Source organism: Artemia franciscana, chromosome 3 (assembly GCF_032884065.1).
Source record: "Artemia franciscana chromosome 3, ASM3288406v1, whole genome shotgun sequence".
Classification (NCBI taxonomy): domain Eukaryota; kingdom Metazoa; phylum Arthropoda; class Branchiopoda; order Anostraca; family Artemiidae; genus Artemia; species Artemia franciscana.
Window position 1 is genome coordinate 33,052,542 of NC_088865.1, and position 61,018 is coordinate 33,113,559.

Below are 61,018 nucleotides of genomic sequence, written 5' to 3' on the forward strand. Positions count from 1 at the left end.
TTGGAGGGCACCTAGGCCCCCTCCCACGCTCACTTTTTTCCCAAAGTCAACGGATCAAAATTTTGAGATAGCCATTTTGTTCCGCATAGTCAAAAACCATAATAACTATGTCTTTGGGGATGACCTACTCCCCCACAGTCCCTGGGGGAGGGGCTGCAAGTTACAAACTTTGACCAGTGTTTACAAACAGTAATGGTTATTGGGAAGTGTACAGACATTTTCAGGGGGATTTTTTTTGGCTTGGGGGTGGGGTTGACGGGAGGGGGCTATTTGGGAGGATCTTTCCTGGGAGGAATATGTCATGGGGGAAGAGAAATTCAATTAAAAGGGCGTGGGATTTTCTAGCATGACTATAAAAAAACAAAGAAAAAATAAACATGAAGTCTTTTCAATTGAAAGTAAGGAGTAGCATTAAAACTTAAAACGACAGAGATTATTACGCATATGAGGGGTTCTAAAAATACTTTAGCATAAAGAGCGAGGTATTTAGGAGGATATAAATACCTCGCACTTTATGCTAAAGTAATTTTAGTAATTTCAACTATTTATTCTACGGCCTTTCTGATTCAGGGGCCATTCTTAAACAATTGGGACAAAACTTAAGACTTAGTGTAAAGAGCGGGGTATTAACGAGGGGGAGAAACCCCCTCATATACATAATAAAAAAAATAAGAATATAAAAGTTTGTTATGTAAGTTAATTCTTAAGTTACGTATATTTTCTACTAATAAAAACATTCGTTAAAAATTAAAAGTTCTAGTTGCCTTTTTAAGTAACCGAAAAATTGGAGGGCAACTAGGCCTCCCCCCTCCTTATTTCTCAAAATTGTCTGATCAAAACTAAGAGAAAGCCATTTAGCCAAAAAAAAATAATTAATATGCAAATTTCACTTAAAAAATTTATGTGCGGAGAGCCAAAATCATACATGCATTAATTCAAAAACGTTCAGAAATTAAATTAAAAAAACTAGTTTTTTTAACTGAAAGTAAGGAGCAACATTAAAACATAAAACCAACAGAAATTACTCTGTATATGAAATGGGCTGTCACCTCCGCAATCCCTCCCTCTTTACGCTAAAGTTTGACTCTGCGACAATTCTACTTTTACAACAATTAAAAACTTTAGCGTAAAGAGCGAGGGATTGCGGAGGTGACAACCCATTTCATATACGGAGTAATTTCTGTTCCTTTTAAGTTTTAATGTTGCTCCTTACTTTCAGTTAAAAAAAACTAGATTTTTTTTAATTTAATCTCTTACATAGAACTAATCACAATATTGTATTTGTCTGGTATACCATACATGGATAGAACTTTTCTACAGCTTTTCTATCAATAGAATCGAACGCTAGCTCATACTCTATAAAACTGAAGACCAAGGGTGTTTGACTACTAAGGCTCTTCTCAATTATTAACCTAAGAGGGAAAATTTGGTCAAAACATCCTCTACCTTTTCTAAAACCGCACTGTTCTTGTCTTAAAAACGTTGTTTACAGCATCTCCCAGTCTAAAAAGTATCATATTACTAAGCAATTTGCTACATAAAGAGACCAGACAAATGCCTCAATAATTACCACACTCATTCTTATCACCTTTTTTATACAGTGGTTTAGTTAAGATTTCTCTAAAATCGTTAGGTACTTCCCTTTATCAAAAACCATTTTCATAATCTTCACTAACTTAATTTCTAACCTCAGAGCCGCCATATTTAAGAAACTCAAGTACCACACCTTACGCCTCGTTATTTTTTAGTTTTTTTTAAGAACTGTCGCTAATTCTTCCTACTAAAAAAAAAAATCTTCCTTCACATCCAAGGTATAACAAACTTTTCCATTTTCCAAAGTTTAGCACAACTTTTTCAACTTTTCCAAGTTTAGCACAACTTCAAAATGTTCAGCCTACCTCTTTCAAACTCTTTATTTATCACTAATTGTGGTCCGTTCCTAGCTTTAACCGGGACAAGTCTAGATTGACTACTCCCTCTCAATTTACTAACATGCCAATACAATATCTTACTGTTAAGGCGTCTAGCTGTATCTTCCAAATCATCGGCAATTTTATCAATGGCCTCCACTTCACACCTCTTTAGTTCATATTTTAATGCTTTCTCTACTTTCTTTACATTCCTTTTGTCTTCAGATGATCAATGACTCAGATAATTCTTGTACAAGCCCCTTCTCTTCTCTATTAAACATAAAGCTTTTTCACGATTATTCCTAGCTGCAATCCTAGATTTCTTCCCTAAAACACCATCAGCAACTTCATAAATTGTTTTTCTAAAATCATTCCAACCATCGTCCACATTGTCAAATTTTAAACTCTCAACTCTAGTATTCAACTGTTCCTGGATACAACAAAATGTTGAAAACGAAAATATTTTGCACTTCATCTAGCTCTCAGGAAACAGAAGTAATGCCAAAAAAAATGAGGTTCTTTTATTTTGTTGTGACAGTTGGTCAAGGGTCCATGGACCAAAGACTATTTGTACACTGAGAAGACAGATATTGCAAGTCGATATCCGAGATATAATAACCATATAATTTAGTATCTTGCGTATGGCTGCGATGCAACTTTTCCTGTTTCTTTTTGGTGAAAAATTGGTAAGATAATAATTTAACTCGCGCAATTTTACAGTGTAAATTTAGAGAAAATGTGTTAAAATGAAAAACCTTAGAAGACAAACTTTTATCCCCAATCAGAAACAAAGATCACTCTGAAGCATTTTCCAGCGCCAACGTAGCGTATCATCTCCATTCGGCTTTAAAGACAAGACTAGAGAAAAAAAATGCAACTCCTCTTGAATTTTTTAACTACTTACCATTTCTTCTCTAATGGAATAATCAGCTGTTTCTAAGTAATTTAACATTTCTTGAACGATTTCTTCGGCGTTCGTTTTGTCACACATAGCATACAAAAGATCTACAGCACGTTGTCTAACCGAAACATCCCTTTCCGTCTAAAAAACAAAAGAACAATGTTATTAGAGACTAAGAGGCATGAATTGGGACTCGATAGAACGTTCTTTAACATGACTGCATCGACATTTAGAGGTCTCACTGAAAAAAAAAACCAACCATGTAAACGATTTAGCCTATAAAACAATTTTGTAATAATTTAGTGGCACGGTATAAAAAAATACATCTGCAATAATTTGCTGATTACAACTACCAAGCTTTCTTTTTCCTGCATTTCTTCGTTTCACTAACCATAACAAGCGTTCAACTACTTCTATTTGAGCAAAACAGTACCAGAACTTATCCGACATCCTCTTCAATAATAATTCTGATTAAAAATATTAAAAAAAAATTCTTCTATTATTATGATTATAACTGTTATTTACTTTATTGCAAAACGGTTCAAATTGCAATTCAGAGGCCGTACGATGTAGGTCTGAAACCCACTATTAATTTCATTTGTCAGTTCGCGTTCGAATATGCCTATAGACGTTTTTAATTTTATTTATATATATATTTTTCTTGATCCCAAAATTCAAAGTCGATCCATCGTGCTTGTGACAGCGATTTAAAAAAAAAATATTTTGTCTTATCTCTACATCCTTTGGACTAATACTCGAAGAAGGAGTCCGTTATAACCTCATCCCCAGAATCCGAGTAAGGATCAAATGCTCCTTCATATGTTACCACCATGAATAGAAAAAGGAAAATATGACATATTTATTAGTACTGCGAAACACAAATAAAATTTCAGTGCAGAGGTTCTGTGAAATGTGCAGAGCAGTGACCCATTGGCTGCAGCAGCAGTTGCAACTATGTAACCCCATGTAAAAATGGCTATGTTCCTTTTCACGTTTGTCGTTCGCCATTGAATTAGACTACAAGTTTCACATGCGTGAAGCAAAGAAAAAACAAATATATTCAATACTTCTTTTCATAGCTTCCTGAATCAGTTAAGTTTCTTTTTTAATTACCTATGTGACAACCCTAGAAGATTTCCTGCTGCTACTGATCATACGGATATGGAGACATATAATGCGAAAAATTAAACAAGGTCAAAACACTGATTTGTCATTTGATTCCAGAAGAATATGCTCATTAAATCCCTACCACATTTAACCAAGATCTGATGGATGCGGAGGACAATGTAGCTATTCCATCAACGTAGGACAATGTAGCCTTGTGAATCGATGTGTAACCCTTTCACCACAAAATTCAGATCAAGCAAAGAAATCTGAAACCACAACCACTAACTGTCAACCAGGCTTGACTAAACTCTATCAACCTGCATTAAACTCGGGACTATCATAGAAGATCTAGCCTCCTCCTACCCCACCCTAAAAAAAACAGGAGAAAGATTGAGGACAAACTCAATTAGAAAAGTTTAGAAAAGTACAACTGTAAATCTAGCTCTTACTACTCAAAGAGTTTGTTTGGAATTCATTTAACGGTCATCTCGAATCCCTTTCCCTCCTCCAAAGGAAGGTCAAATCGTTAAAGGGCAAAGAACGTTGTGTTGTTTTTTTTTTTGCATTCAAGAGAAAATTATACACAAATAAATGAGCACAAATACCTTCAGTGCGTTGATAACAGTTTCCTGGTGTTTTTTCACAGCTTCATGTGAAAATTCGCTAGCAGCCAGAGTGCACATAGATTCCAGCGCCAAATAACGGAGGTTTGTTTCTCTGTGTGACAAAAACTGACCAAGCTGATTGCATGCACGCACCAAAAGACTTGCATCGCTGATAAGAAAACAAAAATTAATACGACACCAAACGAGGTTGCTGTGCCCCTTTCCCAAAAGAAAATTGTTAGATTAATGAAATTTGTAAATATTGGTTTTGACTCAATATTAATAATCATAAAATACGGTCCACCCAACTTTGAAAAAAAAGAAGTTTGACATACTAAGAAATAACATAAAAGAATAAGAAAAATACCCATACGCTATAAAAAAAAGAAAATTAAAAGGAACTCGCATATGATACACTAGAGCTGTTACTTTTTAAAATAAACCTGGTATGACAATCAAACATAAGCACAACACAGCTATAAGAGCTAAAGTTTAATTATAAGTTTTACCCCTTTATATATTTTAATTTCGTTTTAAGTTTCTTCGAAAAGGCTGTGGTCGTTTTTCTTTTTGGCAGCCCCTCAGCATACTCTAAAACGTAGGTACCAATTCAAGAATTAAAGCTTAGTTTATAAAAACTCGAAAAATACCGAGTTACGGCCATGTTTTGCGTCAGAACTTTGGAAAGCTCAAAATAGGGACTTGGTCAAACCCAAAATTAAACTCTTAAAGAGAAACATAAGATCAATAGAATATCTTTTGTACAAAAATAAATTGGCAACATAACCCTCCTGCTGTCACAGCATGATACAGAAAGACGATGGCACACTAATGAGAGCACATGAAGTTAGATCCTTCTTCGCAGCTACATCTTCTATTCACCTTTGATTCATGGAAAGAGAAATAGAGACCCTCTATGCCGAAATCCCTAAGGAAACATCTACAGAAGTTTCCCACTTCGAAGTGTACAATGAACTACTATGATTGAACACTAATGTTGCTTCCTATCAGAGAGCATTATCAGTAAAACTTTAAATAGAATAGGCCATCTTTATTTCTTTCATCAACCATCAAGCAGTCATTTTAGGAACCCAAATGCACAACCTGATACGAAGTGGCCAGATAGAGGAGGCTTTTTTTTACTTACTTCCAGTCGACTACAGCAAAGCTTCTGACTTGATTGACAACTATACAGTAATAAATAACCTAAAAATAATGGGTGCCAGAAAGTGTATTCTACTGTTGGTCATTGATTTTCCACCAAGTCACCACCAGTGTGTACTCTCTCATCCCACAAGGAACAAAGCTAGTAGCACGCTTGTTCTTAGCAGCAATTAAACACATTCTCCTGGAATTTGAAGATAGACTGAAATACGTGATGACCTCTTTCTACTTCAGAAAAAATCAAAAATGTATCCCCAATTCAGTAATGAAGCCAGCCAAAACCTTCCTTCAAAAATGATGCAGCAATGGCCTTCAACTCAATGAAAACAAAATCCAAGTGATGCGTTTCTCCCTATCTTTGTAGAAAATGTTTACATGCGACCAGTTCTTGAAGATCTTGAAGCTATTCAGAGACGCACAATCAGGATTGTAATGAACCGAAAGTATACCACTTTCATAAAATAATCATAAAATACGGTCCCCTCAACTTCGAAAAAAACTGGTTTTGAAATACTAAGAAATAACATAAAAGAATAAGGAAAATAAGAAAAAATAAGAATAAACGAATAAGAATAAGAGAAAATGCCCTTTTTACGTGATCGTAATCGATCACGCTACCGTTCCTACGTGATCGGCATTTCCAATTTATGCACAAGGTGGGTGGTCAATCCTTTCCTGACTTCAAACCATTGACTATACATCTTAAGGGTCTAGTGCCATCTAACTTACATACTTACTTATCATTGAATTTTCCTTTCACCTGTAGCAGTAAATGCGAACAGTCGTAACAGTGATCTACTCGTTCAACACAAATTCAGGACAAACCTTTGATACTTTTTATTGTCACTGTTTTTAATCAGTAAAGCTACCATTATGTTTGTTCTTTTTTTTGTAAAAGCTATGTCACTTAGCTTGGCCTTGGCTGTGACTACAACATTTGATTTCAGAAATACTGATTGTGATTCTAAATTTAGAGCCAATTCAGTATTCAATATAATTTCAATAGCTAAATATTAATAATATTAGAGAAAATAAATACTACGAAATTGATGGTGTTGTCCATATTTCTCGCCCAGACAACATATTTAAAATGTCACTTATATTTTGAAAACTACCCAAAAAACGTTCCTGGAATACACACACGAGTAAATGTAGCCTTAAACTACATTAACACTTGCCTGTCCATATGAATGATTAAAGAAATCGCTTCAAAAAGAACAGCATTCTTAGCATTGCTATGTTGAACCTTTTTAGACTTCGGTGGTTCCTGGGCTTTGTTTAGGATTGTTTCTAAGCATTCAGTCAGGCGACCGCGGATGCCTGGATCATCAGGGGGAGGGTAGTTCTGTAGAAGCCTTAGGAGTTTTACACTTAGCCATGGAGCAGGAACAAAATAGTAAGTATAATCTTGGAGATCAGTGTAGCTTGACGTTACAATCTGTAAATAAAATATTCAACCTTCTAAAAAAGACAATAAATAAATAGTCTACGATGAACTTGTTTTTACTAGAAAAAAGGTCAAAAAGCATAGATTAATTGTACATATAGACTATAAAACCCTAGGCCAGGCTTGTTGGGGTATAAAAAAAGACAAGAAAAGAACACAGAAGAAATAAAAAGGACAAGTAATCAAGAACTAGAATTGTTCCAACAGAGAAAGTTTTCACAATTAGTAAAACGGACAATTGAAGCTAGATTAAAACCGCAAAAATTTAGGTTTCCAGGCTTAGCCTAGATATCTTTCCAAAGTGGTTAAAAAATAGGTGATTTAAAATTTCGAAAAAAGAAAGAAAAAAAATCCTTCCTTGGAATACATTGGCAGATTAGATCTACTGTGTTATATTAGCAACATGATAAGAGCATTTCAGCACATCCTACTGCTCAGATCATTGTAATTAGAGCTACAAAGGAATGCTATCACTTTACCAAAAGACAAAGGAATAGAGGATTATATATAGATTAATAATAATATAATAAATAAAACCAAGAGCAAACACACAATGAATTAAGGAATTAAATATGTAACATCCCCACTGCTAGGAATAGATATAGAATAGATATAGATATAGGAATAGAATGAGTCAGGGACATTGCCAGTTGCCTTTTTACAAACAAAACTTGGTATAAATTAAAGAAAATAAATAAATGAAAGTAAACGAAGTAAATAGTATGAACAACTAGTTTCGACGGTCTCTGATACATCCTGATATGCTTCGGAATTAACTTGATCTAAATAAGAATATTAATAAGTAGAGACAGGACTTCCACCTGTGGCGAACTTTCTGTTATGAATACCTGTTTAGCTGTAGCATAAGCCTTTTAAGGTTGAAGGGCCTACTAATGGATTTTTTAAATTAACAGACCAATTGATTATTTTATAGTCATAATTCACTAAGTAAAATCAGCTTTCAGCAACCGTTCGGTTCTATTTATGTTAGGTCTTACTGTACTGCTTAAACTAAACGACGTCAAAAAGTTTCTTATATTCTTATTTATTACTAGATCTTTGGCCTAGAAGCACAGGGATTATATCACAGTTTGGTGTTACTAATATCACTACCTACATAAACAGCTGGATGAAAGGCCTGTCCAAAATTCTCTGCCTTTGGGCCTTTTCAGCTGCTGGCCGGTTTATTTAGTGCTTAGTTTTGTTGTTCAGAAGTTGATGTTGTATTTCCGTTTTTTTCCTTTTCTCTGTTCGTACCCCGCTTGTTTTTGAATACATTACGTTATTATTACTATTCTTGAGGGGAGAGCTGCCCTGTCCCTTCAAGCATCTTAGCTTATCCTTGAAAAACAAATAACTTATGGTTGAAATACATTAACTGTAGATCAAACAAACCTACAAAAATGACTAATCAACAAATAAGGAAGCAAAGCATATTTCAGCCCAAGAAGCAAGTACTTTTACTGAAGAGAAAAAAAGTCCTCTACAGCGGCTACAATTGCATTTTTTTTGGTCTTCCTAGCTGTACCATGAGGAGAACAAATTTTAACTTCTTGGTAGGCGATTAAGTTTTGAGTTTTTTTTTGGTTATTTCACTATTAATGTTAAATCCGAAATTCAAAAATAATTCAAAATCCAGAATATTTGAGGTTTCCTTAGTAGTGTCAACGTAAAATTCCGAAGCAGCAAATCATTGATGGCAATGTGCTGCATCAGTAACATGCCTAATGCCCACACAATTAGTTAATATGCCAACCTAGTCTTGTAATTGTTGCCAATAAGAAATAAAAAAAAAATTAAAGAAAAACAGGAATCGTATGGGAACCAAAATATCAAGGTAGAGCCAGGAATAAAACTGGATTCAGAAAAAATTCAGGCATCGTCCCATCACTACTTCAGACCAATTTCAAAACCAAAAACTACTAAATTCAAGCAAAATTTCTGCTGAATTTTAAATATTCTTGCATTAAAAATTAATTACTAATAAACAAATCAATTTTTAGTAATTCAAAGAAAAATGACATGAGCAAGGATTTGTTTTGTTTATTTTTTTTATATAGCGTTTAATTGTCGAACTTGATCTTTTTTTTTATTTATAGAACCATATGTTACCTTTTGTATTGCATTTATTTTATACACGAAATGCATTCAATTTTTTTTACGGTTGCATCGCTAGTTGTGTGTTGCTCAATACACAAGTTATATTTTTTTTTAACTTCTCATAATTACTTTCGTTTTAAGCTTACTTCCGTATTACGAGCATATATGAAGTAGCACCTAAAGGTTTTTTTTCTACCGTTCAGTTATTAACTAACTATGTTTGCAAACAATTTTCCAGAAGCTCATAGAAACAACTATTGTCTAACAAAAATTGTCCAAACGATTCGCAAAAATGTAGTCGATATAGCATGATATTAGTTTTGGCAAAAGTGGTAAAGAAGGGTATTTTGCCATTATTTTCAAATTTAGATTAGCATAAGTCTAGTAGTAGTTAAGCTTATGTCATTCAGCATAGCCTACTATGGTAGCTTATCTCTCAAGAAATCTGTAGGAAACCACAATAAATAGTTGCTGGCTCTAAGAAATAATATTAGTTATGTATTAGTGTTTATTGAGTAGAAACCGTCATCTTGCTTTGCTGTATCATCAGTTTTTGTCTAGTTTGCTTCAAATTATCGAACAGCTTTCTGTCAGAACAATCGATAGTTGGGGGAATTTGTTTTTAGCAGTTTTATACAAAATGAAAAAGCAGTTTCAAGCTTAAAACTTAAATTTTGGCAGTTTCAGCACTAAAAGAATAGATAGATAGCTCACAAAAAAACGAGCTTTTAGTAAAAGAAACTCTAAACAGAAACTGAGCCCTAGTAATTTCGGGTAGGACACCATAAGCACAACTAACACAATTAAAATAAAGGTATTCAAGACAAGCAAAAACAATTTTGATATTGAGACATTTATTTCCTAAGTTCTTTTGTGATAGAAAAAGAGGAATTAAAGGGCTCTCGGAAACAACGGGAACTCCTATCGTAAGAACCAAACAAGATTAATAATTAGATCAATCAACAGAACATTTTGTCGATTGACTGAAAACCAAATTTGCAAAACTGGGCAAAAGTGTTCCCGCATAAACTTTATTTGAAAGAAAAAACATTTGATCTTCAACATATTAAACGTAGAGTAGATCGACAATTCTTAAAAACTCAATTTACGGTATTACTTCTCAGAAATCATCAATTTTTTTAAGCATTATGCTTCTTCTTAAAATTCTTCCATACATATGACTTTCGGTTAAATCTGAGACACTAATTCCACGCAAAAAAAAATCGTGTTTAGGCGATTGCAGTAAGAAGTTACTAATTTACACCAAAACTATGTCCGGTAAACAGTTGAGTCTTAAACTGTGGCAAATCAAAAAGGATACACCTAGGTAGACTGGTACATAAAAACCATTTCGGGAGGTAGACAATTCTGGCAGTAGACTTAAATTCACCAAAATAGCAAAACCAGACAAATTTTATAAAAATCTTTGGAAACCATGGGAAGAAAAACCAGAACAAGAACCATATCAGATAAAAGGGGAGGGTCACAAATATAGCCCTTCCTCTAGCACCCAACGTGGATGTACCTTAGTTTGGATGATAGTATACAAATCATCCAATCATCCGAAATTATGAGAACTACACAAAGCTTGTTTTGATTTTGGATTTCATAAAAAGTTGATGATGAGGAATAAGCTAAACTACAAATAGCATAAAATGATTACATATAACTAGCACATTTATCAGTAGAAGAAATGATTAACTGCTTTCTTACCCTACTCAGGCGGGAAACAGCCAGTCCGACACAAGCCTTATATTCATCTGGGTTCTTCTTTACAAGAGCTTCAATAAGGCTCGTACTTGCAGTTACAACGCCTAAATGTTGATCATTCAGTAAGTGAACAATCCTTGAGGTCCATTCCCCATTGGGTATTATCTCTGGGGATGTGCGAAGGAGCCTCAGGAGACAAAGGGCTGCTGACTGTTTTACCGAGTCAATGGTGTCCCTGAATTGCATATAAAAACATACTTTATTATGTAAGCTAAACACAGATACAATTTAGTAGAAACTATCTTATCCAGAAAATATCACTAAAATCCAGGAAAAATTCCGGACTACAATTTATTTAGTTAACCAAGGATTTTCTAAAGGGAAAGCATGAAAATGTGCAGTTTGTGATCCAAATAGCTTAGATTTGAATCTCTAAAATAAAACGCACGTTATGAATGTATTCCCTTTCGGACCGACTTCAAGGTAAGTAAAGAAAAAAATATGATAATTTAGACATCGATATTTCCAAAAACCCTAAGAAATTAAAATCGAAACTACAAATTAATAGTTTTGTTAACAAATTTCTACGAGCTAAAGACTATCATCTATCAAACAAACACAACTTAGAAGCAGTAGGGAAATTTTCTCAAGACAGTGGAATTCAATTCAGTGAATATTTCGGCAGTCCTGGTTGAACTTCGTTGAAGTAAGGATGATAGGGTTGTTTTAAGAAGTTTTTTAAAAACATTTTTAGTTTCAATGTTCGCATTTTAATTAGCATTTTAAGTTATATATATATATATATATATATATATATATATATATATATATATATATATATATATATATATATTTGTTTTATGCTGAAGACGGCCCTTGGACATAGGGCCGAAATATTCGCTGAGTTGAATTCCACTGTCTTGAGAAAATTTCCCACTTGTTTCTAAGTTGTGTTTGTTTGATACGGAAAGGCAGTGTGGTCATCGTCGCTATTTACTATCATCTATTGAGTTCTTAGGTTCCAAGAGTTAGTCAATTCAGAAAATGTTATTGACCATGGAGGCATAAAGGGATGATAGACATAGTAAATTCGTAAGCGACTCACCCGGAAACAAGCAGCTTGGGAATTTCACCTCCAAATGTTTCAGCCATATCTTTGCTGCCAATATTAGCAATACATTGGAGTGCCAAATTGACAAATATCGGATTTCTTGATTGAAGATCATTTTTAATTGACTGCATGATCAACTGAATCAACGAACTGTTTGTATTTATAATGACAGATATGAAAAGATATCCCTGTAAAAAATATGTGTCAAGACAAAAAAGACTTTCTACTGGAGGCTAGACTAATCCAAAAACTGATATAAATATATAGTATGGTTTAAATATAACATAGATTTAATCTAACAAGAAAACATGTATGGTTTAAATCTAACATAAAATACATAGTCTAATGCAGTTTGCAGGCAACATAAACAGTATACCTTCTACAAGCATACAATTATGGATGTCGGGCGAGGAGGAACAGTGTCTAGAACAGTCAAAAGTAAATTAAGTAATCACAGGTATACAATACCCTTAGCTTTAGTAGGGTCACACTACAGAATACAAAAAGGCGCACTGTCACGTAATGACACACCAAAAGCACACAGAAGACACTAGTTTTTACTCTCCATTAAATTTGGTTAAGATATAACAACCCCTTCTGAAAATAAGGCCACCTTTCCTTCTCCCTTGCTGAAGTCAAATTTATCGCAAACTTAAGAAAGGTGCCGAATAGTATGTTATTTCTCACTAGGTCATGTTTTACTAAAGCACTTGATTCGACCCGACAAGCATTTCTGGTTATTTTTCTTTTGACTTCCATTTAATAAACTGATTCCCCTCCCTCACAGAGCTCAGATTGGGGTTTTGATATCTAAACGGCATACTTTGGACATCAGCCCTCACCCATCAATCAAGTTCTCCCCCTAGGGGCACTTTGGAAAGAATAATATAGCTTCTATACATTCTACTTTCCCCATCCATTTCGTATACAAAGGGTGGTCATAGAATCTTAGGAGGGAGCTTAATCGATAGGGAATTGAAAGTTCTAGTTTCCTTTTCAAGAGACAAAATTGATTAGATTAAAATAAAATTAAATAATAAAAAAAATTCAACTGAAAGCAAGGAGCAACATTGAAACTTAAAACGTGACAGAAATTAGTCTGCATATGAGAGGGCCTGCTCATTTCTCAACCTTGCTCTTTACACTTAAATCTTCAAATTCTTTAAAAATAATTCTTGTTCAAATTCAACAACCCTTGTAATTGAGCAGGAATTGTAATTGAGCAAGGAATTGTGACAAAAGTCAAACTTTAATGTAGAGAGCGAGTGTTAACAGTGAAGTTAGAAAAGTGAAAGGAAATATAGCAAAACTAAGTGAAAAATATATAAAGGAAACAAATTTATTCTCTAGAAATGAAAAGGAAGAGGAAACAAGGAAATGATTTACATCCAGAATATCTCAGTATGGAACAAACACCACAGGATAAAAGGAAAAAAGAAAAAGAATTAAAAAAATGAATTAGACAAAGACTTAGTATATATGTTTTTTTATACTATAGTCTATTTATTATTAAAACAAGAGCCAAGAGCTCATATGGCACTTGTGACGAGGTCAAAACCTAAAATTAGACTTGGTATTAGAGTTATCAATTTGTTGTTCTTTGTTTATTGGCAATTATTACAAATATAAGACGGGGGAACCATCTAGGACCCCCCCCCAGATGGTCGAATCGCGGAAACGACTGTTATCAAGTCAATTTGTGCAGATCCCTGACACACCTACCAATTTTCATCGTCCTAGCACGTCCAGAAGCACCGAATTCGCTAAAAACTGGAAGTGCCCCCCCCCCAGCTCCCCCAAAGAGAGCATATCCGGTCTGGTTATGTCAATCGCGTATCTAGAACTTGCGCTTATTCTTCCCACCAAGGTTTATCCTGATCTCTCCGCTCTTAGGTGTTTTCCAAGATTTCCGGTTTCCCCCTTCAACTCCCCCCCCCCCAATGTCACCAAATCCATTCGGGATTTAAATAAGAGTTCTGAGACACGAGGTCCTTCCAAATATCAAATTTCATCAAGATCCGATAACCTGTTCGTAAGTTAAAAAAACCTCATTTTTTCTTATTTTTCCGAATTAACCGCCCTTCGACTCCCCCCCCCCCAGAAGGTCGAATCGAGAAAGCGACTATTTCTACTTTAATGGTCATTGATGCGCCTGCCAACTTTTAGCGATCACTATATTGAGCATGTATCTAGTTTCGGATCTTCTTCATGTAAAAATTGGGGTGGTCCGGGATTCGAGTCTGAGACCTTTCGCACTCTAAATGAGAATCATACCTATAGACCAGCAAGCCACGCTTATGATGAACAGTCATTTATTTTATCGGCAAATAAAATTCTTCTCAACTATCTCGTTCGCTCGCTCCCCCCCCCCCCTAGGTGGTCGAATCGGGGAAAAGACTATTTCTAATTTAATCTGGTCTGGTCCCTGATACGCCTGCCAACTTGCATCGTCCTAGCTTATCTGGAAGTGCCCGAACTAGCAAAAGCGAGACCGACAGACAGACAGACAGAAAAATAGAAATTGTGATCGCTATATGTCACTTGATAAATACAAAGTGCCATAAAAAAAGAAGAGCGAGTGTTGAGGAAGGAGCAGTTTGTCTCATTTACGGAAGCATTTTTGTTCGTTTTAATGTTGCTCTTCATTTTCCGTTGAAATAAACTTGTTTTTTTCTGGCGAGGCAATTCTTGAAATTTATGCTACTCTCATGTGATTAGTATATATAGTATGTTAAGCTATAGTTTCTTTGCAATCAAACATTTCGTGGTAACGAACTGTAAGTAAGGAGCGATGCGGCTCAATAGTAACCAAAACTCACAAAATGGAATTTTGATGCCGAAAGATATATCAAAAGAACCAGCTTTTTATCTTGATTCCAAATATTAAAGTTTCATTTAATTTAGTGTTACACATAAAAGGCATGTTTCATGCCAGATTTTCCAACAAGGGGGTAACACCCACTAAAAATCGAAGAATCTTAATTAAAATCACACCATCAGATTTAGCGCATCCGAGAACCATATTTCAGAGGTTTCAACCTCCTAGCTGGAAAATGTGAAATTCCCTATTTTTGGCTTGAAGAAAGATCACGGATGCCTGTTTATTTGTTTTTTTCCCTGGGGTAATCATGACAACCCAATGAACCTAGAATATTGGGAAAGGGCTCATTCGAACGAATATTAACACCCTAGTGCCCTTTTTAAGTGACTAAAAAGAATGGAGGGCAACTAGGCCCCCTCCTCCACTTTTTTCCCAAAATCGTCAGATCAAAATTTTAAGATAGCCGTTTCGTACATCTTATTTGAAAGACTCCATGACTATGTCGTTGGATATAATATGAATCCCCCCAAAGCCCCAGGGAAAAGGTCTTCAAGTTAAAAAAAAATCCCCATTGTTTGCGCATAGTATTTATTGGAAGTGTGCATACATTTTCAGGAGGGAGAGGCGAATTTTCCGCGGGTTTTTTTTCCACGGGGGAATTTTCCATGGGGAGGGATATTTACAGGGGGTGAACTTGTCAGGCGAAATTTTACACTGGGCAAATTCGCCAGAATTTCTATACAAACATTATTTTTATATGTCTTGATTTCTCTTTTCCGTCTCAATTTTACGCGTGGAGTTGTTAAGGGTAGTTGTCCAGGGAAAATATTGAATTGCCTGGAGGGTGTTTCTGTGGGGAGGAGAATTTCTCCGTGGAGGTTGGGCCAGATTTCCAGGCATTATTTAAAAACGACCAGAAATTAAATATAAAAAAAAACAAGTTTTTTCAACTGAAAGCAAGGAGCAACATTAAAACTTAAAATGAATAGAAATTATTACGTATTTGAAGGAGACTGTCCCCTATTCGATACCTCGCTCTTTGAATTTTGCCCAATTCTTTAAGAACGGCTCCTGAAACACAAGGGTCGTTTAATTTGAACAGTAAGAAGCCTTTTTTAAAGTACTAAAAAATTTTAGCGTAAAAAGCGAGGTGTTGAGGAGGGGGCAGCCCCCTTCAAATACGTAATAATTTCTATTCGTTTAAAGGTTTAATGTTGCTCCTTACTTTCTGTTGATTTTTTTTTTTTTTGCTAGTAGGAATATCTTCTTTGCGCCATTGACACAAGAAGGGGCTATTATTGTGCAGCGATTGATACCGAGACCCTGAAATAGGCAATGTTTCAATTGGATTGACTTTGGTTTTCATGCTCTCGTGTTACCTGAAAACCTTGTAAGAAGATCAGAAGGGCTATCTGGAAATTTCTTTTAGCAGGGAACATTGAAAAGCTAAAGAAGAAAATGTTCAGATGAACTGGGGTGGTAGACAGAGTATCATGTAAGTCGATTTTCCTCAGAAACATTTGTGAACATGTAGTTAAAGGGGAGCCATCACTTGCAATTCTGAGGCAGTGTTTTCTCCCTCTACCGAATAAGGAGGTAGGAGAAAAGGTAAAAGAAAAATTAATTAAAAAATCGAAGCTTTTGCGGTGGATTGTCAGCCCCCTGAGGCAAGCAAAGGGATTAGAAAAAATGAAAAGCGGATAGAGAAAGGAGGAGGAATTGGATTGCAGAACTAGAGAAAAGGAACCATTCATTGATTTTCAGTTACCTTTTGAAAATTGAAGTGGATTGCCATTTAGCTACAAACAGAAGGAGTTTGTGTACTACATGATCCATGGAACGTTACCGTGCACTGACAGAGATAGTCGTATATTGCGAACCAGAGCGCCAACTTGTTCAATGTGCTGGTGAGAAATGCTTTACGGACTGATGCACGAGTTTATTTAGTACTCCTCGAACGGTGAGATACCCATAAGACTATTGGAAATACTAGAAAATCAGGGAGTAAAGCCATGTCTGTAGAAGAAAAGATGAAAGCTCAAAATCTATCGCTCTATTCTGAAAATGAATCGACAAATAATGCGTTGTTTAACAGTAACAAGTGTTATCATGCATCTCTGGAAAATATGGGAAGGGCAGTAGAAAGTCAAGATTCATTTGACGAACGCTTGGATAGAAAGTTATACGGAGTATTGAAAAGGGAGTCAAACATGGAGATGACGTGGTAAGTTTTGGGATAATAATTTTAATTATTATTTTTCAATTAGAATAGCCAAATGGGTATTCTAAAAAAAATAAATTCAGTAATAAAATTGCGGCTTTTTAAAAGACGATTAGAATGGAGTATCCAAGAAAATAGTAAAGCCCTAACATTCCAGTCCACTTAGGGTTGATACGGGGTTATGGAAAGTTTGGGAGGATGATAGATGTTCCGTAGTTGACTGAAAATGAAGTTTTAAGAAAAATACTTCTTGCATAAATTATTAGGGTATATCTACAAAGGAGTGGGTGCCCTATGGTATAAGAGCACTCTAAAAACTGGGAAGGTTAATTCAGCGGTTTGGTAATTTGTTGCAGTATACGTTGTTTTAATCAATTATGTTAAGGTGCGTAAATTTGAACAAAAAATAATTGTAGATTTGAATTTAGCATAGGTGAAATTAAATTGAACATAAGTTAATTGAAACGATTATTATGTCAGCGAGTGAAGAGGAGATGGGATTAATGAAATATAAGCGGTTTCCCATCTTTTCCTAAATATTAAAAGAATGGTCTTATTATGTCTTCGCACGAAGGCTAAAGTCTTCGGCTTTTTCCGAGCTGGAAAGTTGTAAAAACAAACATTTAGCATGATGCCAAGACGTGATAATATACAAATGACACAACAACAAAAACATGCTGTTTTATGTGAAAAATCGCATATTACTTTGATTCCATTACTTTTTACTCTTAAAATAGAACTGGTAAATTAATTTTCAATTTAATAAGCGCTCTCCCAAGTTTCTGCTACCATCCCTTCAGTACGAATTGGTCAGAAGCAAAAACAAAATATACAGAGACCACATTATTCTTTATCAAGTGCCTCCTACTGGGGCACTTAATTAGCAAGTCCAAATATTTAATTTTTCAGAATCCGTGTGTCCTGTAGGCCTATTATCTTTTAGGTTTGTGGCAAAAGTGAAAGAGTGTTAAAAATACAATTTTTGTGGAAAAATGCATGTTACTTTAATCCAATCATTTTCGACTCTTAAAATGGTACAGCAACTACAGCTTTCTATTTCCAGCCGGATGAGCCATGTTCCAAGTTTCTACAACCATCCCATCTACATAAAATGGCCAATGGAAAAATGAATACAGAGGCCACATTGTTCTTTACTAAGCACCTCCTACTAAAGGCACTTGAAAAAACAAAACAAGTACTTGTCTGTTTTTTCTTACTTATTATTCAAGCGATCCAGGAGCAAATCCAGGTCTCTGACCATTACAACTAATGGCTGCACAAAAACCCAACTTTGAGTTAAAAACTGCATTAGTTTAATCTATTCATTTGAAAAAGAACTAAAACTTTCAATTCCCAATCGAATAAGCCCCCCTCTTTCGCGACCATCCCTTCCATTTAAAGTGGCAGAGGCGAAGAAATAATGCACGGAAGAAACTTCGCTTTCTACTAAGTACTCCCAAACAGGAACAATATCATTCTTTCCAGTTCTGTTTCCCTTCTGTGTTGCTTCGTTTTTGCACTTCTTTTATATCCCTAAGTTTTAATTGGCTTTGACAGTGGTTTGACGCCATATAAACTCTTAGCTGTTTTGTCATAAAAAGTAAAAATGATAATTCATTTATCCTTCTTTATCAATTACATACATATAAGACACATCACTCTTCAGTGAAGCCCCCAAAAGGGTAAGTCTGATTCTCACGACCAATCCTGAGTTTATACGACTTCTAGATTCTTCTATACTTTAACATCTTCCCTTTTCCAGTTCTTAATTTTACAAATACCTAAAACAACCCCTTCTGATAATTAATAATTTGTTCATAAGACAAAAATTAAGAGACCCATCCTACTGAACTTGCTAAAAGTACAACTGAGCAGAACTACATCATCTTTTCCATACCCTCTAACAATCCCAAACCCCCATCCAAAAAAAAATCAAACGATTGTCTTGTCCCAGAAAACAATCTCAGAAAGTATTGAGCTAATCCAACACCCAGGGTCACACATTCCTGCATTTTCCATTACAAAACCTACACGCAAACACGGGACAAATTGCATAATTTATGGCCATTGTCCCAGGGGCTTTAGGGGTAGTATCATGCCAAGAAGTCAGCTAGTTAAACCTTTCAACTATTTCGAAAAATATTGCTATATAGAAATTTTAATCAGATTCATGGGAGTCATTGGGGAGTGGCAACAAAAGGGCATGGTAGGGGCGGGAGACTGGTTGTCCTTCAATCGCTTTAGATTCTAAAAAGGGCGCTAGCGGTTTCAATTTTCAATCTAAATAATCCCATGTAAAGGTTCTAAAGCCATTCATTCCATAGAAAGTAGCCACGTCAAAACAGACAAGAAAGAAAGGAATTAATGGAAGTCACATCCCTCATTACTTTCCTATGAACAATTAAATTTTATCTTTATGGTTTGGGTGTCTCCTGTAATTCTGAAAATCTTCATATTTGATATTGCAGCTCAATTTTGCTGGTGGGAGGCCCTTTGGATCAATATCTGTCTGTCTTGTTCCATAAAACAAGTATGGTATTAACTACAGTGCATATTGCACTGAAATACTTACAATTTGTTTTTCTGTGTATTTGTTAGAAGACAAAAGGTTGACAGCTTCCATTTGGCCAAAATCAATGTCATGACCAAGAAGAAAAATGAACAGAAGTTTGCAGACATACTTCTTCTTTTGATAGCCATCCAATGTCTTGTCACCTAAAAGCATCCAAATAAGAATTAAAAGAATCAAAATCATCAATATCTTCAAAAAGGAACTGGGATAAAAAAGAGCAGACTGTTAAATTGTTCCTCTTACAATTTTTTGAATAACTTGTATAGTGTTAAATTTTAGTTAAACACTCTTAGAAAGGCTATATTAGACAAGACAATGGTTTTATTTTTTTGGCAATACCAAACCTTTCAGCATAAATACATATCTCTGTTTTATCACACTAACCTTTAAAATGACACACATACAAAAAAACTATGGAGCAACCCCGCCTTTGAACTCACCTCATAAAAAAATATTATACACAATCCAGCACCAGCAACACAGATGTACCATACTTGGAACATAGATTGAGTGGTGGCAATGGAGGTCAATTTGAAATTCACAATAACTCAATGGAGTGGAGAATAAACCGTATTGGGACATTATTATTATTATTATTATTATTCATACGTTTCATACCCTCTGTTTGTAAGACTATAAATGCAATAGTGGAGTAAAATATATGGTTTTTGTTATTGTCTTTATTCTCTCTTGTATGGTACAAAGTCTTTTTTGCAGTTACTTGAGGTCAAATTTAATCCTTTGCACAGTATTTAATCAAAATCAAGGAAGCTGTAAACAGCAGGTCACTGAATTAAATTATTTTTAACATTTTTATTAATGTAATAGAATTCTCATATTTCATAACTGATTTACATTTCATTTGTATTAAACACAAAAGAAAGGTAATAATGGAGTGAAGAATAGGGTAATTGCTATTACCTTGTTTGTTTCTGTTGTTCCCTTCTCTTTTCTATATTTTCCCCTTTGTTTTGTGTAAAATTTAAGTAAATAATTTCTCAGGCCACCCTGTTTTTCCATTTACAAATTTAAACAAATGAAAATATAGAAAACGGTTGTACTATTTTATAACAGGACAAGTCATTAAAATTAAAGCACAAGTAAAAACCTCAAATACCTTAAACGGTGACATTTTGTATAATCAGCCCCCAACAAGTTTCAACCCATCAAATAAAGTTTACAGTGAAATAGACCCTGAAAATAGTCAACGTGCTTTGGCTAAATTAGCAAATGAAAAGATCAATTCAATTTATAATATGCAATAAAGTTTTTTACCTGTATTCAATTATAACCCAGGGCATGTGTAAAACTTTTCAAAACTTTATTCTGATAGGTTTCATCAAAATGTCAAAAAAGAACAGTGTTTTTTTATCTATACTCATCCCGATTTTGCTTGATTTTTGTACTAGGCCTGTTTAAAGTAACAAACAGTCGATATTTTCAATATTAATAATAATTAATTTTTTTTATTTCGCCTGTATTTCTTGTCTCTTTTTTGCCTTTTTATTTTGTTTTTTTTTTGTTCTGTTAAATGCAGTTTAGTTATTTTGGTTTATTTTTGAAAAAAGCCTCTGGACATGAAGTCGAAATATCCATACTTTTTTTATTATTAAAAGTTCGATACTTTACTTTTTTTCTTGTTTTCTCTATTATCCTATTTAAAAAATTATTCCTGTTTGGCTATATTTTCATTTGTTTAAATTTCCTTAATATATAAGGGAAAATTCGTATTTGTTTTCATGGAAAAATCTTGTGTCATGTTTGGCTATATTTTCATTTGTTTAAATTTCCAAAATCCGCAAGGAAAAATTCATATTTGTTTTCATGGAAAAACCTTGTGCAGTGCTCCTCGATGATTTCCTTGTAGTTAGAGAATTCGTTAAATTTGATGAAACATTGTGCACCTTAAGATTTATTATTACCTGTGCAATTGTTAGTATGCAATTTTTCTGCTTCTTATGGTTTTCATACTTCAACTACTACTACTACTAACAACTCGCCTCAGCACCAAGCTGCCTGAGCCCAACTGCTCTACGCACGCTCCTCTATCTCAATATATTCAAATCCTCCCTCTTCGCACCTCCCCAGGAAGTTTCCATCTCCATAAAAAAATTTCCTTATGGCATCCTCCCACCCCAACCAAGGACAGAATACTTTCCGTTAGCCCTAGATGGCTGGCTGACAAGGACAATCTTTAGCAATCTATTATACTTCATCTGGAAAACGTGGCCTAGACATCTCAGCCTTTCTCTCATTATTGCCCTAGAAAGTGGGATTGAACGACACTTAAGGCCTACTGTTTGAAATACAGTCTGAATTGGGTACCCAAAACAATCTGTAAGCAATTTCTCTGGAAAAAAATTAGCAAAACTTCCGCCGTTTTTTGGGTGCCCATGCTTCAGAACCATTGACCACGATCATCACTTTAGCTTCCAAAACTCTAATCTTGGTTTTTAGACTTATCTTTGTATTCTTAAAAAAAATTCAACTGCAAGAAGACACCTTGAGCCTTGGCTATTCTACTTTTAAAATCTTCCCGACACCCACCATCTTTCCAAACAATGCTACCAAGGTAAGTGGAGCTGTTCACTTGATTGAGCTTTTTGTTACCCAATGTCACCTTTTCGCCTTCACTTAATCCTAGCCTAAGCAACATAGTCTTCCTAACATTATTTTCAAACCTATCTTTCCAACTGCCAAAATATATTTTTTTTTCAATTTGATGCAGATTGCTTTCTTTTAGGTCAAAAATGCATTGAAAATTGTTGGAAAAAAGATAATTTCCTATTTTTTTAAGTAAGTTTAGATTCTTCCCAAAGAAAAATTCAGGTAACACCATAACTATGGCTCAATGAATTGACAGACCTGAGACTAATGAATCCAATTATGTAAGTGTTTCTTAGTTTGTTTGTTTGTTTCCATTGCAAATTACATGATCAGGCTTCCAGTCAAGACACTTGTTTTAGAGGTAACATAAACCTTAAAGAATAGAAAGGGATAAAGAAAGTGATGCACAGTAGGAATGGCCGTAAATGCAGAATAATCAAATTACAAGCAAAGGATAGTTTTTCTCATCTTGCTTTTTATAAACAAATGATGTGTTATTAATTCACTGTTTTTTTTGGCGTTGTTATTGTTCTTTTTTGTACTAAGATACTTTTATTCTTCTTTTTTTGTGTGTGTTTATTTGCTAGGAGAGTGTTAGGTCCTCCTTGCTTTCTACTGCTGGTTTCTGGGTTTCCAGGATGGGTGGAATTTCTCCAGACGAGAGGGTAATATTTGATAATGATCACAGATGCTAATAGAACTTCATCACCAAGCATAAAAGAATTTAAAAAATTATCCTTCGTTTTAGCTATTTTTCAACCAATTATAGGCGGCGATCATGAATGCACCACTAATAGCTCTGATATTCCAAAAAAAAAACAATGCCCTTTTTGGAAATTTGACACAAGGATGTCTTTTTGGAACTACTGGGGTGGGAAGATTGCAAAGATGTGACTGAGACTTTTATGTTGGTTTTAGGTGCAGGCATTCTAGGTCTTTGTGATGCTCTTTTAGATGATATATGTTAAAAACTAAATGTAAAAAACTATTTTTTTCAACTGAAAGTAAGGAGTAACATTAAAACTTACAACAAACAGAAATTATTACATATATGAGGGAGTGTGCCCCCTCCTCAGTATCTTGCTCTTTAGGCTACAGTTTGACTTTTTGTCCAAATTATCTAAGAATGACCCCAAAACAAAAGTGCTGTTTAACTAGAGCAATAAGCTATTTTAAGAGTTCATTTTAAGAGATGATGAATGCACCACTAACAGTTTTGATATTCCAAAAAATCATTGTCTTTTTTTTGGAAATTTGACAAAAGGATGTCGTTTTGGAGCTACTGGGGCTGGAAGATTGCAAAGATGTGACTGACACTTTTATGTTGGTTTTAGGTGCAGACATTCTAGGTCTTTGTGATGCTCTTTTAGGTGATATATGTTAAAAACTAAATGTAAAAAACAATTTTTTCAACTGAAAGTAAGGAGTAACATTAAAACTTACAACAAACAGAAATTATTACATATATGAGGGAGCGTGCCCCCTCCTCAATATCTCGCTCTTTAGGCTACAGTTTGACTTTTTGTCCAAATTACCTAAGAATGACCCCTGGAACAAAAGTGCTGTTTAACTAGAACAATAAGCTATTTCAAGAGTTCAAGAAAAAACTTTAGCAAGAAATAGAGATGAAACGAGCAAGGTAGCAGGACGAGGATGCACCCCCCCCCCCCGCTCAAATACGTTATAATTTATGTTTGTTTCAAGTTTTAATGTTGCTCCTTACTATTGGTTGAAAAAAGTTTGCTTTTAAATCTGATCGTTTTTCAAATAGTGCCAGGAAATCTAGCTCCATCTCCATGAAAAATTCCCCTCCCCCATGAAAGAATTCTCCACCATAAGCCCCCCCCTCTCCCCCAAAGAATCTGCATACTTCTCAATAGCCAATAACACATGCAAGCAATGGGCAAAGTTTGAAAAAAGGAAGTGCACATGAAAATCTTCATTTTGTAAAGAGGAAATTAGCTCCCTGAAAAAGGAGTGCTATCTTGATGGAAACTATGTACAAGTTCACATTATTATACAAATTTAAGAAGACACAGAAACACCATTAGAAAGTTCAAATGGCTCCTGAATTTTTTATTCAATATTGGTTGAAAATGTGAGAAGGATACCACAAAATTTCATCATTTGATTTTTTTCCTTCTGAAGTTTTATTTTTGGTTGAATTCAATATTCTCTCCCCCCCCCCCCCCAAGGCCTTAAGAAACCAAGCTTTGGAGCCAAATTAGTCCCAGATCAGGTCCTTTTCTGAACTGAAAATATGTCCCTATTTTAATCTACTGAATATATGACAGTCTCTCATTAGATTAGAGTTGCAATCTAAGGTATATTGTCTCCTGAACTATGAGAAAGTCAAAAGTTTTGTTGAAAATTTTGATCCCATTGCTTTATTTTGCTTTGATCTTTTAAACACCATATTTTATAGTTTCTAATTTTGGCCACAACTTTATGGAATCCACAGATTTTTATAGTATTGGTTAGAAGAATTTGTTGCTTATGAACTGTTTGTCATCCACAAGTCAAAGTATATACAGCGTTTTTTACTTAACTACATGAAAGATACCCTTCTTCATAAAAGAACTAACTATATCATGGATAAAAAGGAGATTGGTGTGGATGAATACACACTATTAGACGTTTTCTGTGAATGAATGATTTTTCTGACTCAGCTCTATGCAACAAATAATAGTACTGACTGGCCATATCTCAAACAGTAAGCTATACAAAAAATGTGGTTCAGTCCTGCTTTCCAGGATTAAAAGAGATAAATGTTGAGAAGACTAGGACATGTTCTGCAGATGAAGAATGACTGGTTACCCAAAATTGTTCTTGTCAGCCAAAAATCTAAGGCAAAACAAAATCAATTCATCCCCAGTTGGGATGAGAGAAAGTCCTGAGGAAAGATTTAACAGAGATGGAAAATCTTGGAAGTGTGTATTAAGGGGGGCTTTAAATAGGTTGGGATGGAGTAGGAGCAACCCTGGCTGTGTTGGCTTTATGTGTCATGGTGCTGCAGTAGTTGCCGTTAGTAGTAGTAGTAGTATAACTAAGGAAGAGTTATTAACACTTCCTAGTTTATCCAAAAATTTTCAAAATTATTAAGGCACGTAGGCCTTAGCCTACGTGTGATGATAAACAATTTTAATTTAAGACAACTGTATCACCTTTCGTTTGTCAACTCCAACCAATGTGCAGACATTAATAATTATCAATGTTTTAACATTGCAACAGTTTGTGGCCATAAACTGCAAGTAAGAAGCAATGCAGCTCAATAGTGGCTGAAACTAAGAAACAGAGTCTTGATAACAGTGGATACATCAAAAGAATTGAACATTGATGCTTATTCAAGATGTATAACTTTCAACAAGTTTAGTGTTACCAATAAAAAGTTACAAGCCTAAGAAAATTTGCCTCATTTTCGAAAAAGGGGACATACCCCCCCCCCCCCAAAAAAAAAAAAATATCAAGTGAGAATGAAAATCAGATTCATCAAGTTATTTTTCCCATGAGTGATTATATCAAAGTAGTGATCCTGGAAGATCAGGAGAGGGTACATTTTGTCAGGAATCAAATTTTTTTTTCCCTATCTTTTAGTAACCAAAAATATTCAAGGAACACTAGCCCCCATCCCATGCTGCTTTTTCAAAACTCATTGGATCAAAATTTACATTGCCATTTAATTCATCATAGTTAAAAAATCTAATAACTTTATCTTTGAGGATGACTTGACCCCCCACAGCCCCTGGGGAAGGGCTGCAAGCTATAAACTTTGCCCATTGCTTGCACGTGTTATTGGCTATTGAGAAGTATGCAGATTCTTTGGGGGAGAGGGGGGGGCTTATGGTGGAGAATTCTTTCATGGGGGAGGGGAATTTTTCATGGAGATGGAGCTAGATTTCCTGGCACTATTTGAAAAACGATCAGATTTAAAAGCAAACTTTTTTCAACCAATAGTAAGGAGCAACATTAAAACTTGAAACAAACATAAATTATAACGTATTTTTTCCATGCATTATTTATTTATTGATTTTGTTGCCATTGATTATAGGTAAACCAGTTATAGCCAGATTGATACTAACACAGATGCCATATCTAACAAATTATATTTATAGAAAATAAATTATGTTTACCAATAAATTTATAGAAAATAAGAAGTTCATCCTTGAAGTCAGAATTTTGTAACATTTTTTGGTTGAAGTCAGATATTTTTTTGGCTTTTGCGTGAGTACAGTGTCAGAAAAAAGTCAGATTTTTTTGTGGCAGGCTGTTAGAATTGTCATGATTTTTAAACAGACTGAATGGAAATGTGAGCTGTGTTTGAGTGATTTCCTGGATCTAATTTGTATCAACACCAGAAGCTTCCAGGCATTTTTGTTTCCCAGCTTTTACTAGCAGCAGAAAAGAAAAAAATATAAGCTTTCAATGCCAGAAAAAATTACAGGAAAAAAAGAAAAAGAAAAGAACATAATGTTATATTACAAATAATTTATGAGCAGTTTAATAAAATTAGGGAGGCTGGTAACTTGTTAGCTGCATCTGAAATGTTACAATTGTAGAAGAAAGCCCTGAGGATGTTCAGAACAAATTTTTTTCTGACCAAGTGAAAGTTCTAAGATTGCCAAGTGATTTAAATTTATTATAAAAACAATATATTATGCTTTCCAGTTTAAGACACAGTAATGCCTAACACTGGCACATTTAAAGCAACACTGACCTCTAATCCCTCTTCATTCCCCAAATATCTTAGGTCTTGACCTTTAATAATGGTGTGCGTTGGGATTTGTTAACATATCTGCCAGCACAGAGGCAAGAAAGTTGATGAGGGACTTGATGAAGATTACCTTGATATGACTCTGGGGGGTGGTGGGCATGGGCTAACTCCTAGTGAATAATCAAGGGCTATATTACTTATAGGGAAAAATATCATACTTAAAGCATTGTTTTATAGATGTTAAACTTGAATGCATGAAACAGGAGTTGGATCACCTTTCACATTTGACAGAGACTTGTATCAAACAGCTTGTAACAATAAGCTGTAAGCAAAGACCATCTTTTGCCAATAAAAAACTAAATTCTAAAAAAGTGTTGACTATAAAATATTGTAACAAAATCTAATATTTATACTTATTCTGAATGTATAAAACGTGTTAATTTTGAAGGTACTCATTAAAAGCTTAATGAGTACTGAGTAATGAGTAAAAAGGTACTCATCACTGTTTCTGAAACTTTCAGGGATGGGTCTACAGGCTAAAGTATATCCTGGTAAGATATTTTAAAATACCCACCTTCACTCCTTCTCTCTCTAAAGGGCCCTGAAATTTGCCTACATGACAGGTGTATGCCTATTGAAATTCTGACAAAACAATATTTACCTTAACTTTCAGTTACCAGTTGCTTTTTCTCTGCCTTTAGTTCTGAAAATGCAATTCCTGTTATTTGAGTATAATTCTGAGCCATATCAATATCTAGGAATTGTATTTGCATATCTTTACAACTTTATAAATCAGGATTGAGCAAAGTTGTGAAGCTGAAAACAATGTTGATGTACTTCATTCAAGTGGAAGATCTATTTGCAAGGTTTCACTTTTATAACAAACATATTTTTAAAGGTCATCAAAGGTCAGGAACCTCTAGAGGGAGAGGGAGTGGAGGTAGGTACTTCAAATACCTTCATAGGACATCCTTCAGCCTTTAGACCCATCCCTGAAAGTTTAATTTTTCTAATCTAACCCCTTTCCAAGATAGCCAAAAGTCACTAAACTAGAACTTTACCAATAATTTTGTTTCTCAGCTATCTGAATACTCTGTTGATCAAAAGATTTACCCAAAATAGTCAGGCACAGGCCTATCTCAAAATTTTGATTGGATACATTTGAGCAAAGGAGGGCATGAGAGGGGGATGGGGGTTATGCTCTAATCATCAGAAGCTGCAGGTCCCCTCTTGGCACCAACACTTCTCAGTCTGTTTTATTCCACTTAGCCTGTCTGTAGCCATCACAAAGTCTCAAATCCTTCAAGATAGGGGATGATAAAAACTGGGTTGATGCTGAATAGAGGCTAAACTGGGAATGTCAAATCATAACCTTGATACACCACTATTCAAGGAATCTTATAGGCTAGTGCATATTTACTGAACATCTGGGACTGGGAACATCTTGTTAAAATTCTAGTTAATTGACTTCTTGCTATCTAGGAAAGGGTTCAGGCTAGGAAAATGAAACTTTCAGGGATGGGTCTACAGGCTAAAGTATGTCCTGGGAAGGTATTCTAAAGTATCCACCTCTACTCCTTCTCGCTCTAGAGGGCCCTAAAATTTGCCTACATGACAGGTCTATACCTATTCAAATTTTGACAAAACAATATTTTACCTTAATTTTTGGTAAAATTCTAGTTAATCAACTTTTTGCTATCTTGGAAAGGGTTTAGGTTAGGAAAATGAAACTTTCAGGGGGTGGGTCTACATGCTAAAGCATGTCCCGGGAAGGTATTTTAAAATACCCACTTCCACTTCTTCTCCCTCTAGAGGGCCCTGAAATTTGCCTACATGACAGGTCTATATATCTAATGAAAATTTGACAAAACAACATTTTACCTTAATTTTCAGTTACCATTTGCTTTTTCTCTGCCTTTAGTTCTGAAAATGCAGTTCCTGTTATTTAAGTAGAATTTTGAGCCATATCAATGTTTTTTTTTCAAAATTTAGGAAATGTATTTGCATTTACAAAATTTAGGAAATGTATTCATATATAATTGAAACCTTATAAAATGGAATTGAGCTAAGTTATGAAGCTTAAAACAATTTTGTTGTACTTCAATTAAGCAGAAGATCTATTTTGCAAGGTTTCACTTTTATAACACACATATTTTTAAAGGTCATCAAAGGTCAGGGCCCTCTAGAGGGAGAAGGAGTGGAGTTAGTTGCTTCAAAATATCACGGGACATACTTTAGTCTGTAGATTCATCCTTGAAAGTTTCATTTTCCTAACCTAAACCCTTTCTGAGATAGCAATAAGTCAATTAACTAGAATTTTACCAAATTCTCTAAAGATTCCAATACCTTATATTTTAACTGTAGAAATAGGCCTAGCTTACCTTTGAACTTGCTTCTGATATTGGCAAGCTCTTTGTTGATTCTTTTGATTTCAGCTTCTTTGCTTTTACAATTCCTTATATCAGATATGAAAACAGCCAGCCCTCGCATTCCATCTCCCTTCACAGCAGGCATCATCTCGACACCAGAACCAAATGCTTAGTGCAATAAAATTCTAGATGTTTTAATGAATTCCAACTCCCCATTCATTTGGTGAAATTGCTGTTGTATTAAAGGATTTTGGTATAGGCTAGGAGCGTTGCCATGTCAAATTGTATTTAATAATCCGTTAAAGAATGCAAATAGAACAGTTCAATTTATAGACAAAACGCATGTTCTATCATATATTTCCTGTCGGTGGTTCAAACCGTATGTCCACAGCAAGGAATAAAGGTGATAAGGCCCACTTAAAAATGACCATAAATTCTTGACCACACTTAAAATTTACGATGATCATAGGAATTACAACAGTGCTGCTTAAACAAAGAATATTATGGCTTCAATATGTTTCTTTTTTACCAGGCCAATTTGTATGGAAAGACTTATAGAACCTTTGGGAGGGGGGTTATTCAATTCAAAATTGAGAATTTTAGTGGGCTTTACAAGAGTCAAAAAGGGTTGGAGGATAACCATCCCCCTTAATCTTTTTTGGCAGCCTTTCCCCCGAAGATACCTGAACAAAACAATAGCATTTTCAGTTTTAGGTAGAGTGTTTGATAGAATCCTTAAACATGTAATTCGTCCAATGTACGTCCATGGATATAATCAGTTCAGCTTTTGAGAGGGCCTCGGTATTCAATATGCACACGCAACTTTTTAAGCATCGTTCAATGACGTAAATTATTAAAGAAAAATAACGTGTCTGCAATATTAACACATCAGAAAGCTTCTAATTACCTTTTCCATTCTCAAGCCATTTCTTCTCTTCTAAGGAGTTTCCATTTCACATTTTCTTACGTTTGGAAATGGCATCAGGGCAAATCAGTTTGCGTAAAGCCAGGTGGCAAGACAAATAATCTCACTCGTGCTCGTCTCGGAATAAAACAGAGTCATGTTTTGAGTACTGCCATTTTTAGAAGTGGTATCCCATCGCTGTACATTATCTTCCCCCTGACCTTATTGAAATCAACACAGGGTTGTCACAAGCCAAAATTTTTGTGGGGGGGGGCAAGAGATTTTACCAACTAGCTGGTCATTTTTGCCGACTGTTTCTGTCAACCTTCGGTTCTTCCTTCAAAAACGGAATTCCTCGTTTTCGGCTTCCATTAACCTTCAAATATAAATTCTTCAAGTTGACCCGGCTAAACTCTACACCTCCACTTCACTTAAGTATCTTGGTCTTCCGTTTGGCAGATCTAACCAAGCCACAAGGATGATAATAATAAATACTCCAAAGGAAAAACTAGGAAATATTATGATTTACTTGCTAAAATTGAGACAAAAACTGATAAAAGACTGTTGGGTAGGCTTTATGATTCATTTTTTTTTGTGCCCAATGTATTTTTCCTTACACCCAGTTTTCTGAAATTTGTGGGTTTCCTATTTGGGCTAGAAATAATTGCTATTCTAGCTGGTGCGATGTTTTTTGAAATTTGTGGAAAGACGGATGAGCAATCGTTTAATTTCCGTCAGCGGTGTGACGAAATAGTTAACTTTCCTTTGAATTGTAATGAGGCCAAGTCGGAGTAATTTTGCTATATGTATGTTTAAAGTGCAAGTATTATGACTTTTAGTATGTTAAAGTTTGTATGAGGCCAGTTAAGGTGTGTTTTCTATGACGAGTAAAATTATTTTTCTTTTGCTTCGTGTTTTAGCAGGGTGAAAATTCTTTTGTTGTCCTTGTTTAGTTCTTGTTTTTACTTTATTAGGTTATTTAGTTTAAATTTTTGTGTGTAAAGAGTTCAAATATATTATTATTATTATTGTTTTTATTATGTCACAGTTCAAGTTTAACCCGAATGGGAAATACTATCAGGGAATAAACAAAACTAAAGACGCATGAAAATTATAATAAAAGTCACATCAAACTGCCAATGAATAGAAATTGCTACAACCCTGAGTAAAGGTAATACCAGTAGCATCCCCTCCATGGTTTAACCGGAACCCTATCCCTCCGAGTCCCGATCTGTAACCTACGAAAGTAGGTGGCAAAAACCTTCAAAAGGCCAATCCCTAGGGAGCAATTCCTACGTGGGCCCTAGGAGTCAATTCCAACAGGGGCCCTACCAGTCAATTCCAACGAGCCCAATAGAATCCAATTCTTCCGGGGTCAAAGCAACCAATTATAACAGGGGGCCCTTGCATCCAATTCCACCAGGGCCTTAGCATCCAATTTCACCGGGGCCCTAGAAACCAACTCCAGCGGGGTCCTAGAAACCAATACCAACGGTGTCCTAGCAGTCAATTAAAACAGGGTCCTAGTATTAAATTTCAACAGGACCCATAGCAATCCATTCCAAAGCGTAGGGAGGGGGTCTGTTAGCCAACCGGGGGACCTATGTAATAGGGTAATCTTTACTTATGTTAAAAATGACGCGATCTCACGTGACAAGCCAGACTTCAGGGGCTCGTAGGGAATCTCCACTTGTAATAGAGGAGGACACACACTTGGATTATTACGTAATATCAATGCTCACTCGGGTGTTATCTAACACATTAAGAGTTTTTTTTCTTCAGGATTTCATTTTTCTTCAAGATTTCGTTTTCTTTCAAGGCGTTGTTTTTCTTTCAGTACATTTTTCTTGAGATTTCATTTTCTTTCATGATGTTTTTCTTTCATGTTTTTCCGGATTTCCTTTTCTTTCAATTTTTTTAGGGAACCCTTATTATCTTAAGATTTTTGTCCGTTTTAGGATTCGAATATAAGAACAGAGATTTCCCGGATGAACAGCCATAGGCTTTAGCCATCTGAACCAGCGAACTATTCATAATATTTGTATTCGAGGAATAATTTTCACATGACAACCTATTGAATAAAAAGAGAATCCCCTGTTCCTGCATACTAAAACGACTAAATAGTTTGCATGTTTCAAACCCTTCCCATATGAGAGCACAAACATACACTTACTATTGATTTTGATCTGTTAGATATACCTGCATACCACAGGTGTCATTAATTTTCTAAAGTGACCTAGACAGGTTAAGTTGCATAGCAGATGTTACGTAGCAATGGCTTTAAATATTTCATGGCGTAAATAATTATGTATTGAAATTTTATTCTGGAACACGTAATCTAAAGAATGATGGCTTTTGTACATAAGCATTTTATTAATAAGAAATAGTTAAACTATTATTAAAACAAAGAAAAAGCAGTTAAAACACAACAATTAAAAAACAAAACATGAAAAGAGCTTAAAAGGATAAAATATAAGCAAAAAGAATCATTAATTAAAATCAAGTCGGGAACCCTAGCAAACAGTTCCAGAGGGGTGTTACTAAAGATAAATTTAAGCCTAGTTAAGAGTTATTTCTGAGAGTTCTTTATGGAAACGTCACATTACTATGGCTCTATTTGATGTAGCTAAAAGAAAAAGAGACACACTTTTTTGCATTCGGCCACGTTCCTTTGAACCAAGACCATGCATATTTCACACCACCCTGACAAAATGCGGCTAACCCACCCTAGCAAGTAATTCCATAGGGCGAGAGCTTTTATTAGAAGTAAAGTTTTATTTACGCTTTACTTCACGTTTAAAAAAGCTCCTATGAGCAAAAATAAAGAATTTTGCATTTTCTGCCAGAAGAAAGATTACGGATGCATGTGTGCTTCGGGTCAGTCCTTTTGGATAAAATAAATGTCTGTATTAACCGAAATTTGGTAGGACTACCTTTACCTTTAAAAATGAATGCGCTACCGTACGGCATTGCAGTCTCTGAAACTTGAGAGTCAATATGCGTATAGTTTTTTAAGAACTCTAATTAAATTGACTATCTCAGAATTTTCATACAATTGCATTTTCGACTTCATTTGGCCAGAATTGTTGTTTTGCACCACAAAATGGGCGAAAACACCTCTCTGCTATGGAACAATCTTCTTGTCTAAAATAAATGTCTGTGTTAACCATTATTTTGTTGGACTACCTGCACCTTTCAAAAGTGGATGCGCTACCTTTACTGCCTCCAAAACTTTAGGCTCAGTTTGTGTATGGATTTTTAATAATTCTCAATCAATTAACTTTCTCAGAACTTTCACATAATGGCATTTTGACCTTCTTTTGGCTAGAATTGCAGTTTTCCACACCAAAAGGTCTGAAAACGCCACTTTTCTGTGGGACAGCCTTCTTGGCTAAAAATGTCTTTGTTAGGCGTTTATTTTCTGGGACTAACTGCGCCATTTAAAAGTGAATGCGCCACCGTACGGCATTACTGCATCTTAAACTCGAGGTTCAATATGCGTATAGTTTTAATAATTCTAAATCAATTGACTATCTCAGAATTTTCACGCAATAGCATTTATGCCTGCTTTTTGCTAGAATTTTTATTTCCATACCAAAATGGCTGAAAGCACCATTTTGCAGTGGGACAGTCTTTTTGGCTGAAATAAATGTCTATTTAACCATTTATTTTGTAGAACTACCTGCACCTTTAGAAATGAATGCACCACCATGCACTATTACTGCCTCTAAAACTGGAGAATCAATATGTGTATAGTTTTTCAAATCAATTGACCATCTCATAATTTTCGAACAATAGCATTTTTGCCTTCATTTGGCCAAAATTGTTGTTTTGTGCAACAAAATAAATATCTTTTTGACAGAAATAAATGTCTATGCTAGTCTTTATTTTGTAGGATTACCTGTGACTTTAGAAACGAATGCGCTACCGTACGCCATCACTGTTTCTGAAATTCGAGGCTCAATATGCTTATAGTTTTTCAATATTTCTAAATCAATTGACTATCTCATAATTTTCAAACAATAGCTTTTTCGACTTCACTTGGCTAGAATTGCTGTTTTACACCACAAAATGGGTGAAAACATCTTTCTGCTATGGAACAGTCTTCTTGGCTAAAATAAATTTCTATGTTAACCACTATTTTGTAGGACCTCCTGTACCTTTTAAAAGTGAATGCGCTACCGTATGGCATTACTACCTCTGAAGCTTGAGGCTCAATATGTGTAAAGATTTATGATAATTCTAAATCAATTAACTATATCAGAATTTCCACACAGTAGCATTTTTACCTTCTTTTGGCTAGAATGGTTGTTTTGCGCCCTTAAATGGTTGAAAACACCGCTAAGCTGTGGAACAGTCTTTTGGCTACAAATTAATGACCATGTTAACGGTTATTTCGTACCAATACCTGCAACTTAAAAAATTGGTACCGTATGGCATTACTGCCTCTGAAACTGGAGGATCAATATGCATATAGATTTTCGAATGAATTGACTATCTCAAAATCTTCACAAAATAGTATTTTTGCCTTCTTTTGGCTAGAATTGTAGTTGTGCACCACAAAAAGAGTGAAAACACCGCTTTGCTATCGGACAGTATTTTTGGCAAAAATAAATGTCTAAGTTAGCCGTTATTTTGTAGGACTGCCTGTACATTCAGAAACGAATGCGCTACCGTACGGCATTACTGCCTCTGAAACTTGAGGCTCAATATGCAGATATTTTCTCAATAATTCGAAATCAATGATACTATCTCAATACTTTTACACAATAGCTTTTAGACTTCTGTTTTTACTAGCATTGTTGTTTGCACTATAAAATGTTTGAAAACGCCACCTTGTTATGGGTCTGTCTTTTTGGCTCAAATAAATGTCTATGTTAACTGCACCCTAAGAAAAGAATGCCCCTCGGTGCAGTATTACTGCCTCTGAAAATGGAGAATCAATATGTGTATAGTTTTTCGAATCAATTGACCATCTCAGAATTTATAAAATAACGGTTAAAATAGACAACTATTTTAGCCAAAAAGACTGTCTCATAGCAAAGAGAAGTTTTCACACATTTCGTAGTACAAACCAAATATTCTAGCCCAATGAAGTCCAAAATGATATTGTGTGAAAATTTTGAGATAGTCCATTGATTTAGAATTATTGAAAAACCATACGCATATTGAGCCTCGAGTTTGAGGAATAGCAATGCCGTAGAGTATCGCATCCGTTTTGAAGGTGCATGCAGTCCAACAAAACTTTGGTTAATTTAGTTATTTATTTCAGCCAAAAGGACTGTCCCAAAGCACACACGCGTTCGTGATCGCTCTACTAGCAAAAACCACAAAGTTTTAATTTTTGCTGATAGGAGCTTTGAATAAATACTTTATACTAAATACTAAACGTGAAATAAAGTGTAAATAAAACTTTATGTTCAATAAAAACCCTCTTCATATTGAATTGCATGCTAGGGTGGGCTAGCCACATATAGTCACGGTGGTGTGAAACATGCATAGTCTTGGTTCAAAGAAACGTGACATTTTCATTAAAACCTCTCACAAATAACCGAATGCAAAAAAAATATGTCTCTTTTCTTGTAGTTGTATCTAATGAAGCAATAGAAATGTAACATTTTCATAAGGATTTCTCAGAAATAAATATTAATAAGGCTTAAATTTATCTCTAGTAAGAACCCTACCCTCTGCATTTATTGCTAGGGTTCCCACCTTTCTTTAATTCATGATTATTTTTACTTATATTTTAACCTTCATAACCTTTTTTTGTCTTAGTTTTTGTGTTTTAATAATGCTTTTAAATATTTTAAGAAACGCGGCATTTTCATCGAAATCTCTCAGAAATAACCGAAGGCAAAAAATGTGTCCCTTTTTCTTGTAGGTGGTATCATAGAGCAATAAAAACGTGACATTTTTATAAGGATCTCTCAGAAAGAACTCTTTATAAGACTTAAATTTATCTTTCAATATCCCCTCTGGAATGGATTGCAAGGGTTCCCAACTTTCTTTAATTCATGATTCTTTTTGTTTTAATGTTATCCTTTATAAGTTTTTTCACGTTTTGTTTTTTTGTTTGTTATGTTTTAATTGATTTTTCTGTTTTTTAATAATGCTTGTAAATATGTTTTATTGATAAAATTTGTGTGTACAAAAGTATTCATTCTTTAGATTACGTGTTCCTGGATAAAAGCTTCAATACATAATCATTTACGCAATGAAATATCTAAAGTCATTGCTATGTAACATCTACTATGTAACTTAACCTGTCTAGGGCACTTTAAAAAATTCATAACATAATGATATGCAGGTATATCTAATAGAGCAAAAGTCAATAGCATTGGATGCTTGCCTTGCTACGTGAAAAAGGTTGGAAACATGCAAAAAGTTTAATCATTTTAATGTAGAAAATATTCTTAGAATCAAAATATTATGAATAGTTTTCTGGTTCAGATGGTAAAATCTGTTGTTTGGTCATTGGGGAAATCTCTGGTCTCATATTCGAATCCTAAGGGGGACAAAACCTTTAGATAATGACGGCTCCCTGAAAAAGAACATTTTGAAAAAATGAAATCTAAATAAAACAGTAAAGAAAAGAAACATCATCAAAGAAAATGGAATCTAAGAAAACACCTTAAAAAAATAAAGTTCTGAAAAAAATTAAATCACGAATAAAAAATCTCTTAAAGTATTTTGTCACACCCGTGTGTGCATCGTTATTACATAGCAACCCACGTGTGTGTCTTCTTCTTACAAGTTGGGGTTCTCCAAAAGTCCCTGAAGTCTAACATGTCACGAGAGATCGTCGCATCCTTAACATAAGTAAACATTCCCCCCTAACGTAAGCTCCCCCGCTTGACTAGCGGAAACCCCTTTGGGATTGATTTTGTATGGAGCCTGTTGAAATTGGATGCTAGAACTACAGTTGAATTGGATGCTAGAGCTCCATAAGAGCGGAATGCCAGGACCACCGTAGGAATTTTTGCTAAGGGCCCAGTTTAATTGGATGTTAGGACCCCGCAGGAATTGATTCCTAGGGCCCTCGTTGGAATTGGTTTTAAGGGGGCTCCGGCCGAATCGGATGCTTGGACCCTGTTGGAATTGACTGCTAGGGGGCCCGTCACAATTGTTTGTCAGGGCTCCTTTGGAATTGACTGCTATGGCCGTGTTGGATATGAATGGATATAGTTGAAATATACTGCTTGGGCCCCGGTAAAATTGGATGTTAGGGCCCCCGTTGGAATTGGATGCTTTGACCTGAGTTGAATTGGATGCTAGGGCCCTGAGGGAATTGCTCGCTAGGGTCCGGTGTCTTGAAGGTTTTCCCACCTGCCCTTCGTAGGTTTTTAAATAATCAAAGAAACTATTAGGTAGCGTTTGCGTCTGGAATAGCAGATCCTGATGGTTTATCCCTACAAACTTAGCTTTTAAATCGTAACTATGAATGAAAACAGCATTTGGTGGGACCCATGATAGTTTTTTCCTGGCCTTCGTAGGTTTTTATTCAATTAACACATGCATCCTTTAGAAAACTCTCGCTATTACGTAGTCAACACATGCGTCTATAAGAAAACATTCCCTATTACGTAACATACATCTGCATGTCCAAGAAATTTTAGTAAAATGGTGTCCGTCTTTGGACTCGAAGGGATAGGGCCCCGGTTCAGCCCAAGGAGGAGATACTACTAACACACCTGAACCTTCTACAAGACTTGAGTACTATTTGTGCTTTTATTCTTAATAATTTTGAATTGTATTGGGTTTGTCATTTTATACGTTTTCATTTTTACATTATTTGACTTGGAATGCAAATTCAGTTTTTTTTTTGCTTGTGATAGCCATTTGTCAATAGTGTATTATCTTATAAGTATTATTTTAGCTTCTTATCACCCCTATTCCGATTTTTGGAAATAATTGCGCAATGGTCAATATTAGTTCTGGTCACAAAACTTTCGAATGTTACGCCTTACTAAAAAGCACTATTTACTATTGTGTTGTTTGACAGATTTATAGACGGCTTAATCTCTAATGTTTGTATTGCTGTCTTGGTTGTTTCCGTTTTGTTTTCTTTCTCGCTGGCATTTGAAGCATATTCGGGTCAATAGAGCTTATTATAGTCCCTTGAAAATAACTACTATCTCCCTCTCTCTCTCTCTCTCTCTCTCTCTCTCTCACTCTCTCTCTCTCGCTATCTCTCTCTCTCTCTCTCTCTCTCTCTCTCTCTCTCTCTCTCTCTCTCTCTCTCTCTCTCTCTCTCTCTCTCTCTCTCTTCTCTCTCTCTCTCTCTCTTTCTCTCTCTCTCTCTCTCTTTCAATTGATACATATGAAGATCCTTTTCATTTTTTTTGAAGCATCCTTTTTATCATAGTCTACGCCATTTATCTGGATAATTTAAAAAAAAAAAAGTTTTCTGAGGGGAGTAAAGAGCGAAGTTGAAACTTGAAACGAACAAAAATGTTGGCTTCACAGTCTATCTAACTTATATCAATAAAGCTATTATAAATAAACCAAATAATCATACTTCCCTATATTTTTAGGATTGTAAAATTGTAAGAAGCACACTTTAGTATTATTTAAAAAAAATATATATGCTGTATCTGTATACTGTAAAAAGTGGACTTCATCGGTTTACTCTTACTGTACAAAAACTCCTATATTGTTTTGTGTTTTCAGTAGAGCGCTAGTTTTCTATAATCCTACAAACATAGGGAAATATGATTATTTGGTTTATTTGTACTAGCTTTATTGATATATTTCAGATAGACTGTGAAGCAATAATTTTTGTTCATTTTAAGTTTCAACGTCACTCATTACTTCCCTCAAAAAACTTTTTTTTTTAAAATTAATCTTTGCCCATTTTTAATTTAAATTTAATGCATAGGCAACACTGCAATGACCTTTTAAATTCTTTCGAGGGGGGGCAATACTCCATTTAGAAATTTTTTTTTTAAACAATGGGAGTAAGGTGATGACACTGTAAACACAGTGTCATGCACAAAGGATGTGACTAATGTCCCAGGAATATAAAAAAGCAGGGTATCTACATAAATTAGGTAAGGTAGAAGCCTAAGCACCAAACCTTGTGGAATTCCGCAGCAAACTCTATAACCTCTTTATTTACAGCCATCAATATTCGATCTAAGTGTTATCTCCAATATAAGACTCGAACCAACTCAAAGTCTTTACGACGACCCCTTACATAAAAACCATGTATGCTCCCGAGCATAACTTAAAACCTTTTTCCCCGGGCTCTTGGGGGTTTGTGTCAACCCCGGAGTTTTTATTTGCTGTTTGAACTATTTTTAACAAAACAGCTATCTCAAAGCTTATGTCGGATGGTTTTTGGAAAAAAGGGCTTGGGGGCTAGTTGCCCTCCAGTCTATTTTGACTCTTGAGAATTGAACTAGAGCTTTCAATTTCTAATCGAATGAGCCTTCTCTGAAGTTTATACGAGCATCCCTTCCATAAGCGCCATGTATGCCCCTAGGGCGTCCCTTACAATGCCTGCCCAAGGGCTCTGGGGGGCTGTGTCGACTCTGAAGTTTTGTTACGATCTTTGAACTATTTAAAAAAAAATAGTTTTCTCAAAAATTTTATTGGATGCATTTTGGGAAAAAAGGGCAGGGCTAGCTGCCCTCCAATCACTTTTGACTGTTTGAAAAGTGAACTAGAACTTTCATTTTCCAACCAAGTGAGCCCCCTTTGAAGTTAGTACCAGTATCCCTTCCATAAGAACCATATTTGCTCCAAGGACATAAATTACAACGCCTGCCCTCGTGCCCCGGGGGTTGTGTTAACTCCAGAGTTTTTATTATCTGATTTATTATCTGAACTATTTTTAACAAAATGGCCATCTCAAAATTTTTATCATATGCATTTGGGGAAAAAAGGGCCTGGGGGCCTAATTGACCTCCGGTCTCTTTTGACTCTTAAAAAAGGCACTAGAACTTCCAATTTCCAAGCTAATGAGCCCCCTCGGAAGCTTAAATGACCACCTTTGCCTCTGGGAAAAAAAATAATAATAAGTTTCTCTGGGAAAATAATAATAATAATGAAACATTGAAGCCGTATGGCGCTTACTATAGGCAACGGTATAGCGTTGCCTCAGATTGATTAAAAAAAGACTTTCCGAAAAAGAAGTTTTTCAAAGAAAAATAAAGAAAATATGGAACTTAAGATCAGAAGAGATAGAAACCTACAATAGCTCAAACTAAAAAAGACAGAAATTGCTACTAAAGCATAAATGAAACCCAAAACGAACAGAAATTAAATAAATAATCATAGCAAAAAAACATACAACGGGTACTAATATAAATGAATAAATAAATATTAAAACGAGTAAAGCTTAATTTGAATATGCAGCTCTTAGATCTTCCTGAAAGGAATGGCAACAATAATAAAGGAGCCATTGAAATGCTCCCACCTTTAAGGACAATATTATACATGACCTTGAGTGTTGCTGTTAAGCTATATTAATGCTTCATTTCTTACGAAAACAGCAAAAATGCGTTTTTTGTCAGGATTAATGGAAGCAGTGGTCTCTTAACTATTGTGAACCATATAGTAAAAAACCATATGAGAGCCTTTTTGCTACCTTGAAAAGAAATAGATTTTTCCCTTTGTAAACTTATTATGGATTGGTTTTGCTTGATATTGAGATTTTCTAGGTTAGATGTTAGGTTGGTTGAATTTTGTTTGAGTTGAGCTTTGCTAGACTGAGTTTTCTCAAGTTGACCTTTGCTTCTATTGAGTTTGACTCTGTAGAACTTTTTAAGCTTTTGTAGCAAGAGTTAGTTACAAACTGTCCAATTCATATTTTTTTGGAAGATTACCATATTTCTTGTAATTTCTTTGAAGAGATGTACAGTCTTATCTCGGTTAGGTTTTACTAGTAATCAAATGAATTGTGGTTTTACATGTAAGACGTGTACATCAAATCTAATTTAGACAGTTGTCCCAGAGTCACGTAATAATGCTATTCATGTCAATAATTTTTCCAGGTAAGTAGTTAAACCATCGCTTAGTCTCGACGGTCTTGCTTAGCGTATTGAGCTTATATCGAATTTTTGCTATTCTTATTTTGTGTTCAAAATAAATACCGAAAAGAAAATCAGCTGCAGTTGAAGATTAAAATTGGAAAATAAAGCTGAGAGCGAATTCGAAACTTAAAACGACTAATAACAAATAATAAGTTGAGTGCGAATATGAAACTTAAAACGAATAATATTTATTATATTCTTCACAGATATACAAGATACATCTACAAACCTTGCTCAAATAATCTGAAGAATAACACTTTCCAATATCTGTAGAATTAATAAAATTAGTGCTTTAACAGAAAACCAATACTAACCACAAAAAAAGGAAGGTACAGGAGAACAAAATTCTATAAATAGCTAGCACAAAATAGACTTCAATAGTTCAAAAGGCTTTGAGTAGACTTTTGCTAGCCTTGATATCAATAACCATTGGAAAATGTAATGAAAGTTTTTTTTATATTAAATAAGAAAATCAATTTTTTCGATTGAAAGTAAGAAGTAACATTAAAACTCAAAATGAACAGAGAGAATTTCGTATATAATGGGGCTTCACCTTCCTCAACCCTTGCTGTTTACGCTAAGGCCTTTCAAGTTCTTTAAAAATACTTCTCGTTCAAACTCGACGTTCTTTGTCTTTAAGGAGCTGTTCCTAAAAACTCGGGCCCTAGGTTTTTGTGACTTCCCACATACTCTCCACATACATGTGTTTGAAATCTGTGTTCCTCACTAATGATTTGTTGTGGATATGCCTAATCATGTATTCCTAAAATTTATTCCAAACATGTCGAATTTACTTGTGTGAAGGAAATAGCCATTTTTCTTCTTTTTCACAGCTCTTGATGTAAAACTGTGAACAAGTTGCAAAATTGTCTTTCCATGATCTTTTTTAACTAAGTTATTTCACGATTTTTTTTTTAATTTTATGACTAAGAGTGGGGAGGGGGCGAGGAAAAAGTCATTGAATGTTTGATAATTTGAGCTGATTGAAAATAAGGAGAAAAAAACTTAGAATAATCTTAGAAGTTGAGATTTTAGCCTAGTTATATTGCCTAATTATATATACCGAAATAGATATAAAATTCTTTACCTTTTAACGAAAGCTAATGAGTCTAGGCAACGCTCGCTTGCCTTTAAACATAAAGAATAAAAACAACTTATACTCCCTCTGATCATTTGACTCCTACAGATTTTGATTTAAAATTGCTCCAGAGACGTAGACACTTAGGTTACGCTTAATACCCTTTGGTTTACGTTTCGGGCTTCAATGCATGATCTTTATGCCTAACGATAAGGAAATATTTTTATTTTTCACGTATTTAAGAATCAGTCCACTTTTTTCAAAAATCAGTTCAAAAAGCCAAACTTTAGCGGAAAGCGCGAGGAATGAGAAAGGGACAGTCCCCTTCATATATTGAATAGTTTCTATTTGTGTTAGGACAACACCATAATAAATGTGTTATGGCACCAAGTTGATATTCTAGTGTCATTTCTGGAGCGTAAAGGCTTGAAACCATGATCTATCATTGAAATCTCAATGATCAAAAATCCCTTAAACTGGTGGGTTAAATCCCCCTCTATACTCCCGTTTCCAGTCTTTTTTGAAAGTGAAAAATAAAAAAAAATAAAGACTTTTGAAAAAACTATCAAGCGAAAAAAAAATTCATTCAAATATAAACCTGGCTCCTCAATCACAAATGATATTTATTTTCATCTCAAAAATAAGCTTAATTACGAAGCAATTTATTGGAATGTTAAAACAAAGCTTGATACCCCAGCGTATCTTCTTTTTCTTTCTTTTTTTCTGCAACAGATACATTTTCAAGCCAGTAAAATTATGGTTTCTTTCCTGTACCTCTCATTTTTTTTCCAATTTCCTTATTGTAATTTTTTATTCCTAGACTAGAGACTACACCCTATTAAGGTTTAAACCCGGACAGAGAAAATACATTTCTAATTTTGGAGTCAAGGCTCAAATTGATGGACCCTCCTTTCCCCCAGTCTCACACATTAATGTAGTATTCGATCATAAACCGAAGCGAGAATCAAGTTTTGAGTTGATCCTTGGGTTGAGTTGAGTCAAACATGGATGGGGGTTGTGCTAGACAAGAGTTAAGTAAAACTAAACGGGGATTCAGTTGAGCGAGGGCTCAGTTAGATAAGGTTGAGTTAAACAGTGGTTAAGTTGTACAGGGGATGAGTTACACGGGAGATGAGTTAAACGGGGTTCGGTTGAACAAGTGTTCAGTTAAAGGGGGTCCAGCTGAAAGGGTGTTGAGTTGAATGGGGTTGAGGTGAATGAGTGTTCAATGAAAAGAGGGTTACACGGGGATTGAGCTGAACGGGAGTTAAGCTAAGCGGGGGTTCAGTTGAACCAGGGTTTAGTTAAACAAAGGTTCAGTTAAGTGGGTTCAGTTACACGAGGTTCAGTCAAACGTGGTCTAGTTACACGCACACCATAATACAGCTTATGTGTGTTGCAAAGGCCCCTCAGAAATTAGCCTCGAAACTGGGTGTAAAAATTCCTTTTTTTTATCAGATTATGCTTTATCGCTAAGGCCTTCAGCCAGGAAAACGCCAATAATCAGAAACAACTAAAAAATAAACAAAAAATTGGCCCCTTGTAAGGGTAGAAATACTTTTTGATGCGATTTTTTTGTGAGGCTCAAAACTCAGAGCCGAAAGTAATTTGGCGAAATAGACCCTATGAGAATAATAAAAATAAAGTTATTTCCAGAGCATTCCCCATAAAAAAAAGTGATGGGACTCTAAAAAGGCCAACACTTCTTATGGTCTTTTTCATGATCCAAAAAAGATACATGGACAGCTTTTCAACAAACCTTAGGAGCATGGGTAAAGTGAACTGTAATGCACAAATAAAATTGGAAGAAAAAGTTTGCCTGGAAAAGGTGAAATGGTGCCCAAAAACATGTCCCGCAAAAAATTACTTGTCAAAAAGCGGGACCTCAAAAATTTTTGCAAGATGGAAAAGGTGAAATGGTGCCCAAAAACATGTCCCGCAAAAAACTACTTGTCAAGAAGCAGGACCTCAAAAATTTTGATACCAGCTGATCCTCTTCAATTTTCTCAAAGGTGGTAGCATTTGACTGAGATTTTTGAGACGTAATACCAGAACTGGTGGTTGTGAATGTCAAGAATGTATCTTCTGCAGTTGAGGATAACTCATCATCACTTGAGAATATGCAGGAACTTTGCCGTAGGTCCTGGACACTTTCGATTAGTCCTATACTATAATCACTATAACTAGAAACTTTATGTATATACTTTATAACTCTCCTATTATTCAGGTTTAGTGCTGCATGGGCACCAACTGTGATGGGGTGCTTCCCTTTGGCTTGGTCCGTTTTTTGACCCAATTTGAAAGTCACGGATTGCTATGTTTATCTCCCAAGCAGGCAGTTCTGGCTTTAAGCTCTTCAATAAATGTTTTATGGCAGGCACGGTCTTCCCTTAGCATGTCGTTTCTAAATTGTATTTCACCTTTCTTGTCAAAATATTTCTACAAAATTTTATGTATAATAATATAATAAAAAAACATGACAATAAACAAGATTAGAAGGAAAAAATTCATAGAATATCCACGTTTCTTAGCTTGGCTACTTTAACGGGGTATTTTTTTTTTTGTCAAAACTTGTGCTGTCGATGCTATTTCATTTAAATATACAAGGAATCCGGGCCTAAATAGCGCTTAAAACAATGAACATTGACGTTTCTCGAATCAATCTATTTCATTAGTAAAATCAATAATTTTAGTTGACAAAAAATAAACACTGCTAAGATAGAAGCTTAGAAAGGTAAGCTTGTTTTATCCAGAAGTGAGTCTACCGACACGGTAATAAGCGCTTGATCGATTTTCTACTAGTCGTGACGGTGTAGAGGTGCTGAAGGACCGAGAGATGTACGATGATAACCAAAAGATGGCAAAGTGATTGAGCAAGCTATGAGATGATGATCAGACAATTGATAATCAAACATTACCTCTACTGTATTGGCTTTCAAATTAGTCGATATTGCAATATGGACCAAGTTGGAAGTTCGTAAGGACCTAACACATACAAAAAATCACGTGTTTAATCCGAACAATCAGGAAATCGCTCAATATACTTTTAACTGGTGCTGTACATGGCGATACTTGAAAATTCGGCTATGCACATCTGAAGACCCACCAAGAATTAGAGACGCACTTCTTAACGTTTAAGGCATACTCCTTCTCCAACCTACAAAAACAACCATCGACCATTCTCCAAAGTAGCTGAAGCTCTATCATATACAACTGTAAACAATTTTTTCAAGCTTCAACCGAATCATCTACACACATGAAGTGTTAAAATAAATGTCTATGTTAACCGTCATTTTGTAGGATTACCTTTACCTTTAGAAACCAATGCGCAACCGTACGGCATTACTGCTTCTGAAATAGGAGGCTCAATATACGTATAGTTTTCTTTCAGTTGTTCTAAATCAATTGATCATCTCAAAATTTTTACACAATACCTTTTTGGCCTTCTTTTGGCTAAAATTACTGTTTTGCACCATGAAATGACTGAAAACGCCCCTTTGCTGTGGGACAGTCTTTTTGGCTCAAATAAATGTCTGTGTTAACCGTTATTTTGTAGAACTACCTGCATCTTCAGAAACCAATGCGCCACCATACGGCACTACTGTCTCTGAAACAGTAGGCTCAATACGCGTACAGTCTTCTCGTAATTTCTAAATCAATTGACCATCTCAGAGTTTTTACACAATAGCTTTTGACCTTCCTTTGGCAAGAATTGCTGTTTTGCGCCACGCCACGAAATGACTGAAAACGCCGCTTTTCTGTAGTCTCTTTATCTGAAATAAATGTCTATTTTAACTCTTAAGGAACTTGTTGCGTCCTAATTTTTTTTGTTCGTGAAACTTCAGTGCCTGTTGATTTTTTCTTTGTGAAATTTGTACATTGATTTTATGCTTCGTGAAAAGGATTTTATCCATGGAACTTGTTACATACTAATTTTCGTCTGTGGAACGGGTTGCGTGCTGATTTTTGTTCGTGAAACTTGTTGCATATTGATTTTTCTCTTCGTGAAACTTGTAAATTTATTTTTCTCCTCGTGAAACTGATTTTATTCATGGAACTTGTTGCGTGGTGATTTTTGTTCGTGAAACTAGTTGCTTGCTGATTTATGTTTATGAAACTTGTTGAATATAAATTTTTCTGTTCGTGAAACTTGATTTTTCTCATCGCAAAACTGATTCTGTTCATTGAAGTTGTTGCGTTCTGAATTTTGTTCGTGGAGTTTATTGTGCACTGACTTTTTTTTCGTGAAACTTTTTGCATATTGATTTTTTCTCTTCGTGAAATTTATATATTGATTTTCTCTTCGTGAAACTTATTTTATTCATGGAACTTGTTGTGTGGTGATTTTTGTTCGTGGAACATGTTTCGTGCTGACTTTTGTCCGCAAAATTTTTTGCATATTGATTTTTCTCTTCCTCAAACTTGTAAATTGGTTTTTCTCCTCGTGAAGCTGATTCTGTTCGTGGAATTTGTTGTATGCTGATTTTTGTTTCTTGAAACTTGTTTCGTGCTGATTTTTGTTCGCGTAACTTGTTACATGTTGATTTTTCACTTCGTGAAATTTGTACGTGGATTTTTCTTCTTGTGAAACTGATTTTATTCATGGAACTCGTTGCGTGATGATTTTTGTTCGTGGAAATTGTTTCGTGCTGATTTTTGTTCGTGAAACTTGTTGCATGTTGATTTTTCTCTTCGTGAAAACTATACATTGATTTTTCTCCTTGTGAAATTGATTTTGTTCAGGGAACTTTTGTTCAGTTCTCGTTTTGTTCAAATCATCGGTAGTCTTGCATACTACTTTTAGTAGTGGTAGAGACCTAGGAGTCCTGCTGTATGACAGTTTAAAATTCCATGAACACACCGCCCAAGTAGTTTCGAGAGTAAACACAAATTTGGGACTCCTGAAAAGAACCGATATTAGTCGATCCTCCACAGTTTTTCTGACACTATACAAAGCTCTTGTCAGGCCAATCCTGGATTTCGGAACATATCTGGCTGGTCCTTTCTACAAGAGAGACATTCAGCTCAATGAAGGTGTCCAAAGGAGAGCTACCAAATGCATCGACGGCTTACACGGTCAGCCCTACTGCAGTAGATTACAACCTGCTAACCTCCCAACACTTGTTTTTCGGCTTAGGCGTAATGACATGATGCTCACCTAAAGGTACTTCCAGCAAGCAGACCAGAAGCTGTTCACCTTCTCCCCCACCAAAGACAAACACGAGGACTTTCCAAAAAGATGTTCAAATCCACCGTTAACACCCAGGTCTGATTAGATTTTTCAGCGAGCGATTGATGAGCCATTGGAACCAACTAAGCGACAGTTTCCGCAACCTCGCTTGAGGAATTCAACAAGAGGATCGACAAGGAATGGGATGTCCAACCATGGAGATTCAAGTGGGAAACACCTCCCAGCCCTCGCTACCATAACACTCTTGGAATACAATAGAGAGTCAGCTCGAAGTATGATGTGGCTGGTCATACCCAACCATCTCGCAACAATCCAAAGTTGTTGTTGTGCGGCGGTGCCGCACAATTATGGAACATCACATTTTTTCACACAGACATAGCTATTACCCTCGAAAACTAAAACTTTTGAAAATCAATTATGGAACATCACAGTTCTTGCAACTAATTCGCTCCGTAGTGTGAATTAAGGCAATAAATATAACAATTTTAACTGTTTAAAATATACTTCGTTTTAAGTAGAGCCCTAATTACTCCAAGCCGTATTTAGGTTTAGAGAGGGGAGAGGTTAACCCTATTATTCTTTGTGGTAGGTCTTTTTTGAAAAGTTTGACTAGCCTTAAATATTATCTTGTAATTGATATTACGGCAAATCCACGCTACAGAAAATACAAGTTAGTTTCAGCAAAGTACAAATCACCTTTCAACTTTTAAAGAGCATAGGAAGGAGGTAGTAGCCCCAGTATTTTGGTAATTCGCTTTTGTTTTGATTTTGAATCAGAGTCAATCTTGTATTGATTTAGAATTGATTTATTTATTCACTATTCGTATTAAGCTTGAGTAATTATTTGTTTTTAACGAGTTTATTTGAGCTAGATTTATAGACATCTGCGGTCTACATCGTGAAGCAATAATCAAACAGTTCGTGGTAACGAACTGTAGTAAGGAGCGATCCGGCTCAATAGTAACCAAAACTCTAAAAAATTGAATTTTGATATCAATAGCTACATCAAAAGAATTGCATTTTAATGCTGATTTTAAATATATAAGTTTCATCAAGTTTAGTCTTAGCCATCAAAAGTTACGAGCCTGAGAAAATTTGCCTTATTTAGGAAAATAGGGGGAAACACCCCCTGAAAGTTGTAGGATCTTAACGAAAATGACACCATCAGATTCAGCGTATCAGAGAACCCTACTGTAGAAGTTTCAAGCTCCTATCTATAAAAATGTGGAATTTTGCATTTTTTGCCCGAAGACAAATCACGGGTGCGTGTTTATTTGTTTTTTTTTTGTTTTTTTTTTTTTTTTTCCCAGGGGTCATCGTATCGACCAAGTGGTCCTAGAATGTCGCAAGAGGGCTCATTCTAACGGAAATGAAAAGTTCTAGTGCCCTTTTTAAGTGACCAAAAAAATTGGAGGGCATCTAGGCCCCCTCCCACGCTCATTTTTTTCCCAAAGTCAACGGATCAAAATTTTGAGATAGCCATTTTGTTTAGTATAGTCGAAAATCATAATAACTATGTTTTTGGGATGACTTGCTCCCCCACAGCCCCTGGGGGAGGGGTTGCAAGTTACAAACTTCAACCAGTGTTTACATATAATAATGGTTATTGGAAAGTGTACAGACGTTTTCAGGTTTTTTTTTGGTTTTGGGGGTAGGGTTGAGGGAGGGGGCTATGTGGGAGGATCTTTCCTTGGAGAAATATGCCATGGGGGAAAAAATTCAATGAAAAGGGCGCAGGACGAATCTGGTCACGTTAGAAAAAAACGTCAAATTAAGAGGTTAATATACAATGCTGGGTGTTCGGAGCCTCTCTATTATGGAGTATAATTTGAAAATAACACAACTATGCGAGCGATAAAACATATATACCACAACCATAACTCAACTAACGAAAGAACTGCTAAGAGATAACACAACTATAAAGCGAAAACAGGTGAAAACTAACGGGAAAATAAACGAACTAAGAGGTGGAAGGGGCCCAGAGAAAAAATATAATCCTTTTTCAATTTTGAGCCTAACTTCCGCAAAGGAGTAATAATGTCAGAAGCCCCGAAATACCGAATTATTTTCTTTTCAAACAGTTCGTGGTAAGGAACTGTAGTAAGGGGCGACCCGGCTCAATAGTAAACGAAACTCTAAAAAACGGAATTTTGATGCTAAAAGATACATCAAAAGATTCGAATTTTAACGCTGATTCTAAATATTAAGTTTCAATTAATTTAGTCTTTGTCATCAAAAGTTACGAGCCTGAGAAAATTTGCCCTATTTTGGAAAAAAGGGGGAAACATCCATTAAAAGTCACAGAATCTTAACGAAAATCACACTATCGCATTCGGTATATCAGAGAACTCTATAGCAAAAATTTCAAGCTCCTATCTAAAAAATGTGGAATTTTGTATTTTTTGCCAGAAGACATATCACGGGTGCGTGTTTATTTATTTGTTTGTTTTTTTTTTGTTTTTTTCCCAGGGGTCATCTTATCGACCAAGTGGTCCTTGGATGTCACGAGAGGGCTCATTCTAACGGAAATGAAAAGTTCTAGTGCCCTTTTTAAGTGACCAAAAAATTGGAGGGCAAATAGGCCCCCTCCCATGCTCATTTTTTCCAAAAGTCAACAGATTAAAATTTTAAGATAGCCATTTTGTTCAGCATAGTCGAAAACCATAAAAACTATGTCTTTGGGAATGACTTACTCCCCCACAATCCCTGAGGGAGGGGCTGCAAGTTACAAACTTTGACCAGTGTCTACATATAGTAATGGTTATTGGGAAGTGTACAGGCGTTTTCATGGGGATTTTTTGGTTCGGGGGGTGGGGTTGATGGGAGAGGGCTTTGTGGGAGGATCTTTCCTTTGAGGAATATGTCACGGGGGAAGAAAAATTCAATGAAAAGGGCGCAGGATTTTCTAGCATTACTATAAAAAAAACAATGAAAAAATAAACATGAAAACGTTTTTTCAAATGAAAGTAAGGAATAGCATTGAAATTTAAAACGAACAGAGATTATTACGCATATGAGGGGTTCTAAAAATACTTTAGCATAAAGAGCGAGGTATTTAGGAGGAGATAGATACCTCGCTCTTGATGCTAAAATATTTTTAGTGATTTCAACTATTTATTCTACGGCCTTTTTGATTCAGGGGTCATTCTTAAAGAATTGGGACAAAACTTACGATTTAGTGTAAAGAGCGAGGTATTAACGAGGGTACAAACCCCCTCGTACACATAATAAAAATATAAGAATATAAAAGTTTGTTACGTAAGTTAATTCTTAAGTTACGTATATTTTTTACTAATAAAAACGTTCGTTGAATATTAAAAGTTCTAGTAGCCTTTTTAAGTAACCGAAAAATTGGAGGGCAGCTAGGCTTCCTTCCCCACCCCTTATTTCTCAAAATCGTCTGATCAAAACTAAGAGAAAGCCATTTAGCCAAAAAAAAAATTAATATACTAATTTCATTTCAATAATTTATGTGCGGAGAGCCAAAATCAAACATGCATTAATTCAAAAACGTTCAAAAATTAAATAAAAAAAACTAGTTTTTTTAACTGAAAGTAAGGAGCGACATTAAAACTTAAAACGAACAGAAATTACTCCGTATATGAAATGGGTTGTCCCCTCCGCAGTCCCACGCTCTTTACGCTAAAGTTTTTAATTGTTTTAAAAAGTAGAATTGTGGCAAAGAGTCAAACTTTAGCGTAAAGAGCGAGGGACTGCGGAGGGGACAACCCATTTCATATACGGAGTAATTTCTGTTCGTTTTAAGTTTTAATGTCGCTCCTTACTTTCAGTTAAAAAAACTAGTTTTTTTTATTTAATTGTTATTAGATTTTATTTTCCACTTCTCTCTTTAGTTCCGCCAGGAAAACTTCGCTCTTCTGGTGCTAATAGTAGATATGGTTGATCATTATTGTTTATATATTCGTCACATCTTTTCAGTTATCTTTCTCCTTTGCGACGTTCAAGGACGAACTTTGGAAAAGAGAAGTTTGACTAGCAACGCTGAATATAAAGGTAATCTTTATAGCTATAGTGTTGTGACTGAAAAAGACTAACATATATGAGGCACTTCAATCATATTGACTAATCAAAAAAATTTTGCTGTTTACTTCGCATAGATGAGGTGGTTGTGAAACTCGCCAAGAAGCACATTATTGTCAAAGGTTGGAAGTTCTGTGCATATTTTTGCTTGAAGGCATTATCATGCCTTGAAGGCAGGATCATATCCTGCAAAAGAGTAATTAGAGACTTAACAAGGGAAGTATCACATAAAAATCAATGAGCTTAAAAGTCAATGAGTTTTTTTTTTTTGCACTAGTCAAAGTCATGTGTCTCTCAGTAATAAAAGTACTTTAATTCAACTAAATTCTACTGCCTTCTTACTAAATACTCTTCATTTTATGTTTAAAAGAACGACAAATGATAGGGAAAAAATATATTTAGGAATTTTTTAGCAGATGAATGCTATGCTATTACCAGAACCAGCACTGTGTGCATAATCTTCTTCATTAGTTCCCTCTTTTCATGAAACATAACAATTAGGCTACTAAAGTACATTAAATAAAAATGAATCACCTAATTTAATTATTAGGGTACCTTTCAGATGACGAGCAACATCATCCAAATCCTATCGAAAAAGCTCCAGAGCTTATAGGTTCGTATAAACCAGACATTGGAGAAGGTCCTATTTTTGATGATGAAGTTATGATTGTAAAGGACGACAGAATATTTAGGACAGAAAGATCGGACTCTTTAACCGGTATTCATTCTTTTTTTGTGCCTTCTTCAAAGCTTTTTTAAACGGAAAATGTGTTTTCATAGCCCTTTTTGAACTAGGAGAGGAAGAATAAATCGAAAAGGGATTTTCCTGAGGTAGCTAGTTAATGCAATATGGCAAAATATGTTATGCTCTTCGTCACTACGTCACGACGTATTTATTGCTAACATTTGTTACTGACATTTGTGAGATCTGTACAGAACTGTATTAAGACATCTGTAGAAACCTAAGTGCGTCAGACCTGAGAAAATTCCAGTCATGGTTAGATTCTATATAAAGAAAATGCCTTATTTCGAATAAAATTTAGTTGCAACGGAATATTTTTCAAATTATTTTGTATATGTAGACTAATAGATGTTCCCACTGTTCATAAAAGTTGTTCCCACTGTTTATACACTGTTCCCACTCTACATAAGCTTTTAGACTCCTCTCGTTTTCGTAAGTAAGAATCAGTTTATAATTAAAGTAAAAACCCAACTTTGCTCTGTGATTTTTATGACGTAATGTTTATTTAGACGTTAACTTACACACTACCTGTAAAGGTTGCTTGTTACCAGTCCTTGCATCATTGCCTCATTGCATTCTGGGTCTATATTCAAAAGGGTCTTAACTTGTACGTTCCGAAACAATGGTGAACTTTCTAGCTCATCATTGGAATAGTGGCTAATGTGGTCACTGCATAACAAAATGTCTCATCGTCTACATTTTTGTTAACTAAACTTTGGTACCTAATTTTTTTAAATAAAAAAAACAAGTTTTTTTTTAAATGAAAGTAAGGAGCGACATCAAAACTTAAAACGAACAGAAATTACTTCGTATATGAAATGAGCTGCTCCCTCCTCAACACCCCACTCTTTACGATAAAGTTTGACTCTTTCTCTCAACTCTACATTTTAAAACAGTAAAAAAAACTTTAGCGTAAAGAGCGGGGTGTTACCCTATCATGTACAAAGTAATTTCTGTTCGTCTTAAATTTTAATGTCGCTCCTTACTTTCAGCTTAAAAAAAACTTGTTTTTTTTATTTAATTTTCTGAACGTTTTTTGAAATTATTGCATGTTTTGATTTTGGCTCTCCGCAGATGAATAATTAAAAGAAAATTTGCATATTTTTTTGTGGGGGGGGGCTAAATGTCTTTCTCATAGATTTGATAGAATGATTTTGAGAAAAAAGGAGCAGGGGAGGAGGCCAAGCTGCCCTCCAATTTTTCGGTTACTTAAAAAGGCAACTAGAACTTTTAAATTTTTTACGAACTTTTGTATTAGTAAAAGAGGTACGTAACTTACAAATTAGCTTACGTAACGAACTTCTGTATTCGTATATTTTTACTACGTATATGAGGGGGTTCACCCCCTCGTCAGTACCTCGCTCTTTACACAAAAGCTGAAATTTTGTCCCAATTCCTTAAGAATGACCCCTGAATCACAAAGGCCGTAGAATAAACAGTTGTAATTACTAAAAATACTTTAGCGTAAAGAGAGAGGTATTAGGAGGAGGTAAACCCTTCATATGCGTAATAATTTCTGTTCGTTTTAAGTTTTAATGCTGCTCCTTACTTTCAGTTGAAAAAACTTTTTCATATTTGTTTTTTTTTTAAATAATACTAGAAAATCCTGCGCTCCCTTCATGAAAATTTTCTTTCCCCATGACTAATTCCTCCATGGAAAGTTCCCCCAACATATTCCCATCTTCTCAAACCCTCCCCCTACCCAAAACCCCCCTGAAAACGTCTGTACACTTCCCAATAACCATTACTATATACAAGCACTAGTCAAAGTTTGTAACTTGTAGCTCCTCCCACGGGGACTGTGGGGGGAGTAAGTTGTCCTCGAGGACAAAGTTATAAGGTTTTTCGACTATGCTGAATAAAATGGCTATCTCAGAATTTTGATCCAAATTTGATCCGTGACTTTGGAAAAATTATTAGCGTGGGAGGGGGTCTAGGTGCCATCCAATTTTTTGGGTACTTAAAAAGGGCACTAGAACTTTTCATTACCGTTAGAATGAGCCCTCTTGCAATATTCTAGTACCACTGGGTCGATATGATCAACCCTGGGGAAAAAAACAACGAAAAAACAAAAAAAATAAACACGCATCTGTGATCTGCCTTTTGTAGATAGGAGCTTAAAAATTCTACAGTAGGGTTCTCTGATAAGCTGAATCTGATGGTGTGACTTTTGTTAAGATTCTATGACTTTTAGGGGGTGTTTTTCCCTATTTCCTAAAAAAAGGTAAATTTTCTCAGGCTCGTAACTTTTGTTGGGTAAGACTAAACTTGACCAAACTTATACATTTAAAATTATCACTTAAATGCGATTCTTTTGATGTAGCTATTGGTATCAAAATTCCGTTTTTTAGAGTTTTATAACTCTTACCACTATATTTTTTTTTCTTCTTTGAAGTTACATTACATGACTGAATACGGTTTTGTTTATTACAGGAGTAAAGAGAGTGCCACATGTCGATCCAAACGTGTGTTTGAAAGCAGATACACATTTTGCACATCCTACGCGGTGTGATATGTATGTGCAGTGCCTTCATGGAAGACCGGTTGCAAGAAATTGCGGACCAGGGACTTTTTGGGATGCCACAGGGAAAGGAAGTAGGTATCTATTCAGAATACACATAATGGGTGGGAAGGCATTGAGAAACTAGTTGCTGTACTGATGAGTGCTTAAGCGTACTTAAAAAATACTAAGCTATACTTTTTACAACTACAATGTTTACAAGAGAGCAGATTGTATCAAAATGAACGTAAAGTCAAACTTTATGCTGGCTGTTTGAAGCTCTAGTAGTTTGTTTCTACAGCCTTGTCCATATTGTCTGTAATCAATTTGTTTTGTTGTTCTAGGCACATTACAAATTTTTCACTCTGAATTATTCATGAGAACAGGATGCTATATTTCCAACCTTTATATAAATAAGATTCCTTAAATACTAAAATGTTTTCAAACTATTCCGACTTATTACCATTGTCTTTACTTTCCAGAAGATTTCTCTCATCAGTTTTCAAGAGGCAAAATTGGGATTTGCAATAACACATTGATTTAGATTTTACTTTTCAAACTTTTTTTAAGAAAACTTTTTTTTATAAATAACAGAATTGATCCCCCAGACACTGAAAAATAAATTTGACCCTTCCCTTTAGAATTTCGTAAATTGACGGTCCCTACCTCCCCTACAAAAGAGAATAATCTTTGATGAGCTTTGAACTGTGCACTTTGACCTAATTGTGCTATAAATGTGAGGACTTGAGAAATAAATTTACAGCAGATGAAAACTCAAGAAAAATAACCCAAGCGATATAACTGTGATAAATTCTGATTTATAAAGTTAAAATAAAATCAGAAATATGATACTTAAATTTGAAAAAAAAATCCTTATAACGCTTAAAAACTTTGGAACAATATTGAAAAAAAAATCCAGAGTCTAAGAACAGTTTACTTATGGATGCCCAAAGCGGAATACCAGTTAAAATAAGCAAAGCACTCTAATAAAATGATCGGCAGCAGATATGTCCGTCAATTATTTTTAATAGCTATGAAATAAGTGTCTGACCTTATACTTGTGATGTATTTTATTACTGTCATTTCGTGAATGAAACAAATTCATTTCAAAACTATTCTTCATTATTTATTTTTATGACGGAGCCTTCTATGACACATTCTGCAAAATTGGGCTAAATTTGGATTTCTTTTGTTTTGCGAAAATGATTCTGGGTACTGCCAGTCTGCAACATGATATCGCCTTCCAAACCCCGACCTCGGCAATCTACCGTTTATGAAGAGTTTTTTCCTTTTTTGTTTGTCATAGAAGACTAGTACATTTCGGTTTTGTCACCTTGTTATAATACTACATTCTTTTAAAAAACTGAGAGACCATGTAACATCACACACTGCGCGAAAAATCTGCTAAATGTGGTGCTAATTCCATCTATTTCAGAATATACCACCTGTGTCGTTATTTCTTACATCTAGTGGTTTTTTTTTTACCAGTATAAAACTTCTCACAGAAGTGAAAGGTAATTCGAATTATCTTTCAAAGTCTTTTTTCCCAGTTACATCACACTTGTTAAGGCTACTCATAAAAATTGGTCTTTTTTTCTGTTTTAACTATTATGTTAAAACAGAAAAAAAAAGACCTATTTCTATAGGTCTAAAAAATAACTATTCATCAGAAAAAATAACTATTTCTGTTTTACTTATAGCAGACCGGAAGAAGAGCTTTAAAAGTACTTTCTGTTTAAATAGATTATTTATGTCCTTCCTATCTAATAATGAAAAGGAGCTAAAAAAAAATCTAGCAGGTATCTACGTCTAGAAATTTGCTGACATTCTTAAGCTGATAATTTCTAATGGAGAGCCTTAAACTTATTACATTTTTGTATTCAGCAATATCAGAAAAGTACACAGCCTATGCACGTATATAAAGTTATAATTTTTTTTTCTGGTATTTTTGTTTTTATTGAAAAGGTTCACTCTTTACTTATTGTTAATTAACGTGAATACTTTGGAAAATCTGAAATCAAACGATTCGTGGTAACAAATTGTAAGTAAGGAGCGACTCGGCTCAATAATAACCGAAACTCTAAAAAACTGAATTTTAGCATCAATAGATATAACAAAAGAATTAGCTTATAATGTTGATTCCAAATATGTAAGATTTGGCAAGTTCAAGGTACCCATCAAAAGCTACGAGCCTGAGAAAATCAACCTGATTTAAAAAAAGGGGAAATATCCCCTGAAAGTAAAGGAATCTTAATGAAAATCGCACCAACAGGTTCAGTATCCCATAGAAACCCATTGTAGAAGTTTCAAGCTCCTATCTGCAAAAATGTGGGATTTCGCTATTTTCGTCAGAAGACATATCACGCATGCGTGTTTATGTTTTGTTTGTTTTATTTTTCTCCAGGATTGATTGTATCAAAATAATGGTCCTAGAAGAACGAGAGATAGTGCATTCAACTGGAAATTAAAAGTTCTAGTGGTCTTTTTAAGTGACCAAATGATTAAAGGGCAACTGGACCACCTCCCATGCCAATTTTTTCCCCAAAATTATCCGATCAAATTTTTAGATAACCATTTTGTTCAGTACAGTTGAAAGACCAAATAATTATGTCTTTAGGTGTAACCCCCCCCCCATAGTTCATGGGCAGGGGCCTGTAAGTTATGAAATTCGCTCAGTGTTTACGTACAGTATTTATTAATGTGAAGTATACAGATATTATTTGGGATGGGGGCGCATGAGGTGGATTTCTATGGGAATAATCTTCCTTGGGGAGGGAAATTTCTGGGAGGAGGGTGAATATTCCAGGGGAAATGTTACACTGGGGGGATTTGACAGAATTACTATACAACATTCTTTTTAATTTTTGTACATTCTCTTTGCCAGATTTTTCATGTGGAGATGTTCTGAGGGAATTATCCAGGGGCTTTTTACCGTTTTTCAAAATTTGAAAAACGAACAGAAATTATTCCATACGTAATGGGTTGTCTCCTCATCAATACCTTGTTCTATACGCTAAAGTTTGACTATTTATCCCAATTTTTTAAGAGCGTCTACTGAAACACAGGGGCTATTTAATTAGAATAGGGAACTTTTGTAAAAATGAGAAACAGCTTTAAACAGCCTTAGCGTAAGGAGCAAAGTATTGAGGAGGGGGCAACTCTTCACATACAGAGCATTAGTTGAAAAACGTTCAGAAATTAAATAAAAAAAAAAAATTAGCTGAAAGTATGAAGCAACGTTAAAACTTAAAACGAATAGAAACTAGTCCGTATATAAAATGGGCTGCCCCCTCCTCAACGTCTCGCTCTTTACACTAAAGTTTTTATTGTTTTAAAAAGTAGAGTTGTCACACAGAGTTAAACATTAACGTAAAAATCGAGGCGTTGAGGAGGGGATAGTCCCTTTTATATCCGGAATAATTTCTGTTCGCTTTAAGTTTTAATGTCGTTCCTTACTTTAAGTTAAAAAAAAAAACTTGTGATTTTTATTTAGTCAGAGTACAGATTCTTTTGCTTGAATGTAAGCCAATTCTAATGCTATATATTTATGTCTTCGTAAATTTTTAGAACCGATGCGTTTGGTATATTTTTGTTTATTCTTGTATATTTTGTTTAAGTTTATTAAAACTTAAAAATTTTAAGCAAATTTTAATTTTGGAGATGGCGACATCAATAGAGAGAAGAAGCTTAAATTAAATGGCCAAATCCAGGTCAGTTTCACGGAAAATATTTAAAATTGCGGAACGAGCATCAGCAATGTTGATATTTTTTTTTTTTTGGGGGGGGGGGCATATTCCTTCTCTTTTGCCATTTGAGCGACCGTAATGCTTCTGATTTTTATCTTCCTTTTCATATTATTTTGAAAAATCTACAAAAATCGTATAATCCAAAGGGTTTTCAGTTAAGTCAAGATTTATTATAACAAGTAAGAAAATTTGTAGGAGCTGCTCTATGCTTTGATTATTTCTTATGTTTTAAAATTATGTTTAAAATTTATGTTTAAAATTAAATTAAAATTTATTTACTTGCGTCAAAAGACTATACTTTTTTTTCACTTTTTAATATAAATAAATGTCACGACTTTGTAAAAAAAAGAAAAGAGTGAGTGAAAAAATGAGTAACAAGAAAATTTTTTTTTGCGTATTTGTTGGACGTTAAAATTTATTTTGGTTTTGAATTGACTAAACCACCATTTTAGATTGCGGTTACTGGCATACTTCTTATTGCGCATTGCACCTGCGTCTTGCCCAACCAACACAATTTTGCCACTGTAATGACTTCCCTCGAATTCCTGGAAGAGAGACGCATATGAATCCGTCAATACCCGTCACAGTTAACCCCCCAACCAGCACACAAAGTGTCACAATTGAAAAGAATCCTTCAGATTTTACCCCCGAAAAAGAACAGTTTCCTGATTATCAAGTATATGCCGAAAAAGAAGCTGACAATGAATTTGAAATATTCTAATTTATTTTGTAGCTTAGAAATAAAGAAAAATCGAGTTTGAAGCTGTGTTATTCTATTGTAAGTTGTCCATTCTATTGTAACAAATTTATTGAAAGTGCGTGCAACAATTCTTGTCATACTGTCGTTGTTAAACACAACTAGTGTTTAGCTTTGAATTGGACAGGTTTTCATATAGTGTTCATTTTCTTAGTTGCACATGAAGAAATTAAAACATGTCCTATAGTTTTTCAAAGAACCAGAAGCCTAAATGATACCTGCTGAAACAGAAAAGGTGGTAAATGTGAGCCCTAGTTCTAAACAGCAAGCGCAAGGAAGAAGATCCTTCGAGAAGCGAAATAGAAGCAAAGAAGAACAAGAAAAATATCTCCATCCAAAGGGTAAACAGGTGATTTAGGTGTGTTATCGGAAGTAGGTAAGCTTGATTCATCATTAACCCCTGATAACGAAAAAAGGAGCAGCTTGGCCACTTTGCAATCCGGACCCTTCCAGCTTTATATACAGTTTCCAAAAACCAAAGTTGGCAGCTATTTGAGACTTTTTTCGCCTAAATACTATCAACACTGTAGCTGGCCACTTTGCAATCCGGACCTTTCCAGCTTTATATACAGTTTCCAAAAACCAAAGTTGGCAGCAATTTGAGACTTTTTTCGCCTAAATACTATCAACACTGTAGCTGGCCACTTTGCAATCCGGACCTTTCCAGCTTTATATACAGTTTCCAAAAACCAAAGTTGGCAGCAATTTGAGACTTTTTTCGCCTAAATACTATCAACACTGTAGCTGGTTGGAACACAACACGGAGAAAGACAAGCTCTACTGTTTCGGGTGCAGGCACTTGATTGAGGAAAAAGTTCGTGACCAACACAAAAAAATGTGTCAAACTCACTTACTCACTTAATGTGTCATGCAAAATTTTCGCTCCTTCTCGAAAGCGCAAAAATTATATTTCATATCAAAAGTCTGTAAAACTGGAAATACTTACCAGAATGTTCTAAAAACAACAAGAGCAGAATATTATTGGAGATAAGGATTGTTTTTTAAAACTTGAAGATATAACACTGACCCTTGAACGTCACGGTTTGTTTTTAAGAGGGCATTCAAGAGGACTCCTCACCCACAGAACAACGGTCTATTACTACTAGATATACGATACACTTGAATACAGTAGAAGGATTTATTATCTTTGTAAATTTTTTGATGTCTAGAAACACACACGAACTAGTAACATTAATTTTGGGAATATTCGACAAAAAACACTTGGGTGATGCTCGGATTATTTCGCTATCGTATGACGGCAACAGCGTCATGTCTGGTAAAAATAGAGGATTGCAAGCAATTATAAGTAATACCTATACTCATACAACACATCCCCATTGTTAAGCGTACAGATGGATCCTGGATAATGTTGATTCTTGTGCGAACGATCCCTTAGAATAGATATTTCTTGATGGAATATAATCTTTGTATATTCATTTCTCTCATCCCAGCAATCATGCAAATATAAGAAAAAACGAGAATATCTGGGAATAAAAACTAGTCGTGAAATGGCATGTCTGACTAAAAGAAGATGTAGCTGCCGTTTCAAGAGCTGCAAAGCCATTTTAAATAATTATGAAGCCATTAAATTGACTTTGGATGAATGGGTCACGAAAAATGCAAACAAATTTGCGGTTGAAGCACCACTGGGACTGAGAATAATTCTG

At 35.1% G+C, this 61,018-nt stretch overlaps 2 protein-coding genes across 3 annotated transcripts in view; one reads left to right on the forward strand and one right to left on the reverse strand.

The window, feature by feature from the left end:
- LOC136025185 (AP-2 complex subunit alpha-like) overlaps window positions 1–29,608 on the reverse strand; it is a 64,689-nt gene extending 35,081 nt beyond the window's left edge. Inside the window, exons 1-7 of one of the 2 annotated variants that reach the window (XM_065700978.1) lie at window positions 29,369–29,608; window positions 19,670–19,812; window positions 12,050–12,243; window positions 10,948–11,179; window positions 6,866–7,125; window positions 4,524–4,692; window positions 2,815–2,952 (exon numbers count right to left, since the gene is read on the reverse strand). In XM_065700978.1, coding sequence (XP_065557050.1) covers window positions 2,815–2,952; window positions 4,524–4,692; window positions 6,866–7,125; window positions 10,948–11,179; window positions 12,050–12,243; window positions 19,670–19,812; window positions 29,369–29,504 — 1,272 coding nt within the window. In that variant the 5' untranslated portion in view covers window positions 29,505–29,608. The remainder of the gene's footprint in view (window positions 1–2,814; window positions 2,953–4,523; window positions 4,693–6,865; window positions 7,126–10,947; window positions 11,180–12,049; window positions 12,244–19,669; window positions 19,813–29,368) is intronic. The other variant, XM_065700977.1, reaches the window with a different exon arrangement.
- An 11,549-nt stretch (window positions 29,609–41,157) lies between these two features.
- Window positions 41,158–59,356, forward strand: LOC136025186 (uncharacterized). Its single transcript, XM_065700979.1, has 5 exons — window positions 41,158–41,257; window positions 51,505–51,579; window positions 52,169–52,324; window positions 54,782–54,943; window positions 59,047–59,356. The coding sequence occupies exons 1-5, from the start codon at window positions 41,230–41,232 to the stop codon at window positions 59,313–59,315; spliced, it is 690 nt and encodes a 229-aa protein (XP_065557051.1). The 5' UTR covers window positions 41,158–41,229; the 3' UTR covers window positions 59,316–59,356.
- The last annotated feature ends 1,662 nt before the right edge of the window (window positions 59,357–61,018 follow it).

Coding starts and splice junctions, on each gene's coding strand:
- LOC136025186 (XM_065700979.1), top strand. CDS start 41,230: ATGCTATTCATGTCAATAATTTTTCCAG. Junction 51,580..52,168: donor TAGCAACGCTGAATATAAAG/GTAATCTTTATA, acceptor GGTACCTTTCAG/ATGACGAGCAACATCATCCA. Junction 54,944..59,046: donor GGATGCCACAGGGAAAGGAA/GTAGGTATCTAT, acceptor CCACCATTTTAG/ATTGCGGTTACTGGCATACT.